Here is a 70,000-nt window from a genome sequence, read left to right as displayed (position 1 = left end):
TAAACAAAAATCCTACCAAAAAAAACCATAATAAATGAACAAATTATATACTGTGCTGTATAAAACCGTTCTCAGCAAATGACTCTGCCTCTGTGTGGATGGGGGTTCAGGCAAATCACCAACTACAAGCCTAAATCCCCTCACTCCACTGATGACCAACAGTCTGAATGAGTTCTATTGTCGCTTCGATGACCCGTCAGCCGACTCTGACACCTCTGCACCCACCACCACCACGAATATTCACACCTACTTAACACTCCTCCTCCTTCCCCACAGATAAACCATTTACAATCCTGGAGACGGATGTTAATAGGCTGTTTAGGAGACTTAACCCCCGCAAGGCCCCCGGACCAGATGGGGTGTCACCCTCCACCCTGAGACACTGTGCGGCCGAGCTGACTCCAGTTTTTACTGACATTTTTAAAACCTCACTGGAGTCACGTCATGTGCCAGCCTGCTTCAAATTTTCCACCATAGTACCAGTCCCTAAGAAGCCAAGCATTACTGGACTTAATGACTACAGAACTGTTGCATTGACTTCTGTAGTCACGAAAATAATTCGAACGCTTGGTTTTGTCCTACCTTAAGTCTATAACAACTCCCTTATGGATCCCCTGCAGTTTGCCTACAGAGCCAACAGATCTGCAGAAGACGCATTTAACCTAGCTCTTCATTTCATCCTGCAGCATCTGGACTCCCCAGGAACCTATGTGAGGATTTTGTTTGTAGACTTCAGCTCTGCTTTCAATCCTATTCGTCCAACACTTCTCCAAGACAAGCTTGCCCGATTGAATTTGCCTGACCCCATCTGTCAGTGGATTACCAACTTCCTGACAGACAGGAGACAGCATGTGAGGATGGGGAAGATTGTCTCCGACCCCCGGATCATCAGGACTGGTTCCCCTCAGGGCTGTGTACTTTCCCCTCTGCTCTTCTGCCTCTATACCAACTGCTGCACTTCTGGCCACCAGTCTATCAAACTGATTAAGTTTGCAGATGACACCACCCTCATTGGACTCATCTCAGAGGGTGATGAGTCTGCCTACAGGAGGGAAGTGGACCGTCTGGTGTCCTGGTGTGCCAGCAACCATCAAGTGCTAAATGCCCTGAAGACAGTGGAGATGGTGGTTGACTTCCGGAAAGCACCTGCTTCATTACTTCCCATCACCTTGACAGACACCCCCATTTCCAATATGAACTCCGTCCGCTTCCTGGGTACCACCATCAACCGAGACCTAAAATGGGAGATGAACATCAGCTCCCTCATCAAGAAGGCCCAACAGAGGCTGTTCTTCTTGTGGCAGCTGCACAAACTGAAGGTGCCAGCTAAAATGATGCTTCAATTTTATACTGCCATAGCTGAGTCCATCCTCACTAAGTTCCTATATTACTGTGTGGTACGCTGGAGCCACTGCTAAGGACAGACGCCGACTGCAGCGTGTTGTTCGCTCTGCTGAGGTGGTGACTGGCTGCAACCCCCCATCACTTCAAGACTTGTACACCTCCAGGACTGTGAAGCGTGCAGGTCGGATCACAGCTGACCCCTCTCACCCTGCACATTGTCTCTTTCAATCACTTCCTTCAGGTAGAAGGCTACGGTCCATAAGGACCAGAACCTCACACCATAAGAACAGTTTCTTCCCCTCTGCAGTAGGACTTTTACATGCAATTTAATCAACCTGCTACATTACAATTTCCCCCCTAACTGTTACTTAGTCACTGTATTATACTCTTGAATTCAAAAGCATTTTAATAAAAGTCTCACTTGCACTAATTTCTAGTGTTGTTCCGATACCGATACTGGTATCGGCAGAGGTGCCGATACTGCATTAAAACAGTGGTATCGGTATCGGTGAGCACTCACAAGTAACATGCCGATACCATTAATTCCAACGCTAATATAGGATTTTGGATGCAGCATCTCGTGTCTTGCTCGTGCACGACATTCACTGATATGTGACATGTTCACTGCATGCCGATCTAAGATATCCTATTGACCCTTGAACCAATGGCAGGACAGTTGAGTTGAGTTTTCATGTTGAGGGAAAAAAAAACAACTTAGATATCGGTATGGTATCGGAATCAGTATCGGGGGCCAAAAAACGGTATCGGAACAACACTACTAATTTCCACATTTGCTAACGCAGTGGTTCCCAACCGCGATCCTCGGTGTTTCAAGCAATCAGCTAATCAGCAAGTCCTGCATGAAGCCTGATAACGATCCTCAGGTTTGTTGGCTGAGAGAGACATGGAAAACAGGTTGGAAAGGGGTACTCAAGGACCGGTGCTGAGAACCAGTCAGAATCAACAGCACCCACATGACGTGCTTGCCACGAGGGCTGGGGAAAAAAAAAGTCGACCAAGTCGACTAGATTGACTTTAAAAATAGGTCGACTAGAAAAATTTAAGGCGACGCTCCGCCCGGAAACAGGTTTGCGCCGTCGTCGTCCATGTTTCACACGGACCTTTTATGCCGCCGCGCAGAGTGTGTTGCAAACTTCAGTGAGAAGAAGGTGGACAGAGTAATATTTATTTATTTATTTATTTTTTAAATGACTCCTGTTTGGTTGGTCTGATTGGTTGTTTGAATTTGGAGGTGTGTTGTACAGCCTCCATTAGCCTAACTGCGCATACAGTTCTTTTACTGCAAGCGTACATATACACTCGTACAGTATTTATAATATTTATTAGTTAAGATTATGTCCTCATTGGTTGCACTATTTTAAAATGGAGGAAAAGCGAATGGATAAGATGACAGAGGTACAGACTCTTCGAAACATTTGGGAGAGGAAGAGAGCACGAATTTGAGTCGGAGTCACCAAGCCACCATGCACGTTATTACTGCCAAGCTTGCAGCTAAAATGCTCACACGACCCTCAAAAAGTCTGTGAAAGCTGCAAAGATACACCAGGACTTTTAAACTAGGGGTGGGACGATTCGGGTAAACCACGATTCGATACTGTGACGATATTTGACTCATAATATCGATAATATCACGATATCTACTATTTTTGATAGATTGTCAAAACAATTTAGCAATATATCACGATATGTGACTGAAAAAGCCGAACAAATGCCCATAAAAAGGAAAATGTCTAATTATGCATTTATTTAATGCCAAAACCTGTACAATGTACAAAGTTCTGCATTGTGCCTCACTGCCTCTTAGCCTTTTAACTATAAACATTGTAAAGTGAGACAAATTAAAGTGCATAAACATTTATAACACAACACTGCACAACTGGACACATGACATCGATATTTACTGTCAGTGTATCGATAATTTATTGCAACAGAGAGTGCAACAATATATTGCGAAATCGATTTTTTTCCCACCCCTATTTTAAACGCTCATGGATCTGTACAGAGGCTTGACTGCCGAGTGAATGGGACGGCCAAATCGACGCCACGGTTCATGGATACCGGAGCAATAACATGGATTCAGCGCGTCACGGATAGACAAAGGTAAACACGACAATAATGTTACAGAAATACTTGTAATATTGTCATTTAGTTCGCTCTCTTGTGTTGCACTTGGCAGCTGCTTAATTGTGTGACTGTCACTTTATATTAGTCAACAGTTCTTTATTTCGCTGCGACCGGCAAATTTCCTGCGAGCGTTATTTTGCCGTGAACACTCGGAACGAAAATTCTTGGCCTGCCGTGAATACCACAATTGCTTATAGATATTCACAAGCGTATATAAATAACACAAATGTGCACGACCAGTTCGCTACGGCGTCGTGATGGCCGTTTTGTCGAGTCAAACACATTTCACCGGAAGTTATCTTAGCGCTTCACGGCAACGTAGGCAAAATGTCTCAATTTTTTCACTCACAGGTCCATGACAGAATAACCCCCTCTCACAAACACAGCCTGAATCGCAAAGCCACGTCACCTTGGTCGCGAAAGAAGAGCTTATTCCCCTCGGCGTAAAAAAAAAAAAAATAAAAAAAAAATCCCCTCGGCGTGGCAAAAAAAACCAAATAAATCCCATCGGCGTGACAAAATAACACTCGGTGATCAGTTGCTGGTCACGGCAAACAACTAACAAACAAACAACCACCATCGCCTGTGTTTTAATGACCATACAACACTGAAATGAAGGGAAGGGCATGAAGAAGTTGTGTGTATGTGTTTGCATGCGTGCGTGGCTGCGTGCGGGCGCGCCGCAGTTAGACTAAATTGAAGACTATTATCTATTATTGTACAGGAAATATAAGGAACAATGGGTTTTATATCCAGATTATCCACTCAATTCAACACATGTTCAAAATTTGCGGCCTCAAATCTAATAATAATAATAATAATAATAATAAAAAGTCGATTACTCGTTAAAAATATGAGAAGTTGAGTCGATTGTAAAAAAAAAAAAAAAAAAAAAAAAGAGTCGTTAGTGACAATCCCTCAGTAACAACTCGAGCACTAAGCAATTTACAAGCTGACCTGGACTTGAGACTTGGTGGCTGGCAGCTGGAGGCGTCTTACAGGAGGCAAAAAGTTGTCGACTCAACTTGAGAGTCGGCTATGCAACACAATTGCAGCCTCAAGCGGGAAAAAGGCAGCTCGTCTGTGGACTTAAAAAAGAAAAAAAAAAATCTACGAAAAAAAAAGAAAATAGAAAATCAATTTTACGTCAAACAGATAAACCAGATAATAAAGAAATCTGCCGATAATAATTCACATGCCGTGTTGGTCCAGCTGTTGTGTTGGTGGCTCAAGTTCTGCCCAACTCCTCAACCCCTCCCCTCTCCTATGGTAGTGTTGCATATTTGTGACGTCGTAATGTGCACAACCTCGTGTTCGCAGAAGATGCATCATGGCGACATGGCAGTCGCCAGGGTGGGATGTCTTTACTCTGTCTCCCCAAAATGTTACCCACACAGTTTTTTGTTGCATTTTTAAAACATTATTGTTTTGTTTTGGCAAAATTAGTTACTGGTTGTCTTTGAAGCAGAGATATCAATACATTTCAGCTTCATGGTGCTTTACATAATGCTTCAATGTATTTGTACATTTTAGACTTATAGTAGAACTCCAAAGTATATTTGTATTCAAGTTAATTTTTCAAACAATTTTCGTCTTGCTTATCGGTTATCGACATCGACACTTTCTAAATTATTGGTTTATCGTATCGGTTGGAAATAGCATTGTCGTGCATCCCTAATATTAATTATAGGGGTGTAACGATACGTTTTTAGCCGATATGTATCAATATAAGCCCTTTCGATACGATACAAACTAATATATCACTTTTGGGAGACGATACAATAACGGTAATTTCGATACGATAGTCCAATAGTAATACAGTAACAATTTCTTTTATGTACAGTAAATAATCCTATAACTAATTAAAGGCAAGTCCAAGTAGCAATAGAATATTGTATCAATGGAATTTATTTTAAAACCAATCAGATTTACTGATTCCAAAATCATTGATATCAGAACTAGCTAGTTGTCTTAATATTCCACCATAAAGTGCAACAGAACAAGCTAGTTCTCTTGCTAATCTATCCTAAACAAAGTGCAACAGAACAAGGTAGTTTTCATTTGATACACTATCTTACCATATCTTATTACAAAAGCCAAAAAAAAAAAATAAGTGTTACTTTTAGTGTTGTTGCAATGGTATCTGCATGTTACTTGTGAGCACTCACCGATACCACTGTTTTAATGCAGTAACTGCACCCCTGCCGATACCAGTATCGGTACAACAATAGTTACTTTCCACTAGTAGGGGATAGCCTATAATTTTTTTTAAGGAGGTAAAATAGCCACTGACTAAGAAGTGTACTTATGACATTTTTAGACAAATCAAACTAAACTATCGGTAATAATAATAACTAATACGGTAGTCCCAGCAGATAAGGAATGAGGATTTTCTTCTTTCTGGGCTTGGTGGATGTAACCGAAAATAACTGAGAATCACTGCACTAAAGGTAAGTATATGTATGTCTTTTGACACGCGCAAGTAGCCTACCAAAGTACAGAACAGACTGCACAAGTTACTGCACGATACACATACATTTCCACAGACTGTGACTCATGACAGGGACGTTTACCTCAATTTGTAGAATGAAGAAGAAGCGTGTAGTTTAGTTAGCAGTGCAGTCCCCCCGCTGACATCCCCCTCGTCTACTCGAGTCCAAGAAAAAGAAACCAGGAGTTTAGTTTACCCTGTCAAGACGCTATCGATTACCCTTGCGCGATCGGTGACGCGCATGCGCAGAAGATCGGCCATCTTGGATCGCCAACTACGGCAAATACAGCGGTCCAAACACGTTCACACAGGCAAAATAAAACAGACTTTGCGAAGGATCCAGGACGTGTACTTTTTTTTAAATTTTAATCGAAATTTAACTAAACGCAGGTTTTTACCCAATCATGTCTTGTACGAAAGGTAGATTTTGACACATACCATGTTGGAGCCATATTACAGGTTTTGCTGTTTTTGCTTCTCTTCATGAGATTTCTGAGTTTGACCGCATGGTGGCGCATGTGCCCAAAGGATTAAATGAAGCTCATGGTAATTAGCGTCAGGTGTGAGGTGTGTGTTAGCATAGGAGGCAAACAGTTTTGGGTTTTTTTCTACCCGTTGTCGGTATGCGACAAGGATCGTGCTGTCCGTTGGACATTAATGGAAAATGATTGGACTTTATTGGAATGAAATTGTTTTTGACCACGCGACCGAACATGGGTTTTGGTTTTTGAGGCAACGACACGCGTCCCAAGAGTTCTCACCGGTTCACCCCACAACAAATATAGCGTCTTATTAGAAATACTTTGAAGTAAGCGTGGGCACGGTTTATTTTTATTGTCTTTAGAACAATGTGTGGCGGCTGTGGCCAATATCATAGGATAGGGTTTGAGTGTGGGAGTGGGGTCATTTAAAACACACACACACCGCAGACTTACTGTAAAGTGCAGACTCACTATAATGTAATGAGGTCAAAAGTAAAATGTTAGGGTTTAAAATTACATAGTTACTTCATTATACAGCAATAATCTATAGAGTTTTCATGATGTATCTTGTTTTTACGAACGCGCACTATCGCGCACTCATAGAAAGTTATTTGTTCTAGTGTTGTTGTCGTAGATGGCGATCCAAGATGGCCGATCTTTTACGCGTGCTCGTCAGCGATCTTGCAGGGGTCACCGATCGCGTCTTGACATACCCACAGCGGCGCCTTCTTCATATTTCAATTATTGGCGGGTTTTAAGCAATATCCAGGTGCATAGCGCCACCTGCTGTACAAGTGTGTGTGAAGCCGCGAGGCCGCCATATTGCTGCTCCCTAGAAAGGTTTCTCAACATACGATCCTAGACATTTAAAGTATTGAAATTGGAGAACATTTGAGGCAGTAGTAGAAACAGCATGATTGAACTATGTTTTAAATATGTTAAACATGAACAAGAGGACTTCAGATATTTTACAACTTACTTCAGATACTTGTATAAATTATATGCTTAATGATGTTTACAAGAGGAAACTTGCGTTTTGTTAGGGCCCGAGCAGCGATCGCTGCAAGGTCCCTATTGTTTTTTGTTCAAATTATTATTAATTATTATTATTATTATTATTATTATTATTATTGCTTTTATTTATTTGTTTATTTATTTATTCATTCTTCTCCGCAAACGATCGTATTTTTGAGGATCTAAATATTTACGAAAACTCACCAAATTTTGCACTCTTCGGGCCCGGCGAAAAATTTGATATCATGGAGTTGTCATAACAAAGTGACTCTATAGCGCGCCCTAGCGAAGAAAAATAAAAACCAATCCCATTACATTTTACCTAGACCTTCAAAAATTGGCAGGCACGTGTAGCACCCCGAGGCACACAAAAAAAGTCTCTTGGGACCATGTGCTAAAATGTACAGGAAGTGCGCTATGAATTTTTGAATGTCCAATTTTGGCACATTCACTGTGGTCATACTTTTCCCCCCTTTGCAAAGAGTTTTCATCTGATTGACTTCAAACTTGGCATTTATCATCTCAAGACCTGAGACAACAACTTGACAAAAAATCTTGACTTTTCGGAATACTATATGACGAGCATATGCTGAATAACTCCCATGTTCAAGCTCCGAAAAATCTCAAACTTCTCATGCAACTTAATAGTCACGGCCTGAAAACATGTATATCATAAAATTCAGTTATACATATAGCACCACCTAGTGGTGACAATAAATGTCATAATTTACATTTTTAGCTACTGTGCCGAGCTTGTTGAAGGGATCCAGTTGAAAATTGGTCAGAATAGCCTTAAGATGTTGATCATGCCCCACACCGAATATTGTAACTTTTCACCAAATGGCGTGGCCGTTACGGTGCCGCAAATTCTGATGATTTTTCGTGAGAATAAAAGCTGCTTTAAGTTGACCCAGATGAGCCTATCTTCTCAAAATTTCACACATTTGAGGAGAGTCCAGCCCTTAAGACATCTACAAACTTATATTTTATCTTACTGATAGCGCCACCTAGTGGCAATTTTTTTTCTTATAATTTTTCTTCAAAGTTTTTCTCCAACTACGTTAACTGGACCTACCTCACATTTGCTCAGATGAAGGTTTCGGCCTTCATGATGTCACAACACTAAGTTTGTGAGCTTTTGCGACTCGCTGTGGGCGTGGCTAAGCACTGTTCGCCAAGAAAACCGCCAGTTTTGAGGGCCTAAACTGGCACAGAAACACATGAAACTTGGCACACACATCTGGCCTGGAAAAATGAGCAATATTTTATCGTGGATTGTGCTATTTTTACAAAAATGACTCAATAGCGCCCCCGAGAAATTTTTAACGAAGCAGCCCCGCTTGTACGTTTAAGCAAAATCTTCGGAAATTTTTAGGTGTATGAGGGAGCCCAAGACCTACAAAAAAAGTCTCGTGGACCCCTATGCTAAAATGAACAGGAAGTGAGCTACACATTTTTGAATGTCCCATTTTTGACAATTTTTGCACATTTACAGGGGGCATACTTTTGCCCACTTCTCCTACACGTTTCACCCGACTGACTTCAGACTTGACCTGGACCATGTCAAGACCTGAGCCAACGATGGGGGGAAAAAAATTTGACTTTTCGAAATACTATATGATGAGGGCGGGGCATCAAATTTTGTGTTTCGCAATGAAAAAGGATATGCTTAATAACTCCCGGTACATGCTCCAAAAAATCCCAAACTTGACATGTATGTTTATAGTCAAGGCCTGAAGGTATATCTATGACAATATTCAGTTATATATGCAGCACTACCTAGCCCTTGAGGCATTAAAAAAAAAAAAAAAAAAAAATACCCCACTTACGTTATTTTTACAAAAATTGTAAACACGTTTCGCAATGAAAAAGGATATGCTTAAAAACTCCCCGGTACATAGTCCAGAAAATCCCAAACTTGACATGTATATTTATAGTCGAGGCATGAAGGAATCTCTATGACAACATTCAGTTATATATGCAACGCCACCTAGCCCTTGAGGCATACAAAACAATACCCCACATATGGTAGTTTTACAAACATTGTAAACTCATTCTAATTCACTCATTTAGGCTTTAGTGATTACGTCACAACAAGTATCTTTTTTGTTTGTTTTTTTAACCACCTAACACAAAAAAAACAAAAACAAAAAAACAAACAAAAAACTCGTGGACCGGTCCATATTTGGAACGGTGCCAGGGAGATTTTTTTTTTCATTTTCGAACATGAAAAAAATAGGTCTCTGCTTAATGTATCGACATTTGTATATGTGCCATTTTGCCAATATGAGAACAAAATTAATTATATGAAAAGCGTCTTGAGATCTAGATGGATAACTATTGAAACCAAACAGTATATTTTCAAAACAAAGAGAAAGTTGTGGTTCTACAAGAATGAAAACAGAATTATAAATATATTTCCAAAATGTTTTGGAAAACGGGCAAAACCAAAACAAATGAAATATATCCTCAGGAGAATTTTCACAAAAAGAGCATTCGGTGTTAATATTTTTCTTCATCCGCTGTAGAAAAACTTTGCATGGATAACATCTATGAATTATTTTAAAAGATACTTCTTTCACTTTGTTATTGATCAAATATTTGGAAGGCAAATTCCAAATTTTGGTCCAGTCAAGGTTATTAACAAGATTATTCCAATAAAACACAGCATAAGGTACAGAAGCGACATCTTTCTGGAACAACTTTCGTACCTTGCAATTATTATTTCGTTTATGGGAAAAACAAACGATAAAGTGATGGGCATGGACCAGGTTTCTGCTGAACATCTTAAATATGCGAGTCAGAGATTGGCTCCTCTTCTTGCTTTATGCTTTACAAGCCTCTTGTTCCATGGCCTTCTTCCAGATTCGATGCTGTCTGTTATGCTAGTGCCGGTAATCAAGGATAAAACCGGTAAAGTGGGCAGCCTTGATAATTATAGGCCGATAGCACTAGCCAGTGTACTGTCTAAAGTGCTGGAAAAAATCTTGCTGCTCAGGCTGAAAGACTTCATAAAAACTACGGATAATCAATTTGGTTTTAAAGGTAAACACAGTACAGATATGTGTATTTATGCTTTAAAGGAAATGATAAACCAGTATAAAAGTAATAATTCCTCTGTCCTTTTGAGCTTTATAGATGCTTCTAAATCATTTGATCGAGCTTCATAGATGCTTCTAAAGCATTTGATCGAATTAATAATAGCAAATTATTTGAAAAATTTGATCGAAGAGGTGTGCCAAAATACTTGCTGAGGATCCTGGTATACTGTTATGGCCATCAAACTATACAATGCAAGAAAAATGGGGGAGTAGCGTCTCGGCCCCATTTGGTGTTAGTAATGGGGTGAGGCAAGGGGGAATTATTTCCCCACTAGTATTTAATATGTGTTACAGGCCAAGCCTGGCCCTTTAACTGATGTAGTGCCGCTCTTTGGCGCAGGAGGGCGATGTTGCTTTAAAAAAAAAAGTGCACAATAAAAAGTTGTTGTGAAGGAAGAGAACGAGTCTGCCTGCTCAGTCTTCATACTACGGTTAGGAGGTCTCTGAGCAGGAGAAGCGGATGTAACATATGGATGACCTCTCCCAACAGTTGGGAGCCTGCAAAACTGGTTGTATGATTGGAAATTTATTAGTAAACCATATTATGTATGCAGATGATTTGGTGATTTTTACTCCCAGCAGTGCAGGTCTCCAACAGATGCTAAATAAATGTTCAGCGTATGGGGTATATCATGATATTAAATATAATGTTACTAAGAGTGTAGTCATGATTTGTCGAACAAAAATCTTAATTTTCCAACTTTCAGGCTTCTGAATAATGATCTTTTACTCTGTGATAAAGTCAGGTATCTTGGCCATTTCTTTACAGACAAAATGTCTGATGACGAAGATATTTGTAGGCAGCGCCGGGTTTTATATGTTATATTATACAGGCAAATGTTATGTGCCGTGAGGCAAAGCAAGGCCAGGACCCAGGATGCAGAGTGAGAGACAAAGTCCACAGTTTATTGTTCACAAAAGTATCAACAGAAAATCACCTTGCTCAGGGAAAAAGTTCTAGAAAACAAAGTAGCAACCAAAAATCACCTTGTTCAGGGATGAAGAAACACTAAAGCGCAAAGTAGCAACATAAAACACTAGGGACCAAAGTAGCAACATAAAGAGCCGTCTTAATAGACCGGTAGAACGAGAAACAAAAACCACTACAAGCCGGAGACCAGGGACTAGAACACAACACGGGTGTGGCAGGAGGAGACAAGCAAACGTAGCAGGTATAGCAAGGGAATGTTCCGGCACAGAACCAAAGGAGGGGCTGGTTAAATAGGTTGTTGGCTCATCAGGCTGATGAGCCTCAGGTGTGGGAGCAGGCCTCTGCCTGCGAGGTTGGCGCCGCCTCCTGCCACACTCTGGAACTGCTAGAGAAACAACAGAACCATCACAGTACCCCCCCCCTAACGAACGCCACCCGGCGTTCGACCAGGCTTATCAGGGTTACGGGCATAGAACTCACGCAGCAGTTGCGGGTCCAAAATGAGGGCACGTGAGATCCAGGAGCGGTCCTCCGGGCCGTACCCCTCCCAGTCGACGAGATACTGGAACCCCCTGCCCCGCCTGCGGACATCAAGGATGCGATTCACGGTGTATGCAGGGTGTCCATCAACGATCCGGGGAGGAGGTGGCGGTGGGGCGGGTGGCTGGAGGGGGCTATCCACGACCGGTTTCAGAAGAGACACGTGGAAAACGGGGTGGATCCTGAGGGATGACGGGAGCCGGAGTCGGACAGCATTCGGGTTGATGATCTTGTCAATGGGAAAAGGGCCAATGAAGCGTGGAGCCATTTTGCGGGAGTCCACTTGAAGGGGCAGGTCACGTGCGGAAAGCCAGACACGCTGTCCCACTTGGTAGTCGGGGGCTGGGGTTCTCCTCCGGTCAGCCAGGCGTCGGTTGCGCTCCGCTGTCCTGGACAGCGCTGCTCGAGCCTCCCTCCAGACTCGTCTGGCACGGCGGAAGTGGGCATGGATGGACGGGACGGCAACCTCGGACTCCTGGCTGGGAAACAGAGGGGGTTGGTAGCCCGAGGTCACCTTAAATGGGGACATGCCTGTGGCAGTGCTGATCAGTGTTTTATGCGCGTATTCCACCCATGGGAGGTGCGCGGACCAGGAGGCAGGAAGGCGTGAGGCTACGCAGCGCAGAGCTGTTTCCAGGTCTTGATTTGCACGCTCCGTCTGACCGTTGGTTTGGGGGTGGTAGCCGGAGGAGAGACTGGGAGAGATCCCTAGTGCCCGACAGAAAGCCTTCCAGACTTGAGAGGTGAATTGTGGACCCCTGTCCGACACGATGTCTGTGGGGATTCCGTGGAGCCTGAATACATGTTGGACCAATAGGTTAGCAGTCTCCAAGGCGGTGGGGAGTTTTGGGAGGGGGACATAATGAACTGACTTGGAGAATCTGTCGACGATGGTAAGGATTGTGTCATTGCCCTCGGATGGGGGAAGTCCCGTGACGAAAACCACCGCGATATGCGACCATGGCCGAGAGGGGATGGGCAAGGGGCGTAATAGGCCTGCCGGGGCTTGATGAGAAGGTTTATTGCGGGCGCAAACTGAGCATGACGCAACAAAAGCCCGAACATCGGCAGCCATGGTTGGCCACCAGAAGCGCTGTTGGATCAGGGAGAGTGTCCGGTGGATCCCAGGGTGGCAAGCGATTCTTGAGGTATGCCCCCAGAGGAGCACAGGAGTCTTGGCGGCAGGTGGCACGAACAGTTTCCCTGGAGGACATTCATTTGGAACTGGTTGGTTGTCAAGTGCCTCCTGAACTTTCTTCTCCACTCGCCACCGCATCGCCCCGACCACACACTCAGGGGAGAGGATCGTGCTTGAGTCCCTCTCTTCCTCTCCAGAGGCGAACTGCCGGGAGAGGGCGTCAGGTTTCAGGTTTCGGGAGCCGGGGCGGTAGGTGAGGGTGAAGTTGAAGCGTCCGAGGAAGAGAGCCCAACGAGCTTGACGAGAGTTCAGTCGTTTGGCGGTGCGAAGATAGGACAAGTTCTTGTGGTCCGTCCAAACAATGAAGGGATGAGTTGCACCCTCCAGCCAATGCCGCCATTCTTGGAGGGCTAGGACCACTGCCAGGAGTTCGCGGTTGCCCACATCATAGTTGCGCTCCGCCGGGGAAAGCCGGCGGGAGAAGTAAGCACAGGGGTGTAGTTTTTGGTCCGCAGGCAGGCGCTGAGAGAGGACGGCCCCCACTCCTGAATCTGACGCATCCACCTCTACCACAAACTGCTGCTCGGGATCTGGGTGGGCGAGAACAGGGGCATTAACAAAGAGTTCTTTCAGATGGTTAAAAGCACATTGAGCATCACCAGACCACACGAAGCGAAGTTTGTTTGAGGTCAAACACGTGAGAGGAGCAGCTATACTACTATAGTTTCGGATAAATCTCCTATAGAAGTTAGCGAACCCAAGGAAACGTTGCAGCTGCTTCCGATTGGTAGGCAGAGGCCAATTTTTAACCGCTTCGATTTTAGAGGGATCGGCCCTGAGCCGCCCCTTTTCTATCACATAGCCCAGGAAATTAACAGTGGAAACATGAAATTCACATTTCTCAACTTTAACATACAGTTTGTTTTCTAGTAACCTCCGCAGGACATCTCTTACGTGCCCCACATGCTCTTCATGTGATCGAGAAAAGATGAGAATATCGTCTAGATATGCAAAAACATTCTTATCGAGCAGGTCTCTGAGTACATCATTCACAAATGACTGGAATGTTGCTGGAGCGTTTGTGAGCCCAAAGGGCATGACCAAATACTCAAAATGTCCCAAATGGGTATTGAAGGCAGTTTTCCACTCGTCGCCGTCGCGTATCCTTACCAGGTGGTAGGCGTTTCGGAGGTCCAATTTGGTGAACACCATTGCATTGTGGAGAGGGCTGAATGCAGCGTCCAGGAGCGGCAGAGGGTACTTGTTTTTAACTGTGATGGTGTTTAAGCCAGTGTAGTCAATGCAAGGACGCAGAGTTTTATCCTTCTTTTCCACAAAGAAAAACCCTGCGCCTAATGGAGATGAAGACGGTCTTATAAGTCCTGCAGCTAATGAGTCGGTGATGTATTTTTCCATTGCTTCCCGTTCGGGTTTGGTTAAGTTGTATAGTCTGTGTGTTGGGAGTGGAGCCCCAGGGAGCAGTTCTATAACACAGTCATAGGGTCTATGTGGGGGAAGGGAGCACGCCAAGTCCTTTCTGAAAACTGCCTTTAAATCGTGGTATTCACTGGGGACGTTACTTAGGTCAATATCTTTTGAGTAGTGGGGAGAGTTAGGACCCCTGGCAGGTAGGGCTGACTTTAGACAGTGGGCATGGCAATAGTTGCTCCAGTTCCGAATTGTGCCTGTGGACCAGTCTATGTGGGGGTTATGCAGCTTCAACCAGGGAATCCCTAGAATTGCGGTGTTGAGGGGGGAGGAAATCACATAGAACTCAATTACTTCATGATGGTTACTAGAGAGTGTCAGTTTAATGGGTGTGGTTCTGTGTGTAACCCTTTCTAGAAGCCTCCCGTCGACTGCAAGAACTTTCTTGGGGGAGGTCAGTGGAGTCAGGGAAAGATTGTTGTTTTTAACATAGTCAATGTCTATGAAGTTGTCATCGGCTCCGGAGTCTATCAGCACCTGGACAGGTAACGAGCAAAGTGTCGTGTGAATCATACCTGGTACCTGTATTTGGGAGGACGAGGGGGAAGATATTCGGCTCACCAGTGCCTCCCTTCCTACTGGTGAGCCCCGGCTTTTGGCAACTCGGGGCAGCTTGCCAAGAAGTGGCCACCCTGGCCGCAGTACAGGCACAGTCGGCTCCTCATGCGTCGCTGTCGTTCGACAGGGGTGAGTCGAGCCCTGCCCAACTCCATGGGCTCGTCGCGAGGTGTCGTGCTGGAATGCAGTTCAGGAGCGGTGCTCGGAGATGAGGCGGTGGAGTTCCCCATGACGGTTGAGCTGGACGGTGAGAAAGTTGACGAGCGACGAGCCATGTCCATCTTCCTCTCCCGCCGTCTCTCCCTGAGCCGATTGTCCATCCGTGTTGCTAATGTAATAAGGTCATTTAGTGAGTTACATTCATCCCTTAAAGCCAACTCATCCTTTATCTCCCCAGCGAGCCCCTTTTGAAAAATTGTTTGTAGCTCAGAGTCCCCCCATCCGCTACTGGCTGCCAGAACCTGGAAAGTTAATGCATATTGAGAGACCGAGTGGCTACCTTGACGCAGATCCAGCAACTGGCCAACTGCTTCCTTGCCTCGCACCGGGTGATCAAAAATGAGTTTCATTTCTCCGGTAAACTGTTCATAATCATTTAGCACTGCCGATCCTTGTTCTGTGATTGCCAAGGCCCAAGCGGCCGCTTGTCCTGATAACAGACTCATAATGAAAGCGATTTTTGACTGGGCAGTAGCATAAGTACTGGGTTGCTGGTTAAACACTAATCTACATTGTAGCAAAAACTGAGCACATGTGCCTAAGTCTCCAGAATACCTAGCAGGAATCGGAATAAATGGCTCTCTGGGAGAAGACGGCTGGGAGGCTGGAGGGGTTGCCGCCGATGGAGAGGGCGAGCAACCAGAGGAGCTGGACGACGGCAGTTGGTGACTCATGGCTGCCATCTGCTTGTTCAGCTGGTCCACACTGGTGGTGAGTTGCTGTAGATGGTCCATCACTTGTTGCAGGGTTGATTGGTGTTGTCCAACAAGTGCTCCTTGTGCCGAAAGCGCACTCCTTAAGCGCTCTGACTCTGCTGGGTCCATTATGGCCGGAACATTCTGTTATGTGCCGTGAGGCAAAGCAAGGCCAGGACCCAGGATGCAGAGTGAGAGACAAAGTCCACAGTTTATTGTTCACAAAAGTATCAACAGAAAATCACCTTGCTCAGGGAAAAAGTTCTAGAAAACAAAGTAGCAACCAAAAATCACCTTGTTCAGGGATGAAGAAACACTAAAGCGCAAAGTAGCAACATAAAACACTAGGGACCAAAGTAGCAACATAAAGAGCCGTCTTAATAGACCGGTAGAACGAGAAACAAAAACCACTACAAGCCGGAGACCAGGGACTAGAACACAACACGGGTGTGGCAGGAGGAGACAAGCAAACGTAGCAGGTATAGCAAGGGAATGTTCCGGCACAGAACCAAAGGAGGGGCTGGTTAAATAGGTTGTTGGCTCATCAGGCTGATGAGCCTCAGGTGTGGGAGCAGGCCTCTGCCTGCGAGGTTGGCGCCGCCTCCTGCCACACTCTGGAACTGCTAGAGAGACAACAGAACCATCACAGCAAATATGCTTAGACGTAAGTTTTATGCATTTACTAAGGAGGTGAAGCTGTCGCTTTTCAGAGCATACTGTACTCCTCTGTATACGTCCCATTTGTGGTTAAATTATACCCAAACTAGTTTACAAAAAATTAAGATAGCCTATAATGATGCACTGAGAGTATTACTATAGACCTCGATGGTCTAGTGCAAGTGAAATGTTTGTAACTGAAAGGGTTAACACACTGCAACATTGAGAAATTTGATGTTTAAATTTGTCTGTCGGCCAAATGATTCGAACAATGAAATTATTGTATATTTGTCAAACATCTGTCGAAGTGCTATACGATATCAGTCCCAGTTCTGGAAACATTGGTACTGTTGTCTTTTATATAATGTTTCTTAGTGTATATTGATAAGTATGTATTTCTGCTTTTATTCTTTATTGGTCTGTGTGTGTTTGGACTTCGAGTCTGTAATAAAGCTTCATCATCATAGACGCATTTAAAAAAAAATGCTTCCGACACTTCAACATTCGGTGGCTGCGTTATTAGAGAGCAGGAATGAACATGAGTGATGATGTACACAGAGATGGATGTTCACTGGACACTTACAGTGGGAGAGCAATGACTGTGTAATTGCAATGACTTGGACCCTTGAGGGAAGGAGGAGACGTGGAAAGCTGAAAACCTGGCGATGGACCAGAGCTAGGCACTTCCGTTAATCGGTAATTCCGTCTTTGACGATGCCCACCTTGCGGCAAGTGTACAATGACACGCCACCTCGGATAAATACATGGACTGAGCACCGACTGAAACACGTTTACCCAATCACGGTACTTACAGTCCCGCTCATTGTGTTTATTTTTGTGAGCCTTCGCATTATAAAGCATTCGCCCAATATGCAGAAGCACAGGATGAAAGGTGGGCATCGTCATAGACGGGAATTGACCATTAACAGAAGTGCCCAGCTCTGTGGCGGACTGTTGAGGAGAGGGCACATGCAGAATGGCAGACATGGAAGGAGGTTGTATGAGTGTGGCTCAACAAAGGGTAGAGTGGCAACTGGCGGAAAAGTAGATATGTAGGTATGTTCCTGTTTAGATATGTTTTCTCTAAGGAGGGGGGCTCAATGCTAGGAGGGGGGCTGCATTAAGTCCAGTGTAGAACTATTGAAACCACAAACACAAATCATTTCCACCTTAGAAATAATGAGACATAAACAGAATCATTTGAATATAAAGCATGTATTCATAGTAATAAAAGTAACAATTGACCAGCAATTGCCAAGTAACACGAGTGAAACATTAACAGTTACAATAGTTGATTCTACAACCCCTAGCAAAAAGTATGGAATCATCAGTCTTGGACGAGCACTCACTCAGACATTTTATTCTGTAGATCAAACTCAGATAAAAAGCATGAAACAGTCGTAAGGTCATTCCAAAGTGCAACATCTTGGCTTTCAGAAACACTAAAAGAAATGAAGAAAAAAACATTGTCCTGGTCAGTAAATGTTACTTTTGTAGAGCAAATGCAGGGAAATAAATATGGGATCATTTAATTCTGAGGAAAAAAATATGGAATCATGAAAAACAGACAAAGAAAAAACAATCAAAACACATCACTGGTAGTTAGTTGCACCACCTCTGGCTTTTATGATGGCTCTGAGGTATGGACTTGATGAGTGACAAACAGTATTCTTCATCAATCTGGTGCCAACTCTCTTTGATTGCAGTTGCCAGATCATCTTTGCAGGTCGGAGCCTTGCTGTGGAACTTTTTTTTTTTTTTTTCAATTTCCACCACAGGTTTTCAATTGGGTTGAGATATGGGCTATTTGCAGGCCATGACATTGACTTGATGTGCCTTTCTCCAAGGAATGCTTTAACAATTTTTGCTCTGTGGCATGATGCATTGTCATCTTGGAAAATGATTTCATCATCCCCAAACATTTTTTCAATTGAAGGGATAAGAAAGCTGTCCAAAATGTCACTGTAAACTTGTGCATTTATTGAAATTTACCCGCAGCCACCTCCCCAGTGCCTTTGCCTGACTGACATGCAGCCCCATATCATCAAGGATTGTGTGAATTTTCATGTTTTCTTTAGGCAGTCCTCTTTGTAAATCTCATTGGAAGGGCACCAAACAAAAGTTCCAGCGTCATCACTTTGTCCAATGCAGATTTGTGACTCATCACTGAATAGGGTTGTCAAATTTCTCATCTCGAAATAAGGGACAGGTGCATGGCACGGTGTCATGGTGGTGTGAAGATGATGTGTGAAATCAGTGTAGATTCTGATTAGATTCAAGATGCACAAAGTTTGTACATTCCCTTTAATCCTTACTGCAGGCCATTATTATGTAACCTCATACGAAACCTCAAAGAAACCACAATTTGTCTCTTTCCTCAAAAAAAAAAGTGCAAAAAAAAATAAAATGCAAAATTTTATTCACCAAATTTACTTTTTCCATGGATACTTGTTGTAACGGCAAAGTCTTGTCTTTCTTACAGGAAATGAAATTGACTGGGGTGACTTTATTTTCTGCTCAAAATGGAGTGATTTCATATTATTTTTTCTCAGAATGGAGTGATTCCATATTTATTTCCCTGCACCTGCTCTATAAAAGTAACATTTACTGACCAGCACAATGTTGTTGTTGTTTTTTTTGTCCATTTAGTGTTTCTGAAACCCAAGATGTTGCACTTTGGAATGACCTTACAACTGTTTCATGCTTTTTATCTGAGTTTGACCTACAGAATGAAACGTCTGGGTGAGTGCTCATCCAAGTTTAATGTGGTTCATTTCTTTTTTTTCAATGTTCATTTAAGTAAGCTCATCACTTGGTGATCCGAATGCTTGCAGTAGCCTACGCTATTTTACATTTCCTTTTGAAGGCATAATGAGATTACAGCAGTTAATGGACAAGTCAATTACATAAAATGTGATATCAGATGTCACTGCTGCTTTTCAGCCAGTGTACATATTAAAAAAAATCGAAAAAACCAACATCCTTCTGCATCTCAAACTTGCTAATTTCCTGCAAATCAACATTGCATAAACTGTCATTACTAGGGATGTAACGATATCCAAACATCACGATATGATAATATCACGATATGAAGGTCACGATCTGATAATTATCACAATATTGTGGCCGGGGGAATTGAGGGGGGGAGGGCATTGTTGTGGCGATATTTAAAAAAGATCAAAATATTGTAAAAAAAAAAAAAAAAAAAAAAAGCTCATACTAAAAAAAAGCACAATATTGTACTTTTGTACATAACAGCAATGCATATAAACCACCTAAAATCTCTAATAACAAACACTTACTTGCTAATTCAAGCACACATTTATCGCTTCACAAGCAAATTAGGTTCCCCTTCATCTGACAATTAGCATAGATTTTAAACATAGAAAGCCACAACATACCTAATGAAAATTAAATTGCACTTATAAAGTAGCCACTAGAGGGTGCTGTAACTGCATAAATGGAAATCAACCTGAATTTTTTAACAGATGTGTTCCTTTTAAATATTATGAACATGACAACAACGATATTGTGACAGTTTTAATATCACGATATCACGATATTGCCCTTATCATTACATCCCTAGTCATTACCTTTAAATGTACAGTGTCTTAATACAACTTTAAGGCTTCACTATGACTCTCTTAACACGTTCCCATCGCCCAGCCTCCCACTTGGCAGCTCCATAAAATCACATCATATCAATCAAACTTCTTAAAGCATCAGAACACTGGTTGAATTCAAGTGCTGCCAGGGAAATATTCCCTCACTGTTCAACTTTGGACATCCATAATGCAGGCAGGTATACAAAGGTTTAGATTGGGCACCCTTCTGTAGACAAAATGGAAAGTCTTTGCCCGGGGTCGGCTGTGAAGCTCAGCTTTGATTTGTTGAGGGTGCGTGTCGGGGGCCAGTTGCTGACAGGTGTCCTCGGTCACCAGAAAGAGAGCGTAGTTGTCAGGCTCTGAAATCTTGAATTTGTAAGCACAAAGTGAGCAGACCTCTTCTGTCGTGGTGTATGAATGGACCAGTAAGGTTTTTGCTGTGCAGCCTGTATCCACGTCTTGCAGGGCTAAACGTAGATAGTTCTGAAGGAGAAGAAGAAAAATCTTGTGTTATGACGGTGAACAGCAAATTTAAACAAGCAGGTGGGAAAGCATTCATTCTGGCATGCACATTTTAATCACATATCAAATAAATGGAATTAGATTCTGATCTGAAATCTGATATTAGTGAGAACTACAAATATACTAAATGGACATCAGTTTTGGGTAACAGCTCTCAATTAATAAAGGATTTGGGTTATACACTTAGTCCTCCCTGACTTTCAAAGTTGGTTAGTCATCTATCTGGGAACAATTCGGAGAGGGCGCACAAATTATTATTGGATACAGGGTTTGAAATAAGTATCAGAATTTGCGAGTCAAAATTTGCATTTCATACCTCATTAAAGTATTGAGTAGCAAAACTGCCACAGTTTGAAGTTTCTTCTGATAATTGAACTTTCGCTTTGCTGGATAAAGGCAAATTATTGCCCCAGTAGCCCACTGAAGGGGCGAACGTTTAGCGAACGTTGCAACCTTGAACGAAAGCTGACAAAGCAAGGGAAGGGTGGGGTCCGATAGTAAGTAATTTAGGTTAGGTTACTTTCACTTCCAGTCTTGGATATATAGTGGACAAGTGTTCCAACACTTTTGTCTATCAAGCTTTTTTTTCCCTCTTTTTTAACGTTGCAGGCATTTCAATTCTTTTGTCCATTAAGTTTGTCTTTTCATTAACTCATTCACTCCCAGCCATTTTCACTGACGCAACCTCCTTCGCTTCTGTCTGTTTTACCGGATTTTGACTGATTTTGCTAGGCACACAGAATATTGTGTAATATTATATAAAAACTTGGAACCTACCAAAAGAAAGATTAGAGTCTCTTCTCTCATCAGGAAAAAAAAAAGTATATTTCTATCTGTTTCAATTTTGCAGCAATTAGCATTAGAATATAGCTAAGTTTCATCATTATTCACAAATCTGTTTAAAACTGTGGGGAAAACAGCTTGTTGCAACATGGCCCTGGTTGATCTCTTATACTCTGCTGCCACCTGCTGGCTGTTTTTGTAATAATTACCATTGCTTTAACCGTTCTCTTCAGTTCAGAGGCTGCATTAAAGTCTTCTGTATGCTCTAGCCAAAAAAAACAAAACAAAACAAAACAAAAAACATATGAATATGTCTTTGGCACACTGGTAATATTTGAAATACAACGTATTTCTACGTTTTTGGGAGCAAATGAGTTAACAATCACATCGTTCAAAGACAGAAGAAATTAGGATTTATTGGAAATTGCTACAACTCACAGCCTGGGATCAGGTCAGGTGTGCTACCTGAAAGTCATCCACGGTGGGTGCCGAACGCTGAGCAGTGCGGCGGCGGTGCCATTGATGTAAAGTGTTTCTAGCCTCAGAGCTCAGTGCCCTCGCTGCTTGCTCCTCCTGGAAATTCTTGATGAGGGCCATAGCCCCATAAGCACTTGTCAGGTAGTAACCTCCTAGGATATAGGAGGTAGAAAATAGGAACATTGTATAAACGAGTGGGAACAATGGAATAATTAAGGTGTGGCTTAAATAGTTTTAACCACTATGATTGATAGAAATTGTTTCCACAGTTCCACACTAATAAATGTTGCATTACAGCCAGCATTTTATCCAAAATTTTATATTTATACCAGACAGCATTTCGCAGTAAAATGATGGAATATGCTCTCAATCCACTGTGGTTAACAATACCACAGCTATTTTCCAGCTAATTTACTGAATAAAGGCAGACAGGTTGGCAGACATTCTGGAAGTGTTAGACAATTTCCCTCTGAACTTGTTCCAGCCCATTCACGGCCAACAGATTGGAATTTCCTCCTTTTTGAGTTCTCAGGTTCAGCTGCTTAGTAAAGTAAACCGGATTTTATAGATATCTAGACAACCTTAAGATAGTTTTCATCAGCAAGAGACAGCTTTAAATCGCCAGTCTTGCCTTCACAGCAATCATTATAGGGACATTATAGAACCTGAAAGTGGGAGGCTCACTGAAACAATTATAAAACAAATGTAAAACAGTACCTTCTCCTTGAAGAAGAGATGGATCCAGCAGCTCCATCATGTACTGGATGTCCATGTCCAGCTGAGGCATGTCACATTGCGCCACCACATACGTCAACATGGGCAGGAAGTCATCAGCACCGTACATCCTCCCTGGAAGGAAGCACAAGCAAGTGTAGGTATGTGTGGTGTTTAATTTACTCTGAAACTATGTGTTATCTTGCAAAAAGACATACAGGTATATATGTCTAATTCATTTTCAAATCAAAACGTTCTCTATACCTGAGTTGTCCTGCATGATGGTGTAGATGAGCTTGCACACACGTAACAGGAGTGACACCTTTTTCTCAGGTGAGTACATCTTCCGCATACTAAGAAACTTCTGTCTAATCTTCTCAATGGCCACGGGGTCAGGTGGTATCGCACCATCCACTCCCAGCTCCTGAGGCCTCTTGGACTTAGCCAAGGCCAAATTCTCTTTCATCTGCTGCCAATCTCCACTATTCACCTATTAAGAACAAAAAAAGTCTGTGTTGCTTTCTTACTCCAGACAAGGGATGTTCGATACCGCTTTTTTCCCCCAGACCAGTACAAGTATTCTACTCTTGAGTAGTCACCAGTACCAAGCAACGATGCCACTACTACTTTTGATACATAAAATAAAATAAAAAACAATGACAGACCTATTTATGGAGTTAGAATGCAAATGCCAAAACCTCGTAAGCACAAAAAACGTGATCTACGTACACAAAACGTGATCTACGTACACAAAGAACAAAAGAATGTTTTGTGTTCGTAAAAATCAATTCTACAAATAGAGCTGCGAGCAGCTATAAAGGGCCCTCGCAACCCGGGCCACGTTGGGGTGCTTTCACATCGGGGTACTGGCATGTTGGGGTACTGTTTCATAGGAAACCGTCTAAATTGTAAATGTTTTTGCCATGCTTTGTGTTTGCAAAGTTTCATGGAAAGGCCAAAAATGATGCACAATTAACAAAATAAAATCAAAATGGATTGGCACATAGCTATAGAATACTTTTTGTAGATATTAGGGTGATAGGTATGCCTCCCAATATTCACACATCTAGCTGAATCATATAATCGGAAATACTTCAAAAAAAATGTCTAGAGGGCGCTATTGAGCCATTTATTACAAACTGCACAACAAATCTCTAAAATATTCATGTTCCAGACAGGTCTGGTGTGTGTGCAAAGTTTTGTGAGTCTTCGCCCATGTTTAGACTCTCAAAAAAAAAGTATTTTTCTTTACAAACAATGCATCGCTACAGCAAAGGCGCGCGACAAAATAAAAAATTTCAATAACTTTTCATCTTAAATATCTTAAGATGAAAAACGCCAAAGTACAATCGCAAAAGCATAAAAATGTCTAGAGGGCGCTATTGAGCCATTTATTTCAAATTGCACAAGAAATCTCTAAAATATTCATGTTTATGAAGTCATGTGTGTGCAAAGTTTCATGAGTTTTCGCACGTTTAGACAAAAAAAAAAGCAGCATTTTACTTGGCAAACAATGCATCACTATGGCAACGGCGTGCAACAAAATAAAAAACTTTCGATAACTTTGCATCTTAAACATCTTATGATGAAACACACCAAGTTTGAAGATGGTCGGATAAATTTTGTAGGAGGAGTTCGTTAAAATATAACCCCTAAAAGAGGCCACAAAAAAATGGCTACAAATCCCAACGTAAATCAAAATGGCAGACTTCCCGTTTGGTTTAGCTCATCATCCCAATTAAGAACCATTACAATTACTACTCAGTGAGTGACTATCTGCGCTGATTATAATGTTATCTGATTGTGCACGCAGAAATGCTGGTGCATCCTCTAATTTTTGTGCTGGTGAAAGCCTCGCTGTGAAATATTACTTCTAAGCGCCATAATGGGTGTTCCAACATAGCGAGGTGTATCCTTTGACATGCGCCCGGCGCATCTGACAATTTGATGGCTGAAAGTTGGTCTAAATGTATGCCTCCTCAGACCATGATTAACATTTGGCGCAAGGTTGGCAATGTTGTCTGTTGCTGCACCAGCAAAAAGTAGTGACAAAGCTCCGGACACTAACAGGTTGCTGCTTCCTTTTCCACACAGATGTCTCCATGTAAGATGTGAGTAAACCACATTTAAAGGAAAAGAGAGGAACAGAATTGATAGTCAGCTGTGTTCACACCCACAATGGTCCAAAGTCCAAACTGCCCTTTTTTTTTTTTTTTTTTTTTTTTTTGACGCGCCTGTTTGCACACACCTGCAGTTCTAACACCAGTTCAAACCTCCATCGGGTAGATTTTTACGCCGCTTGTATGCACTGGTCACAAAAACAGATTTTGTCATTTACCTGTTCTGAAATGCACATCAATAGAGACCCAAATTGAATTTATGATAGAGAAGCCTTTTGACTGTACTTACATTACCTGCAAATTCCCCCACTGTGGGACTAATAAAGGTTATCTTATCTTACGGTTTAGTTCCTGTTTGTCCTTGTCATCATACTGTGAGAGTAAATGTAAGACGATCTCACCTGGAAGTCATGTAAGGCCACGTCGATGAAAGTCTTCAGAGGCTTCAGTACACACTTGTGCATGGCTTTTTCCAGCACCTGTTCTGTTGAATATGAAGGATCAGAGAGACAAGAGTTAGTTTTTAAAAGCACACAAATTTATCAGTATACTATTGTTTGGGGTGAACGGTTGAGCAATTGGTTGTGACCAAGGCTGAGTCATTTCCTATCCGTTTTCCTATCCGATTTCCTCATGAGTGGAAGGGCAAGATATAGCACCTCAAAGAGCATTTTCTGGTACTTTTCTGACCAAAAAGAAAATAATTAAAAAGCTACCAAAACACTATTATTAGGTACATGCATATTCTTTATGTACTTTCATAGGTGTGGTCCGATTGTTGCCTGAAGGATGATTGCAGTGCTGAATGAACTAAGATGTTTGCGTCTGTGTAAGCATAATACAACAACATACGACAATATATTTGATCAGCAGCAAATTGAGCCCAATATTAATATCTGATATAACTGGATCCATAGTTTAGGCCTGACATCAGCAATGTTTTATTGTGGCTAAAACAATTTTATTAACGATACTTATTCAAGATTGTTTTGTACAAAATCTGGTTTGATTCTAAGGGTTTTTGTTATGCTTTGAACTTTTACACATTTTGTGATATCACAAATACAAACATGAACATATTTTTAGATGATTTAATGTGACAGACCAACACAAAGTAGCACATACCTAATTGTTAAAGGGATGCTTTACTTATTTAGACATTTTTGGCAGTCAAACATGAATATTTTGCCTATAATAAATTTTATATTTTCATTGTTTTTCATGTACAATTAGTACCTTTAAAAACACATTTTGAAACTTGCTGCCGACTGTAAATGACATCACAAGGGCTCAGGTAACCAATCACAGCTCAGTTTGTGAATGTCACATGACCAAACCTAGCAAACAGGTGAGCTGTGATTGGCTAACTGAGCCCTTGTGATGTCATTTTCAGTCGACAGCAAGTTGCAAAATGTGTTTTTAAAGGTACTAATTGTACGTGAAAAATAATCAAAGTATCAAATTAATTATAGACAAAATATTAACTTTGTATTGCTATAATGGGCTAAATAAGTTAAGAGTCCCTTTATAAGTGCAACAAAAACAATGTGCAGTTTTCAAAATTTGTGAAAATAAATCTCGTGTTAATAACCCCTGGGCGTTATCTTATTTTGAAATGACTTGGTCAGAACCATCAAAAAGCCCAAAACGGGTCACAATAATGCCTAACGGTTTTAAGCTGACACAAGCACTACTTATGTATACTACAAGAAAATATGACTGTCTTTGTGTGACTTCAGTATTGTGAGTGGGATGATGTTAATAAGCTGAGCTCCACTTCTGCTTTTCTTTCCACATATTCTGTGAGGTTGGCTTATGACATCAGACACTTTATGGGTTTTCTGTTTGTAAAAACAGAATGGATCGCTTCTTTTCTCAACAAAGCTTTCCTGTTATTTTTGACAATGAACAAAAGTGGAGTGAAAAGACATTCACATATTCATGCTTCATTCTTGTCACATAATGGTTGTGGCTCAAGTATGTTTAAAAAATATTTTCCAACACCAAGAACGTAGATTTAATGCCAGCCTTTTAAAACGACCCTTTGATGTTAGCAATGGGCAGAGAGCATATAATGTACCAACATGTGGAGGCTAAGAATAGAAGAAGTCACTATAGACACATATCCACTGCCCCTGTAACTCAATACTCGCACTGAAGCACATTCACACAAATAGTTTGATTCCCAGGACAAAGGCAGGCTAGGACTGTCACATTTTCATCAACAAATAATGTAAGTGATGTAATAATGTAATGTAATGTTTCACCAGTGCAAGCTGGTGGAGTTTTTATTTTTATTTTTTTTTTATACATAACATATTTAGATTACAGTAACATGTAAATAGTACACAGACTATCGTTTTCATTCTATTATTTAGTCGTAGTAGTTTTTGCACAGAGTGGCAGACAGAGGGTGACGTCATGCTTGCCCCCCGGATATGTAGTGTTGTGTTAGCGAGTGTATGACACAATTGGGATGGAAACTGAAAAAAAAAAAACAAGAGACACAAATCCGGGATTCAAGCACAGCCCAAACTCTAGCTCAGACGTCAATAAAAGGGGGGGTTGATTCAAGTGCACATTCTCGCATGCGCACTATGAACAAGTTTGACACAGAGGCTGCAGTTACACTTTCGGCCAGAGGTGGAAGTCACGAGTAAAAATGGTACACTTGACTCCACAATGCATCTTTCAGCTAACCTGAGAGCGCAGTCATGTGGCAGCGACCAGGGTAGCTGCACTTTATCACACAAGACGCCTAAGATTATGTCCATAAATCCACCATAGCTGTTCTTATCCACATGCACCAGGCATGTTATATGTTGACATGACTTCACTCAGGTGAATATGAAGACAACTAGATACATTGCTGATGCCTGACTGAGCCACATCCAATATGGCCACCACATCCTTGTGGCAAATTCACATCAAAGGCAGCAGCCACTCATACACAGACAGAGAACTGTAACTCTTTAATGTTTTGTCTGTGGTACGAGGCCCAACTCTGCGCTTTTAACAGGAGTCTATCAGCGATGTTCTGTGTGCCCAAACTGGGAAGTTTGTCATCGAGAGACACTAGGATAATAACAATTTTTACTCATCAAACGCTATGTACTATTTATCCTGCTCATCTAATCATATATTTAAAAGTATTTTAAATATAATATTTCATTTTCATTCTCCAATTTTTGTCTCTCTCAGTATGTGATTCAGCTTGGTGGTAGGCACTTGGGCCCACTATTGACGACTGCCACTGGTTTTTACTTCCTAAATTATAGGATATTAACTCACATCATAGAGAACCGATACTGAGTGACTCACCACTCACACGCTTGCATCGACAAAACATGATGCACAATCACGTCCACGTTACAACTACAAATCTTTTTTTTTCTTCTTTTTTTTCTTATTTTTTTTTATTAACCTTACAAAGCTTTCAAAGATGTCTAATAGATTAAATGAATGCCTTACCAATCACATCTTCAGGGATGAGCGACTCTATTGGAGGGTCCAGTTCAGAGCTTTGGCACAGGTAAGCTTTCATCTGCGTCATAAACTGCCTGAGCGTCTGCAGAAAATCCTCCCCTGATGTGTGGCAACCACGATTCTCCTGAACAAAGCTTATATAGTCCTGGACCAGTGAGCCAAAATACGAACTTTTATCCCTGGAAAGCTCAGCTATCTTTTTCACTGCCCGTCTTTCTGGAGTCATCAAGGAGGTGAGCATACCGCTGACCTTGCGAAAGCGTCCCTTCAAGGCCCGGGGAAGAATAAATGATCCCCCGCTTAGACTCACCCCCACCTTGCGCCTTCGAGCTTTGAAGGACGGACGGAGACGCATTTCCAAGTCGGCCTCAAGGCCCACCCCATAGTCCTCCTCCACTTCCTCTTCGCCGTCATCGTCATCCTCCTCCTCACTAGTGTCGTCGACAGTGTCTTGATGGTTAAGATGGCATGACTGGCTGGAGTCGAGGCCCAGGGAGAACCCGGGCGACTGTGAATAGTCCAAAGAATCAGAGGAAGAAGTAGACATGCTCATGTCACTGAGCCGTTGAAGTCCTCTCTCGATTTGGGTCGATGGACTCGCGGCGCTTTTCTCCAGCGGAACATCATCCGTAACGGGAGGTGGCAGCTTGACTCGAGACAAGGCTTTAGCAATGGTCTCATCATCAAGGGCGATGTGGCACTGGTGAGCCAAAATGGGCTTACTGGGTCTTGGAGGTGGTGGGATTGAAGGCACAGGGATCGGTGAACTTTTCAGTGGGCTGCTGTGTTTAGTACCCATTGTTGGTGGAGGCGGGGCCGGGCGCCTGATGGGGGCCTGTTGTTGCCTTGGGGCCACAGGAATAGCCACTGGCATGCTTTTGGGTCTGGTGGTAAGTGCTGGAGCTCCAGGTGGAGGTGGGGCCGGTCGCTTGCGCAGCATCAAGCGAGGCGGCGGCGGTCGAGGAGGGGGTTGCGATTTGCGGTTCACCTTAACCTCGTCCGGATGCCGCACCTTTGCTTGGACGCCACTTGTGGGTTTCATAGGCACGCTTCCAGCCTCATGTGAAGATGGATCTTCCTCACAGTGGCGGTGCTGCCGTGTCTGGAAAAACAGTGGGTTGACCAAGCACAGCGTAGCGTTGGAATGCCTTCTGTCACTTTGAGAGGAAGGAGGCCGGTGACGTAAAGTTGGTGGCGCGCTGTCACACTGGGGCCCAGTATGACTCTGCTGCGACCCCTCGTCCTCTTTGGTCCTGCTCGTCCGCTGGGGGCTGAGGGTCCGGCTCGAAGGGCGACAGGGAGGGAGGGAGGTCGGACGCTGGCTGCACAGGGCAGAGTCCCAAAAGCCTGGAAGAGAGACAGTAACTCAAGCTAAATCTGACCACTCAGTAAATACACTGCACACACATCACAGCAGGAATGTTAGCACTCAACCTCATTCTCTTGCCTTTCTCACCAAAGGTTGTCTTTTTAGTTTTTGAAATTATCCCCTGTTCAAATGTCTTTCCTTCGCCTTGCTGGTGGCTGAGACACAGTGAGTCAGTCCTGTCCTGTGTCTCTTTGCTATGATCCAGCTGGTGCGTCACAAAAGCCACACAGAGGGAGTCGCCAACGTTATTCAGGGAGTGGGCGGGCACTCAACAAACAACATACTGTAGTGGACACATTTCCAGTTCCTCCGTCCGTTCCCCTTTCAGCGTTGTGCCCTCTCAAATGTTTGAACTGGGCTAGAGCACATTGTCGTGTCGTAGTAGCTTCAACCTTAAATATATTCACTGAATTTTATCTTTAAGTGTCAAAACATAGTGTCATTTTCAATGACAATGTGAATAGTAATGACATTGTTTGATTCTAACTTCCTTCTATTGTTCTTTGAAGAGAGACATTCTATGGTCAATCTTTGAAAAATAACGCTTTGAACAAGGTTAAAAAGACGTGCAATAGTGCACGTGCACCAATCATAAGAGTAGCCCGTGATGACACGAACAGCAGTCTAAAAAAAGGAAAGGTTAACTGTTGCATTACTGGACAGCTGCTGTCATACGTCTGTCCCTCAATGATGCCTGTGGTATTCATATGGGTTCATGCAAGCAAGTAAAACTAAAACTACTTATATGACAGGATTTATGTAGGCTTGGATAGTCATTTGTCGAGTAAAAAAAAGAACATTTATATCCAAAAATTGTCACATTTTATTTACCTATGTACAGTACTTTCAACATGACCTCACTGTTGATGTTATGAAGACTACAAAGGCTCCAGGAATCTTTAAGTTGTTTTAACACATTAATATGTATTTCATGAGTGGTGTGCAAGTTCACAACATCAAAAAGGCCTTTTCACAATAAAAGCATTTAAAGATGGTTTAGTTTTAAGCAATAGAGGAGGCATTGATAACAGGCTACAAGCCACCTCCATTTCCTGGAATGCAAGCTCACAAAGTACAATAACTGCATTGAACGTGCTTTCAAAAAAGAGCAGCAATCTGTTTACAGTATGTAGTACCCTGTAGTACCTTGTTGTTCAGTTTATTTCCTGTGTGTCTTTCTATTTGTTGACCATCATATACAGTATTTGAATGCAAAAATATCAATATTATTGAATTAAAATGTAGCTAATTGTGATTAATTCATTGCAAAACCTCTGCTTAATTTCAGCTGGCAGTGATTGTTGTCCTATATATATATATATATATATATATATATATATATATATATATATATATATATATATACATACATATCCTGCGAATGGCTGGGTGTCCCCCGCCTACCATAGGCGCCAGCACCCCCCGCGACCGTTGTGAGGAATAAGCGGTCAAGAAAGTGGTTGGATGGATGGTTGTGTATATATATATATATATATATATATATATATATATATATATATATATATATATAAGTTTAAAAAAAATCGATTTGGCAATATATCACGATACTACAGCACGCAATTCGCGAATCGATTCAATAGGCAGCCGAATCGATTTTTTAACATCCATTTTTGATGAAAAAATATTCAACAAAACGTCTAACTTTCACACCTTAGGCATGGAAGAATGTTATATTAATGGAACATTAAGCCTTACTATTTTATTTCAATGCTGTTCTAACATGAAAAAAGGTTACAACCTGTTTGTTAAATACAGTAGCTTACAGTTATAACATTGAAGTTTGAGATCAATAAATAATAAATTTTCATACAAATCTTACAGTGTACATGTACAAGTTTACTGAATGGTATTTTATAAATTGAGTTAAAAAAAAAAATCGTAAAAAGACTTGTAAATTCATATCGGGATTAATCGGTATCGAATCGAATCGTGACCTATGAATCGTGATACGGATCGAATCGTCAGGTACTAGGCAATTTACACCCCTAATATTTACATATATATATATATATATATATATATATATATATATATATATATATATATATATATATATATATATATATATATATATATATATATATATATATTTATTTATTTATTTTTGGCTACTAGTGTGAACATATTGTGAACATATTTAATTGATTCAGTACTGTCACCTTTACATAGCAATGGGAGAGACTACCTTGTCCAAGTTGAGCCACTTCCTCCAGATCTTTTTGTGTCTTGGCAGATGCAATGGCTTCTGGGAGTTTGAGAGGGAAGGGCAACACATCCCTAAGGTACAAATTAAATAATAGCAAAAATTAATAGATGAAAAAAACTTACATGGATTATAAATGTCAACATATATCTAGTATTTATATATTTATTTTATGAATATGCAGTTTGTCAATCATTTTCCTCAGTGGTCTTTATTCCCATTGTTATGACATTGATTATCCTGTTCCATGAATTTTGAATCTGAATTTTAAATCAAGGTATAGAACATATAAAATGAATGCAAATGGAACATTTCGCATTTTATTTGAAGTGAGTCTGCGGATAACAGGCAACAGTTTACTCATTCCATGGTTCAGTTGTTACATTCCTTTGTATGACCTAGGTCAGGGATGGGCAACTTAAATGCTGGAGGGGGGCCACAATTTTTCATCAGTACTTCTGGTCACATAGGACAGAAAAACGCACACCTCTATTTTAGATACGGCAAAATACAAGCATATGTGTGAAATGCATACTCTTAATATATTTCATTTTTGATAATGCTTTTCTCAATGTGTAAAAGATTCACTATCCGAACCAAACAACAAAGGCTGGGGGCCGCCAATTGCCCATCCCTGACTTAAATTGTAATCTGCAACAAGCAGGGCAGATCAGAAGTGAATTGAGAAGACCCCTAAATTCCAATTCAATTCTTGAATTTCAATTGAGATGGCAAACCGAAAGCAGAATTGCACTTCAAATGCAAATTGCAGGAAGTGGAATTGAAATTCAAAGAAATTCATAATGCTAAATTAAAGTATATCTAAAGCACGGGTGTCAAACTCGCATGAGCTTCGGGGCCGCATGGAGGAAAATATATTACCAATTGGGCCGCATTGGTAAAATAATGGTATAAGATTACAACTTAAAAACAATTGCCGTCAATTCTTCGTATAATTTCACTATTTGTGGTCCAGCCCTGAATTACAGAGCTCAACTGTAATCATATTGTTCGAAAAAAAAACATGAATGCAAATTGAACGTGGCAACTCTTTGCCTGTATGAGTTCCGGACGTGTTAAAATTGACCTGTTTTGCATGTTGATTGTTCCCAGAATGCATTGTGTGGTGCAGTTAATAAGGATGTTAATCTTTGTCATATCTATTTGTGTTACCAGTTACCGTGTCATATTTAACACGGTTATGTCGGTCTGGTCTCTGATTTAAAAAAAAAATTAAAAAAAAAATTAAACTTGACACTTAAACTTGAAGTTGTGTGTAAAATAATGACATACATGACGATTTCCCTGTACAAGTTGCATTGCTCATCTGAGGACTGTTTGTGAAATTACAAATTTATATGTTTTGAATGATTAATTGGTCCGACATTACAATATTTTTTGACTTTACAAAATCATTTGGAAGGCCGGATTAAACCCCTAAGCGGGCCTGATCCGGCCCGCGGGCTGTATGTTTGACACCCCTGATTTAAAGTATTTTAAGCCCTTCCACAGTTAACTAGAGGCATATAATAAATCTTTCCTTTGACAGCATGGCGATATAATTTTTTAATGAAATAGTAGGTGTTTTGCTGGTTATTTTTCTAACATGAAAGTAAAACACCTGGTTCAGTAAAACCCTGCCTCTCCCCATGTGATTGCCACACCCCCGGCAAGCTGGCTGCAGCTTGCTGGTGGAGCTCTGCATTTGAGCACTTCTCTGAATGGCCACACAAGCCATCAAATCTTCAATAAACATTTGAAACAAAACAGCTCCTTGCTGCAAGAAATCGTGGAGGAGGGGAGGTGAAGGAAGAAGAGAGAGGAAAGAAGGAGAAAAAAAAACCTCAGCAGGTCACAAACCGGGGACCTGCTACTTACAGGTTAAACACGTTAACCATTACACCATTCATTCAGTTAGGCCAACTATCATTGCACTTTGGCAATGCAAATGTGAAGGATAATTTTAATTCATTTGGACAGAATGTTTACTGATAAAGGATACTTTTGTTACTATCCCATGGAGGTCTCAAAGAAAGTGGGCGCGCGTTTACTTCGCAGAGGCGGTGCAGGGGGCGTGTCCGCACCTAATGACCCCATAAAGTAAGCACCCGCTCGTTTTCTCAGGTTGGGAGGGGCTGTTGCTTGGAGAGCAAGAGCAGAATGACCTAGAATTTCTCATAGCGGGGCGAATGGAGGAAAACACCACTTCAGTGATGTTTTTGGTGAGGAATTAGCATTTTAACATAGCTAAAAGCGCCAAAAAGGTGATTTTTTTTTTTACCCCACGTTACTGTCCCTTTAACAATGACGCTTTAGAGAATAAGCCGATTTAGTAACATGAATTTCATACGAATATTGTAAGCACTTTATGTAAATAAATGAAACTTCACTTCTTACTTTAGGCTATGTACTGTATTGTGTTTATAAAGTCCTTACAATAATATGTGTATTTAATTCACTTGTGTACATAAAGTGCAGTAATTGTTTTTATTAACACTAAAAGCCTACTTAGTGTCATGGTTCGATTCTCAGCCCTGTTGTGCTCTTGTTTTTGTTTCAGTGCCAGTAACGAGGGGGGCGTTCCCCAGCCCCGCACCTGCATCGCTTTAGCAATCAAGACTTTAAAAGGACTCCGAGCAGCACTGCCAGCTGTCGGATTATTATTTGCTCACCAGTGTGTCCAAGTGTTCTCCGCGTTCTCCTGTTGATAAGTTTCGAATTTGCTGTCGTCCTAGTTTAGCTTGTATTCACGTGTGAGTATCCGCGTCGCCTTTTGTTGTATTTCCGTGTTGATTGATTCCGTGTAATATTTCGAGTAGTCCTTGCCGGTTGCAAGTGTTTTGTGTTTTTCTATTTCATGTCCTTGCCTTTTGCAAGTGTCTTTGGTTACGTTAGTGCTCCTTGCCGTTTGCAAGTGTTTTTGTTACGTTCGTGCTCCTTCCCTTTTGCAAGTGTTTTCTGTTACGTTCGTGCTCCTTGCCTTTTCAAGTGTTTTCTGTTACCTTCGTGCTCCTTGCCTTTTGCAAGTGTTTTTTGTAATTCTAGTCATCTTGCCTGCGAGCAAGCTTTTACGTCTTCGGTTTGTCAAAAATAAATCGAATTGTATTTTTCCTCTTCTGAGCCTGCGTTTCTGGGATCTGCTTTTTCATCGACTCTGTCGAGTCCTAACACTTAGATAATCCAGATCATTATAGTTGTAATAACTTTGAAATACTTTGATATGATGGTGTAGAACAGCGCTTCATTTCTTAAAATACCTTGCTTTATTTTTTAAGTCTTTAATTAAGATGGCTGCCCAAACATTTCAGACATTTTGTGTGGAGCACACTCATGAAATATACACTTTCTCACTGTTATGTGAATGAGTTTCTTTGACTTGTATTAAATTCAGTTACACTTACTGTAATTTAAATTCATTCATTGAATTGAATTCTGAAATTGTGAAATTTGCAAATCACTAGTAGCTATCTAGAAAGTAAAAATGGACAGACTAGTCCAAAAGTAGGCTATTTTTTTTTTTTATCATCCACCAGTAGCATTGTATTATATACAGTAGCACTGTATCACATAAAGACAAAAGAAGAGAAATTGTTCAGTACCTGCTTATACAGTAGAAAGCCACCAGACGGAAAAGATCTGCAAAGCTGATCCCAGATCCATCGAGAGAAAATGCTGCAAAACAAACAAACTTTGAGATATGAATTGCTTTCTTTATTGATCTTTATGTGCCCTGTTATTGGCTGGCGAGTGGCGACCAGCTTAGGGTGTAGTCTGCGTTTTGCCCAAAGCCATCCTGACTTCATGCAACACTCAACAAGTGTGCAGAAAAAATATGGTTGGAAAACAGTGTTCAGTGACTCTTTCCACTGCAGTGTGTGCAGAACATCCCACATGTAAACACCAACACTCCCTCTTCCTCGCACATGTGCAGTCATATCAAGGAAAGGTGACAACTGCTATGAGATCATCCTTTGGCATCGAGATACAACACTTCGTGACCACTTCAATGGCATCACAAGCAGCAATGCAAACTAAAAACTGATACAAGTACAGGACCATGAATATATATATAGAAATATGTATTTTCTAGGATGAAAAGAAATGTTTTGTGCTACTACTACTACTTCTAGTGTCCCCACAACATGATCATTGGATAATGACAATTTGAAAACAAAGAAATTATTCCAAAAGGTGTCATGTCTGGGTTAAGTTTGAGTTCATGACCTGTTAAGTTGGGAGGTTGAGTGTCTGTTTTGAACTGATGTAACCATGATATAACCATCAATTTCAACTGGTTTTAGGCTCAATGATGTTTGTCAAGGATCTTTTATGCTCTTTGATGTTTGTTGTGGTCGGGAACAATCTGTAATTACTGGGTTAACAACCAATCAGAGAATTCCAGGTCAGTACTAGTACTCACATGTCTAGCCACAACCAATGAGATTGACTGACTCTCTAATTGAGGGTCTGAGAATTGGGTGTGTTTTGCCGGATTATTGTCCACCTGTTCCTGTGTACAGCGTCACTGAGTTTCTGCCTCTCGATGTGATTAAATAGATGAAATCGTATTTGTGTCTGCCCCTTTGGGATCCAAACCTCTCAGCACACAACAAAAGGTCAGATCAGTTGAAAATTGAGCTGCTAATAGCACTGACTAGATTCAGACATCTAATATTCAAATTAAGACAACATTCTTGATCCCAAAATGGGGAATTTATTTGTAGCTCCCAGTCCCATATTGCACATTCCATTCAGCAAACACTTATTTTTTTAAGACAATGGATTAAAAAAAAAAAAAAAAAAAAAAAAATGATGATTAAGATCATCGTTTGTTGCAGCCCCACACATAATTAAATACAAATGCAAATATTTACAACACTTTTGTCACACTTTCTCCTTCAGTTGTGCTGCTCATTCTGATATGGATGCCTTGGCCACCTGGAGGTAGTATAAGATCACTGTAGGCACCACTGGGTAGTCACAGTTAAATGATTAAAAATCTGCTGTATAAAGTTGGTGATGTTTACCATTTAAGCATGTGCCGTGGTGCCTTCAGCTTCCAAGTGACCCAACGTCGGCCATTTTTTGTTTTGGCTTGCAAGCGCAGACGTGAGATACGACATCATACAAGCGCCGCATGGTGGCAGGTGGCTTAAATCCACAAAAAACGTCAGTTTGGCAGATGTAATTGGAATTATTCTTCAGAAGGGGTTTCAAGCTGTTTATTAAGGTAACATAAAAGAAAATGAAACATAAAAGAAATAATTACATGTGTATTTAAAGCAACCACATAGACTTTGCTTCCTTAATGCAAACATATAAGAAGGAAACTCCCAAGGATTACAGGCTGGGTTTGCTACACTTTAAACAAGTGATTCTCAACTGGTGGGTCAGGACCTAAAAGTGGGTCGCTGACCGCATTTTGGGTGGATCGTGGAACAGCTAGTAAAAAGTACATGTATTTGCATTCAGATTTTTTTCCCCCATGACAATATGGAAGTGTTCCAAGTTCCGAGATGGAATGTATTAGGTAAGTAACAGGAAGTGTTCCTCACTCGTACTCTAGTCGTTCGTTTACTCTGTAAACAAACACAGTATATCTCAGACTTTGGCTCACTGGCATAGCAAGTAATATATGCTTTTGGTGCTATCCTCAAATTAATTTGAAAGAGAATTTCAAAATTGAACATACTGTATGTATTTTTTTATTTTTAACACTATTTGTAAATAAATAAAAAAAACACATATGCTACTGTTTTAACGTCCATAAAAGTGTGTTGTGAGCTTACAAATACAAGGAGTACCAACAGTTGCGAGCCACTCTCTAAACAATGGATATCTGAACATAAACAGTGCAGCAACACATGTAGACAGACCATACAGCAAAGCTAACAGGCATATATTCTTTATCCGCTACCAAGGAAAAACTACAATTACTGCTGTACTGAGAAGCTGAGAGAGTGGAGCCTCCAGTACAGTAATGTCTCTCTTATACTGCCCCCAGGTGGCCATGGGCAGAACGTGTGACAAAAACTGATGAATTCTTATTAACTGTATTTAATTATAGTAATATTATACTATATATTATGCTATTTTTTCTCATTAAAAGCACATTACAAATTGTTTTTGGGGGGGAGGCTGGAAGGGATTAGTGGCCTTTCCATTCATTTCAATAGATAAAGATAATTTGCGATACAAATTGCAAGTTGAAAGTGTGATCAAGGAATTATTTGAACTCACATCATAATCATCACATGAATCCAAAAGGCACGAAACTTACTATACATGCTCTCCCTGACAGGGAAGTTGCTGATGGAGCTTCCTGACTGATCCCCTTTGAGCCGAACAGAGAGGACCTTCCTCTGCAGAGTGAGCGACTTCCTTACCAAGAAAACCTGAAGAAGAAGAAGACTACACAGTCTTCCAAATCTAACATAGCTCCTTTAATATTCAAGATCACAGTCCTCACCCCTGGCGGCTGTTTAAGGAGGATGTGGGTGGCCTCCTCTTCACTGACTGTTAGCAGCAGCCACACGGGGTGCGTTTGAGTCAGTCTGTCCAACACGCTCATCCTCCTCCGGAGTGAGTCATATCCATAATCCCTTTCACACCTCACGCTGGCACGTTGAGGGGGCTCCAGGTAAATTCCACTCCTGTCACCGCTCACCTCAATCTCTGGCCTGGCAAAGAAGGGACAGCAAAAAATAGTTTAGAGATTTGATCCACATAACACTTGAAAAATAAATGTTAAGATTGATCAAGGTTTCGTTAAGAAGTCAGCGTATCCATGACAACAACCATACCCTTGTCTGTCCACGGGGCCTGGGTCCACTGTGGGAGAAGTGTGAACCATCTCCTTCTTTAACTCCCCAATCTCCAGCGCAAATGCATCAATCAGCTGCAAGAATAAAGAAGGAGAACATTTGACAGATGAGTGGAAGGAGGAGTGGCAACACAAGTCAACCAAGCCAAGAGAATCGCTCAAACAAGATGAAGACATTGAGACTGATCATACTTAGAGCAAGGGGAAGGGTTGGTCAGCCTTCCTGTGTGTGTGCGTGTGACTGGATGTGCGCGTGTGCGTGTATGTGTGTCTAATTTCCGACAGGCAGGAAACTAAACACAAAGCATTGGCGCACACCTACATCCAAAGTGTGAGAAAACATCTCTTGTTTTGCGCTCAGTTCTTGGACTGCTTCGATGATTTTTTATTTATTTTTTTTTTGTTTTGTTTCTCACATGTCCCTGCCTATAGCATTCTACACTGTATCTTGTTCAGCAGCATTCATTCTTGTTCTTATCTTGTGGTATTGGTTCACAGTCGCTTGTATTTTTCCAGTTAGCTTGTCTTGTCTTGTTCAGTTTGTATCAGGCTTGCATATGCCAGTCAGTCATTTCCATTTTATCGTCTCTAGTTCAAACATGTTTGCATACCCACATTAAATTCTCCAATTCTTTTTTTTTTTTTGTCTGCCTACCTCTTTTGCAGTGTTAGGAAGTAACATTGTGGGAAAAAATTACAGGTGATGTTGCAGTATTAAAGATATATCTCATTTTTACACTTCAAGCAATAATGCCATGGGATGTGACGGTAAAAAAACACCTTTTTAGTTTATCTGGCTGGCATTCTGAGAAGTTAAACATTGCCCTCTGCTGTCAAGTTTGGTTCAGTCCAAAATGATGTCCACGCTTTCGCCGGGCAAGCAAGAATTAGCTGGAGCGGCTAGCAAGAATGGCTAGCGGGAGCAAAGCAGAGGGAAGCAAGTGGTGGGACCACGAAACAAAGGGCCTCAAGCTGAGGCCCACTTGTCGTCGCTGAGGGCCACAAGCGGTGAACATTGGGTCCAATACTCAAGCTGTAAGCACCACCAGTGGCTAACTACGGGTGCAAAGTTCTTCTCCTCCAGGTATCTGTAGCAGAAAGTTGGTGGCGGAACATGTTAGCGGCGACCTATGTAATGTAGTTAGTGATTAGCAATGATTAAATAAAAAATTAAAAAAAAAGCACATTGATGTGATAGAACACTTTTTCTGCTTATTATTGAAATTAATAATGTTTTTTTTAATGAATGAATTATTAGTTCACCACTAGATGGCGCTAAATATTACACACTGTATCTTTAACGTTCGACCTGGAATTTGACTTCAGGCTCCCGTGTCTAAAGTCAGTGGTGCCACTCAGCCGCCTGAAGTTAGCAATAACATGTCAGCGTGATAACACTTCCGGGTAGCGGTCCAAGCATTGAGCGAAGAGGGTTGCAATTATGAGACATGATGATGCAGCCCTTGATTGACTGCGATCTAGGGTTCTTAAAAGGTGGGAAAAACAGGGACAGCGTGACAGCATTGACAAAGAAAAAGCTCAAATAGAGAGCATTAACCACAATGGCAGCAGATTCAGTAAGGCAAGATGTGTCCCCATTCAAAGCCTTATTTGGGAAAATGGTTTGACGTTGGCTGCAAAATGATTTGCAGCAAAATGCCTTTTGTCTTGTGCTAGCCAAAAAAAAAAAAAAACTTTCTGCTTTCAAGCTGACACAGAATCGGACTTTTGCCACACTTAAGTGTGTACTGTACAGCACTAATAAGTACAGAAATATTGCATGAAATACAAAAAGCATCTCATGTTTTCATAGTTTTTCGATACAGTATTTAGTATTCTCGTGACTCTATGATGGTACTTAAAATACTCTAAATGCTGTATGAATAAAACAATTGATTGGTCTAGTTTTCCATTTAGCACATGTACTATCATTTTGGTGTTTGTGATGTAACTGAACAATTGAGGGAATGTGAACTGTTTTTAAAGTACATGACCCATTTTGACCAATAGAGTGCAGTATTCTCCAGTACATTTCTCTAACATCCGGGCAGCAGGTCTTCAGCAGAGGCTTGCCGAACCTCCCTTGCTGGTCCCCGCCCTGTTCATTCCACGCACCCTCCCCCATGGTTTGTCAGGTCAAAAACCGCTGCCCTCCCCCAAAGGTTTGTGAATCAGGTCAAACACACATAAGCCCCTGTACATGGTGCAATGCAAAACAATATGATGTCCATTTTGTTGAGTAAAAAATAAGAACCATTTGACTACTATTTGAATTCTGAATTTTGTTCAAGGCTATAGGAACCACACAATGCACTTTGGGGGTGCTCGGTTTATGACAGAGTTTCTACATTGTTGCAGGACCCCAAATGTTGTGCTTAAGCCGGAACACACCATGGTCTATCACCATATGCTAACAAGCAAAAATAATGAAACCTTTCTAAGGCCGAAAGTAATCATGCCATTATGTGCTTTCATTTCGTAATTTTCAAGGGGAGAGCTTCATTAAGTTGACTTCAGTACATCTCAAAGAATTTAGTCTTAACAGACTTTTCTGTGAACCAATTAGAAAAAATTCTTACTATCAAAATGATGAATCAGGCTCAAAGTTGGTTTAGCGCCAAGAATCCTGAAATGTTTTCTTGGAATATATCAATGATGTAAAATTGTTGCTTCCTCACAGTTTACTATGAAATTGAGGAAGGCCAGATGCCAACCCATCAAGGGTGAAATTAAATAACCAAGTAAATCTTTTGTTTTAACAACCATCTCTCCATCGTGTTTTCCCGCCCATGATTTGGCATCTAATACATTCTGAGGGGTGGGAGAAAAATCGATATCACAATATATTGTTGCGCTCTCTGTTGCAATAAATTATCGATACACTGACGGTAGATATCGATGTAATGTATCCAGTTGTGAAGTGTTATGGTATAAATGTTTATGCACTTTAATTTGTCTCACTTTATAATGTTTACAGTTAAAAGACTAAGAGGCAGTGAGGCACTATGCAGAATTTTGTACATTGTACATAGTTTTGGCATTGAATAAATGCATAATTAGACATTTTCCTTTTTATGGGCATTTGTTGGCTTTTTCAGTCACATATCGTGACATATTGCTAAAATATTTTTGACAATATATAAAAAAATCGTACATATCGTGTATCGTGATATTATCGATATTGTGAGCCAAATATCGTCACAGTATCAAATCGTGGTTTACCCGTATCGTCCCACCCCTAGAGAATACATTTATTAGTTTTACTACATTTTCAATGTAGGGAAGGGGTGGCCAAGTTCGGTCCTCGAAAGCCCCTATCCAGTCTGTTTTCCATGTTTCTCTCCACTAACGCACCTGATTCATGATCAGGATCGTTATCAGGCTTCTGTAAAGCTTGCTGATTAGCTGATCAATAGATTCAGCTGCGCTGAAGGTGTTGTGTGCTGAGAGGTTTGGATCCCAAAGGCGCAGACACCACTAAGATTTGATCTATTTATTCACATCGAGAGGCACAGAAACTCAGAGACGCTGTACACAGGAACAGGTGGACAATAATCCGGCAACCAGACAGCTTATAAAGACAGTAAATCCATCTCATTGGTTGTGGCTAGATATGTGGGCACCAGTACTGACATGGAATCATCGGCTTGGCTGTTGACTGGTTTCTAACCAAATAGAGAAATTAAAGAGTCTTGATATCATCTAGTTACAAATAAAACTAATAGAACCAAACATTAGACTTTAGCCTCAAACAAATCATCAGTTCACATAAAGTCAACTATCAGACATTTGCCGCAAACAAAACACAGTCATGATAGTGGAACCCAGGCGTGACCCCAGACATGAGACAAGACCCAAACATTACTCCTGCATGACTCCAGTCATGACAGAAGGAGGGCGACATGGAAAACAGGCTGGATAGGGGCTCTCGAGGACTGAACTTGGCCACCCCTGGTAGGGTGAGTCTTCTGACTTGGAATGTGACATGTTCAACAGCTCTAAATGATCTTAAATCATTCTCAGGCTTACCTTGAAGAAGCTGCCACTTCGTATCATGGGCCCATCTTGAGGATTGTCGCTTGACGTTTTAGAGTCCATTTTGCCTTCCTTTTGATGTGGATAGAGTCTTCTTTATGGCTGTTTGTTTACATCTGCATCAAAAAGCAGGCCGGAGCTCTGTGGGTCAAACACATAAATCAGGAAAGAGGATTCTAATTTTTCCACTTTTCAAGAGTCAGTCTGAGTTTGCCTTTTTCCTAACCTCCCTGTAATTATTCCCCTCATTCTTCTTTCACTGTCGGGCCTCCACCCTTTCTGACATTCCAAATTCACTACTTCTTAGTCAAGTTTTATTCTGCTCACTTAATGGTTACATTTTTCAGGCTTCAAACTTAGTTTGTGTATATTGCTGAACATTTGTAATTGAGTTTCCACTTTAGAGTCCACCACATCCTGCACAGCTGTTTGTTTGTTTTTTTCCCCCAGCAAGTCTCCCCCCCTGAATTTGTTCAGAGTATGGCTTAGTAACACTCTTCTTGTCAGTCTTCTTTTTTATATATATATATATATATCAGTGGTCAGTGCAACGTCCAAGTGCAGCGCAGCCGGGTCAATGAGTTGTGAAATCAAAAACACTGACTAACTATGTCCAGCAGATGGCAGCATTGTATCTCTTGTCAATGGGCTGTCGGTGTATGGAATTTCTCAACTCACCTCAAGTTTATTAAACCTCGCAGCGGGAGCTGCTCGGGCCCTAACTAGAGCTGCGAATTACAATGAAACATGACGCAATCTGATGAAATAGAACGTTTTCAAGGCTGACGTGAATGATCAAAGCCTTTGTAACATTAAACCTAATTTGACGGAGCGTCACTAAACAAAACATATTAGTATCAAAGTCGCTATTGTGGAGAAAATGTATCTTTTGCTTTCAATTTTGGCTGAATGTCATTCAAATGACCTATTTTCAAATGGTGATTACTAAAGAACAGAATAAGGAAGAAACACACTTTTTTTTCTAATGAAAGATTGGAATGCGATCTTTCATGTGTGTTGTTGTGTATGTGACACAATATTCTGTTTGCTTCGAAAAATGAGATAGAATGCTCGAAATCCGCTGGCATTGGGGGTTGTTTTTTGATAACGTGTGGCAGTAAAAGAGTTAAGCCATCCCTTCACCTCTTTTCTGCCTCACCCCACCTTTTTGTCTCTAGCCAGGCTGAAATCATTAGGTCAGTCCTTCCCTTACTAGCCGAGACAATCTCTGCAAAACAGATATACACGTGACTCACACAGGAAGAGCACACCCCCACCATTCCAGGCTGAAGGGAAGGCAGAAAGGAAGGAATGTATATGTCTTAGTTCACTAACGTGAAACAGGAATTTAGCAACATATCGTTGGAGTAACAAGACAAATAACATAAGTAGCCATAACTGAGTGACTATGCTGTATGTTTTCTCATAAGATTTGGCACAAAAACAAGTATTTTGTTTTGTTTCCTGGCCACAGCTTCCCCAATATAAAGCTTGATTTCTCCGTCGTTATCCTCATTCTGCTCTCATTGAAACCTTTGGCTTCAAGCTATTTAAAAAAAACAAACTAACTAAGAATTGGGAAAGATTCAATCCCGCAGAGGAATGTCCTGTAGGGCAGTTGTTTGTCTTTGTCTTACTTTGTGGGTTCCAATAAAAACAAACAGATACTGCAGATGCTAGATACGGGAAAGCACACATTTTAAGTGACGTCCTAATAACACACATTTTCTCTCTGACTGTCCGCATGCATTGTTAACAGCTGGCACAGCTGACATGATATTGAAGTTTTTAGACTGTAAATTATTCCACCTGATTAATAAACAACATTACTTGTTGAGTAGTAATATGTTCCATTTTTTGATGGTAATTGCTTCATGACATAATTAATCCACAATTAAGATGACACAAATGACCAAATTATTAAGTCATTGTTTACTCTGCCCATCCCTACTTCTTCGGCTTACCCAGAAAATCTGAATTAACATTAAGTGATCAACACAGCTATAAGAAACACATATGCTGGTTTTGTAAAGCTATATACAATACAAATTAAAAGTCTACACACCCCTGGCCAAACGGCAGACAGATTAGAATAAATAAATAAATAAATAATAATAAATAAAAAAAAACTTTTCCACAATTAATAAAACCTAAAACCTGTACAACTTAAAAAGAGAAGAAAAATGGCTGCATGTGTTCAGTTTTTTTTAGTTTTGCTTCATCTCTCAAGAAGATGCAATGTTTTAATGTTTCTATTGACAATTAAGGTAAAGGTCACATTAAAGCTACTATATGGAGGATTTCCCCCAAAAATATCTTAATAATAGCCTTTTTATTTGACCATTTATGACTGAAACATATTCTATTTAGTAGATCAACATCTTAGCTGTTCACAATGGGTACTCCTACAAGCCTCTGGCCAATAATATTTCGGAAGCGTCCGGTCCGAATCCTTCGAATTTCCCACCCTCTGTCTGCGGGATGTGACGTCATGCGCGTCCTCGTCAGTTGTTTCCTGTCGCGCGAAGACGGAACAAGTACAGATTTTCGCTGCCCCAGACACCCGCTGTTAAACCGCGGAAGGCTGTTTAAAAAAAAAAAATTAAAACAATGTCAAGTGCCACAAGAAAAAAAATAATAATCAAAACTTGATAGTGACCGACGCCGGGCAAGAACGAGAGTGAACATTGGTTTGACATTTCAGCAGTGGAGAGCGTTGAGATCGGACTTGGATTAGAAAAGTGATTCACAGCTGGCTTTCTACTCCAAAAGGTAAGAAGCGAGTATCTTGACATTCAGAAAAAAATGTGTTGTTTTCCAATAGCAGTAACCTCAAGATCGATCACTTCTCGGTCGTAACTATTGGGGTGAAAGTGAGGTGGACGGCAACATTTAGCGTGAAAGGGGCGGCAAAGTTGAATGTAATAGAACAGAATGACTTTATGAAGAACAGACGTTCCATTCCGCGGCGTTTCAATCAGGCTAAATGTCGCCTTATTTTCCTCTGTGAAAACAGCCTATTGTAGCTACATTATGCTAACGGAATGTGAACGGTACTACTGAATGGCGATAACATTCACGGCCATATCACACTAAGTAGTGAATGGGTCGATATGTTTTTCACAATCGTCAATTTCCATAAATGACAGCCCACCTTTCGGCTCATGCACAATGACGCTAGCCTGGGGACGACATACACTAATAATGACTAGAATCAGGTTGACGTCCGTCGAGCGGGGTGACTACAATATGTAACTGCATATTAACATCGGAATGAGGTCCAATTAATTGACGTAATTTGCACATCGTTTTGGAGTACAGAACAGGACTGGACTTCGACCGACTAATGCAATATGATCTGCACGTCCCGTGGACATCAATTGTTTAGTGGGGATCGAGAGTCTCATTCCGTGAAGTGGCCAGCTTTGTATAACATTATAAAACTTCTTACCTCTGAAAACAGTTTAATTGGATATGAAGAGCCAGTCTTCAGTATTGAGGTCGTGCACGTACGAGTGCGCGCAGCGTGTACGAGCGTGCAGTTTGTTTTCGGCCACAGGTGGCAGTAGCGATTTGAAATTTTTAATCTTCCATATAGCTGCTTTAATGGTTGGCAAATTAAATGGCTTAGCTTGATTTCTTTTTCTTTTCTTTTTTTTTTTTGTTCTTTTTTGTTTTTTTGGCTTAGCTTGATTTCATTACTTTAGATCACACACACACAAAAAAAGAGGTGTTTATACATCATAAATCCACAGTATAGTGTAGTCTAAAAGCAAAGTTAATTGTTGCTTGAACACATACAGGACTGTCTCAGAAAATTTGAATATTGTGATAAAGTCCATTATTTTCTGTAATGCAATTAAAGTGATACTTTACTTATTTAGCCATTTTGACAGTCAAACATTAATATTTTGCCTATAATAAATGTGATATTTTCATTATTTTTCATGTACAATTAGTACCTTTAAAAACGCATTTTGCAACTTGCTGTCGACTGAAAATGACATCACAAGGGCTCAGGTAACCAATCACAGCTCAGCTTGTGAATGTCACATGACCAAACCGAGAAAACAGGTGAGCTGTGATTGGTTACCTGAGCTCTTGTGATGTCATTTTCAGTCGACAGCAAATTGTAAAATGTATTTTTAAAGGTACTAATTGTATGTGAAAAATAATGAAAGTATTACACAAAATATTAACTTTTTATTGCTATAATGGACTATATAAGTGAAGTATCCCTTTAAATAAGCAAAAATGCCATACATTCTGGATTCATTACAAATCAACTGAAATATTGCAAGCCTTTTATTGTTTTAATATTGCTGATTATGTTGTTTTTTTTTTACTTGGACTGAGGAAATATTCTAATATTTTGAGATAGGATATTTGAGTTTTCTTAAGATGTAAGCCAAAATCAGCAATATTAAAATAATAAAAGGCTTGCAATATTTCAGTTGATTTGTAATGAATCCAGAATGTATGGCATTTTTGCTTATTTAATTGCACTACAGAAAATAATGGGCTTTATCACAATGTTCTAATTTTCTGAGACAGTCCTGTAAAGTGACTCACTCCTTTTTAGAAAAAAAAAACACTTTATTGTGCTTTGCTATAAACACACAGCAAGCAGGACCTCACTAAGAGTATGCTATCTTTAATTTTAAGTGCACACCAATTTTCTTTCAGAGTAGTTGATGATAGATTTTTGCAAGCTTTAGTATTTCAAGACAGAATGGCTGTATGGTTTAGTAATTGTGTCTGTGCACCAACATGGGAGAAGAGGCCTTTAAAGCAACATCAAGTTTGGCGAAGCACATCTGCACAAATGGTAAAGTAATCCTGGCTCCAGCACCGCTGTGTGCGACCACAGAGCAGAATCTGGGTCAGTGGTTCTGCCTGATTTCAGCGCAACAGACTGGCCCATGTTGTTTTGGTTAGGCAGGAAACTGTTTTTGGGGGGGAATGCGGAGGAATTTGACTGCTTTCTTCATGTTTTCAACATGTTAGCATTCCAGTGATCTTCTCCATGAAATGTTCATGGGTCCTTCGAAATAAATTGGCTGCATTCATGCCTTATCAACAACTTCAAGGTACTCTAAGTGCTTACACTCTTGTCCAACTGATCACAGAAGTGGAGATTAAAAATGCAACCTTCCATTGTAAGACGATCACCCGAACCTAAACTTAAAGTAAAATGCTTAAAGCAATGCATCTGGCTTGTCAAATGTTTTTTTTTTTTTTTGGCAATGTTTTATGATCAGGAACTACAAATTCACAATTAGAAGAATAGAAAATTTCCATTAATTTTATGCAATTTTATGGGAAATGCAAAGGTATTCTTTAAAATTATGTATATTTTATGGGTAAATTATATGTATCAAAAGTACTAGAGGTATTGGTACTTGGCATCTGTATCGGTGACGCAAGAATTAAGTACTCATACTGGTGTCAGTCTGACAAAAAAACAAAAAAAACAGTAGTATCGAACATCCATATTAATAATTATCAATTTCAATATAGCATGCCAGCAATCATCCATGTATACATTTGACTTTACATAAATAATAAATGCAGTAATAATGCTTCTTTTCGTTAACTTACTTGAACAGGCTTAAATTTCTTGACTTGACTGTGAAACCTTTTTCCAGTAGGGATGTAACAATAACAGCAATATCGTGATATCGCAATATTAAACTGACACAATATCGTCGGCGGCGTCATGTCACGATATTAAAGGAAGCACATCTGTTAAAAAAAAAAAAAAAAACTCAGGTTGATTTCAATTTGCGCAGTTCTAGTGGCTAGGTTTTTTTTTTGGTGCAATTTAACTTTCATAAGGGATGTTTTGGCCCTTCTATGTTTCAAATCCACGCTAATGGTCATTTGAAGCGGAATGAACGTAATATGCTTGTGAGCCGAGTCAATAAGTGGAGGAACTCAATGTCTGCGTGCATTAGCAAGTAAGTGCCTCAATATTAAATATTATGAGAGTTTGTAGGTTGTTTATATGTGTTGCTGTTGTGTACAAAAGCAACACATATAAACAACAATATTGTGTTTTGTTTTTCTTTTCTTTTTTTTAGTATGAGCTATATTGTTGTGACTTTTTTTTTTTTTTTTTTTTAAATATCGCCAACCTCCCCACAATATCATGATAATTATCGTATCATGATGTTTGGATATCATTACATCCCTATTTTCCACTAGACTATTATTGACAATATTGCAGTTAGTCCATAGGCTATAGAAAATGGATGGATGGATGGATGGATGGATGGATGGATGGATGGATGGATGGATGGATGGATGGATGGATGGATGGATGGATGGATATCAAGCATTTCAAATGAAGGTCAATAAAATCTCATAAAAATGAGGATAATGTCAACATTAAACCCCACCATGTTTTGTTGACGTCTCTGTGTGTAATTTGAATCATTTGAAGTTGGGCCTGATTTGCATGACAAGCACATTCACAGCCTGCACTGAATCAGGGCAGGGGCAACATGTTGCCCGTGTCTGATCTATGAACAAATGAAGAATATCAAGTTAGTTAGCAGTATCAACTGAAAAGTTTCGGAAGGTCAAAGCAGAAAAAAGCCTCAGCGAATTGAGACAGAAACTTGTCAACTTGAGCACCAATTTATGGTTCTGGACTTAAAAATGACGTTTGCTTCAAAGCATCTGACATCATAAGGTGAGTTTGCACATATTCATTTAGTAAGCTAATTGTATGTGTTGTATGGCTTGAAAAACAGTTTGGGAAGAGGATATAACAGGCTTTTGTCTTTGTAATGTTAAAAGAATGTTTGCATGGTTGTTGGTGTCGTGTGACCTGCACAGCTGTCAACACTGAACACCAGCCAGCATGGTACTGATGACCATACCAATTTCATCAATGACAATGTAACAAATCACATTTTTTTTATTTTTAAGACAGTAAATTAGCAATTGGAGATCATATTGGGGTGGTGTTGTATGAATAAGACTTAACAAAGGAGAGCAAGGCTTGTACATTCATATTGAACAAAACGATGAATGGAAACGCATATTTTAAAATGTTATTTTCTGAAAATTTGTCAATATGGAGGTGGAGGAAATGTCCCTGGCAGTGACATTTAAAAAATATGAGTTAATACTATCAGCATAGCACATGACTTTGGTGTCCAATTCTGTCGCTGATGTATACACCAAGATATGGCGGAATATAGATTCCAGGGGCAATTATTGATATACAGATTGCGCCTAAACTGAGGGATAGCATTAACATGAATGCCGATTTCATTTTCCTGAGAAAATACATATTAAGTTAAGATACATAAGATGGGCATGCAACTGGGTGGTAATGCATGGGGTTATATATCCATCCATCCATCCATCCATCCATCCATTTTCTTGACCGCTTATTCCTCACAAGGGTCGCGGGGGGTGCTGGAGCCTATCTCAGTTGGCTTTGGGCAGTAGGCGGGGTACACCCTGGACTGGGCGCCAGCCAATCGCAGGGGGTTACATGTTAAAAATAAATAAATAAAAATCACTTCAATGCTGAAAATTGAATACGTTATTTTCCAAGACCCCTGTCAGTGATGGGCCCTTAAAAATCATCATGTTTCCCGCACCCCTGTGCATATGATCTCCATACAGCTGCTGCTGCTGCTTGGTGGGCAACATGCTTGAGGTGAGGACCTGGCATTGTAAATATGTTACTGTATTGGGAAAGTAGGTAATTAATAAATAAATAAATAAATAAACCTTGACAGATTTCAAGAGGCTTCAATGAGACTACTACTGATTTACAAAAACAAGGGACATTCTCAGAAAGTTCAGGCAGGCAGGTTCAGACTAGTTTTAAATGCTTTGTTAAAAATCTCATGGAGTTGCGTGGGACACGTCATACCCACAAAAACGCAACACTATATTTGATTGAAATACTGTACTAAACACTGTGTTGCCCATTAAACTGTACACTGTGCGACGAAAATTAAAGAACATGCATAATGGTCCACTGTATTTAATATAAACAGACATTTCCGAGTGACTTGTGCATATTCATGGCAAAATTGGAATGCCAAAATCCAGTGCTAGGGATGTCTCAGTTTAACATCAACATCAGAAAAACGGAACTTTTGAGCTTCATCCTATAAATGCTGCACAATAAATGTCCAATATACCACCGGCCTTTGTTGTGTTTAATCAAAATGTTACTCACCTGAAAGCGTCCTCAAGCGTCCATTTCCCCCCACATTCGTCTGCCAGTGCAGTATTTGTCTTCTTTCATGCAAGGGACGCCGAACGTCTGCGAACTTCACCAGAACTGTTTACACAAGCGCACGCACGCATTCTTGCATACTTTCCAGTAGACGTCTTCATTTTGTCTGTCGACAATAGAAACAGAAAGTGTTGTGTTGTGTGCCGTGAAGATTCACGGTTGTGATGTTTCACACGTTACTTGAAGACAAAGAAAATGTGATGTTTTTGTGGCGCATCACCTTTCACTTTTCTTCCTCCATTTTTTCAGATCCACGTTTTGTACTACCCTCTAGTGGTTGAGAAACGGTACAAACAAAATAAAGATATTTTGATATTATGATGTAATGTATTACTAGCTGTATTTGGATTTGACATCAAAAGATGAATATAAGACAAAAGATCAACAATTCAGCTTTTATTTTCAGGTATTTAGGTGAGAACGGGGTAAGATTAATTGTCCCTTAAGAAAAATACAAATTTTCTTTAAAAATATAATTTAAATATCGTGATATGTACAGACAGATTAATTCAATCACACGATACTAAAACTTTGCTTTTATAGAGCAAAATTTAAAATATTTTAAAAGGGGTAGAATTGAATTCAACTGAACTTTGAACTTTCTGGACTCTTGATCCAATATAAACAAACACGAAACAGAGACACACAATAAAACAATTGACAATCTGACAAATCATTTTTGATCCATGCAAATTTTGCATTTATGCATTCTGTAATTTTGAACATTATTATTATTATTATTATTATTATTATTAGTATTATTATTATTTTAACTTTGACATGTTTCAACTGAAACACAAATGTGACATAGCATGCACAAAAATAAACGATTAATGACATGCAAATCACATTCGCAAAGATGTGTTAAAAAGATGTGTAGAAATTATTTTATTTCAAATCACATAAATAGATAATCAGATAAAATATGCATAACGACATGGCCCTGGTGGCCCACATCACTGACACTCAATCTATGCTATTGTACTACCAAGAAGTTTTTACCTGAGTCCACACTTTTGCACAGAGCTCATTGGAGCTGAATATCATTTCCAAAGGGACAAATACCTCGCTTGTGGTACAACCACTTACCATCCACGGTCAGCAGATGGCGCAGGTGGACAATTTTAAATACTTGAGGCTCGAGATAGACAACTGTTTTGTCTTATGGACTGCCGAAGATGCTCAGGTCGTTTAATGTCAGCAATCACCTTTAACTTGTGTTTACATTTCACTCATTGAATCTATCATTAGTTATTTCGTCTTGGTTCAATTTTCTCAATGTCAAACATAAAACAAAACTTTCCCAAATACTTAATCAGGCCAGCAAAATAACCACACACCACAGACACCTCTTTCAGAATTATGCAAACGCTCCGTGATGAGGAATGCCACCCTCATCGCTGAGGAATGCTTCTCATTCCCTGCACCACTTGTTTACTTTGCTGCCATCAGACAAAAGTTACAGAACACCACTGGCCGGCCAAAAGGAATATATCCCAGAAATCATTCATCCCTAGCTTTTCTAAATGGCATCAAGTAGCACTGTGGAATTATGGAATCTGTGATTGGCTGGCAACCAGTCCAGGGTGTATGGCCGTCTGGGATAGGCTCCAGCACCCCCGTGACCCTTGTGAGGATTAAACGGTTAAGAAGATGGATGGATAATTCTGTAACGTGAGCGAGTATTGGATGTTGATCTGAAAGCTGTGTTTAAAGATGAATTTCTTTTTATCTCGAAAGAAACAAATACAATTCTATTCTAAACAACTGATAGTATGAAACACAAACACATCTTACATGTGGGGAGTGTTTCACATTTTGCAGGGGTACAAAAAAAAAAAAAAAAAAGGTATTTGGCATTGGCATTTTCTTGTTCAAACTAAGTCACCACACTCCACAAGACTCTCATTAATACTGTATCCTGTGCAGCACTCCTGGTAACCCGGCCAGCACTCCTGGTAACCCGGCCATTCAACTCAATGGGGAATTCGCACTCCTGGTAACCCGGCCTGCACTCCTGGTAACTCGGCCAGCACTCCTGGTAACCCGGCCAGCACTCCTGGTAACCCGGCCTGCACTCCTGGTAACTCGGCCAGCACTCCTGGTAACCCGGCCAGCACTCCTGGTAACCCGGCCTGCACTCCTGGTAACCCGGCCAGCACTCCTGGTAACCCGGCCATTCAACTCAATGGGGAATTCGCACTCCTGGTAACCCGGCCTGCACTCCTGGTAACCCGGCCTGCACTCCTGGTAACTCGGCCAGCACTCCTGGTAACCCGGCCAGCACTCCTGGTAACCCGGCCTGCACTCCTGGTAACCCGGCCAGCACTCCTGGTAACCCGGCCATTCAACTCAATGGGGAATTCGCACTCCTGGTAACCCGGCCTGCACTCCTGGTAACCCGGCTAGCACTCCTGGTAACCCGGCCATTCAACTCAATGGGGAATTCGCACTCCTGGTAACTCGGCCAGCACTCCTGGTAACCCGGCTAGCACTCCTGGTAACCCGGCCATTCAACTCAATGGGGAATTCGCACTCCTGGTAACCCGGCCAGCACTCCTGGTAACCAGGCCAGCACTCCTGGTAACCCGGCCATTCAACTCAATGGGGAATTCGCACTCCTGGTAACCCGGCCATTCAACTCAATGGGGAATTCGCACTCCTGGTAACCCGGCCAGCACTCCTGGTAATCCAGCCAGCACTCCTGGTAACCTGGCCAGCACTCCTGGTAACCCGGCCATTCAACTCAATGGGGAATTCGCACTCCTGGTAACTCGGCCAGCACTCCTGGTAACCCGGCTAGCACTCCTGGTAACCCGGCCATTCAACTCAATGGGGAATTCGCACTCCTGGTAACCCGGCCAGCACTCCTGGTAACCAGGCCAGCACTCCTGGTAACCCGGCCATTCAACTCAATGGGGAATTCGCACTCCTGGTAACCCGGCCATTCAACTCAATGGGGAATTCGCACTCCTGGTAACCCGGCCAGCACTCCTGGTAATCCAGCCAGCACTCCTGGTAACCTGGCCTGCACTCCTGGTAACCCGGCCATTCAACTCAATGGGGAATTCGCACTCCTGGTAACCCGGCCTGCACTCCTGGTAACTCGGCCAGCACTCCTGGTAACCCGGCCAGCACTCCTGGTAACCCGGCCTGCACTCCTGGTAACCCGGCCTGCACTCCTGGTAACCCGGCCATTCAACTCAATGGGGAATTCGCACTCCTGGTAACCCGGCCTGCACTCCTGGTAACCCGGCCATTCAACTCAATGGGGAATTCACACTCCTGGTAACCCGGCCAGCATGTTTTGCCTCTTCAATTTGTTTATTTTGTACAGACAGGGTGTAACATAGTTACAGTAGTGTTGTTTCTAGACTATTAAAAACAAATTAAAGGCAATCTAGACTTGACAATGTTTATTTTTAAAAAGTATTTGGTCTTTTCTGGATTTCAATTAACATAAATGGGCTACTTTTTTTATTTATAATAAATAAAATCATCTTTCTAATCGGGCGGCACGGTAGTCGAGTGGTTAGCACGTCCGCTTCCCAGTTCTGAGGTCTCCGGTTCGAGTCCAGGCTCGGACCCTCCTGGGTGGAGTTTGCATGTTCTCCCTGTGCCCGCGTGGGTCTTCTCCGGGTACTCCGGTCTCCTCCCACATTCCAAAGACATGCATGGCAGGTTAATTGGGCGCTCCGAATTGTCCCTAGGTGTGCGTGTGAGTGTGTATGGTTGTTCGTCTCTGTGTGCCCTGCGATTGGTTGGCAACCAGTCCAGGGTGTCCCCCGCCTACTGCCCAGAGCCAGCTGAGATAGGCGCCAGCAGCCCCCGCGACCCTTGTGAGGAATAAGCGGTCAAGAAAATGGATGGATGGATCTTTCTAATCCGCCTTTCTAGACTTCACGTCATATTAATACATTTTTTAAAGTAAAATATAAAATAAAGCATGTCATTTCTACCTCACATATTCAACTATTAATGTTGTAAAAAGTTAAAGGCAGGGTCTTTGGTTTTCACTCAGGAAAACTTCTCAATCTACGCCTCTGGGCTTCTGTTAATGTGTGGTGGTGATTTTTACCTCTACCCCCACCCACCCAAGCTTGTATTTTGCCATTTTGTGTTTGTTTTGTCAACAGCTGGACGTTTCTGTGGACAGACAATTGTTTACCCGGGCCACAGGTGGAGGAGTGGAACCGTCACTTGCCTTTGGTGCCGGTTGGCGTGGGCTCGATCCTCTGCCTGGGAGAGGCCCATGTGTGGCTTGCATGAAGTAAGCCTTGTGTGTGTGTGTGCGTGTGTGCGTGTGTGCGTGTGCGTGTGTGTGTGTGTGGGGGTGTGTGTGTGTGTGTGTGTGTGTGTGTGTGTGTGTGTGTGTGTGTGTGTGTGTGTGAGTGGATAAAAAAAAAAAAAAGACAGTTGTTTACCCCTCCAGCCAATCGCAGAGCGGGGTGTGGCGGGGGCATGGAGGCAGATGGGGCCGGGCGACTTTGTCGGCTGCATGACGCCACAACTTGACAGCACGCACATTTTTTGTTTTGTTTTTTGTTTTCACTCACTCACACAAGCTTACTTCATGTAAGTCACATGGTCTCCCAGGCTTGTGAGAGTGAGTGAGTGAGTGAGTGAGTGAGTGAAAAAAAACAAACCAAAACCGTCAAGTTGCAGCGGGAGTGACGTCATGCAGCCGACAAATTCGCCCAGTCCTGTCTGCAACACATGTTCATGGGTATACATCTATATGGTGCATTTTCCTATGTGAAAACGGAAGACCCTGCCTTTAACATTTATAATGGACATTGTTCATAAATATAACAATGACATTTGACATTCTTGCAGTCGCACAATCTGCTGGGAGTTTGTCTATCAGTATAAATGCATACTGTGATTTCATTTTTTTGCTTTTAAATTTGATGTATTGTATTTGAAGCTCCATAACACTTTGTCCACAGGATAGTGTGCAACAAACCTTAATATTATCGTATTTAGCTGACAGAATCTCAAAATAGTGACAATATTTCCATTTTGACAATGAGCATGTCTCTCCTTCCTCCATTGTAGTAGTATGGTATTATGGACATATGAGTTGTTAACGTGCAGGAATCATTTTCATTCATGTCATACTATGAGCACAATACAGTATGAGTTATTGTATCTACCTTACATTGGAAGTTGTGATGACAAAAATGTCATGACTAATTTTCAGTGGATGTTTCTTCATTAAAGCTGCTTTCTGGAACAATTTGGCCAAAAATCACTTTACAATAGCCTTTTTATTTGACCAATTATGACAGACATCTTCAAATTAGTAGATTAACACCTCAGCTGTTCACAGGGAGTACTCTTGCAAGCCTCTGGCCAATAGGTTTCAGACTGGATTCGGGTTCAAATTTCCCACCCTGTCTCCGGATGTGACATGTGTGCATTGTGACGGGTGTAAGCAGTTTTATTTTTTGTCAACAGGTAGCAATAGCAATTTGAAATTGAATTTTCTGCGTTCATAAGCTTTAAATGGTGAGTTTATTTAAATGGACTGCTTTTTAGAATTAAACAATAACAAAACCCATTTTTCCGTGTGTGTAAATCTGTTTATTGCAAGAAGACTTTTGTATATTGTCTTACTGGCTATTAGTTCCTGCTCAGAGACCTGCGGCAACAAAACAAATTAGGATATACAAACAATGAGCATTGAAAATATGACAACATTAATTTGCTATAAATTTACTTACATCTAAATACTGCAAATATAATTACTTGTTAGAAATTATTCCAACATCTTCTTATGGTAGCATATCTGTTAGCATATTTATCTAAATGTACAGAATGGTTACAAGTCAACAGTGCTGAAAATACATTAAAATGAATCATAACATTTCAGTACTGAAAAAGTGGCATGCAAACCGAGTATCATTTATAATGGTTCTTGTTCTTTTCTTCTGAATATTTCTGGTGTACCAGAGAAATAAAGGATTAACATTTTTTCTTGCTTTTAACTTGGCAACAAAATGTAACAAGAAATTTCCTTTTAAGAATCCTCAAGGCGAAGAATCAATGACATCTTCCACATGTTGTTCAAAGACATGCTGAGAGTGGCAATAATGTTTACAAAAACGTGTCATGAGGCTCAAACACAAGCAGGAAAATGGCCACAAGCATTCTTCTATTGACAGCATAAATTATAAACTTTGGATCATCCATCCATTATCTGAACCGCTTATCCTGACCAATGACACTGAATTAAAGAGACGATAATACGTGAAATACAAAATGTCAGTGTTGTCACATATGCTGCACGTTGTCATACAAGATTTCCATCCAAAATGAAATGGTGAAAACAACACAATGCAGTTTGGGTCCTGGCTTAGTACTATGATACATATATGGCAATATATTTCCAAGATGTACAAAACATTTACAGTATAAAGTTCTATTCTTAAATATAAACATCAAGTCATTTTCCAGATTCTATATTAGGTACAGTGCACCAGCTCCATCATCATCACCACCACTAGACATGATCTTTGAATAAATTAATTCAGAAATAAATTATGATCATGTCTCCTCCAGTAAGATTAAGCAATGCCATTGGCTCACAACCACACAAGCGCGCATACACGCACACACACTTATACATAATATTGTCCAATAGCTTCCCGGGTAATGAGAGAGCATTTTTCAGTCCATTGCCTGCCAGTGACATAATCCCAAATAGCCAATCAATAAAGTGTCAGTGCGAGATGCCACTTGCAGGGAAATCCCATTTATATTTGGATTTCACAAAAGTAATAAAACACAAAATCCACAGGGATTTGCATGATGAATGTACAGAATTAGAACATTTGCAAATATTTTTGAACATCTACAGTTGCTGTGTCAGTGCAAAGCGGGCGATGGCAGCATGCCATGCCATCAGAAAAAGGAGGTTCAAACATTGCAGTGAATTACAGTAGTGGCATACTTAACCTGTAGGCTATAATGCGCCCAACTTAAAATAAATAAATAAATATTGCTGCCACTGGATCACCAAATTGTGCATAAGAGAATTTCAGCTACTGCCATTTTTAATATATACAGAAAAAGATGGTGTGTTTTTTTGTTTTTACACAGCAATACCTTAATTTTGTGGTTTTAACAAACAATCCAGCTAAAACTTCAAGTTCAATTTTTCAGACAGTCCGGCAGTTACAGGAGCAGCTTCTTGTTGGTGACGATTGAGTTTTCATGTCAGCCATAGATTTGACGCATTGACAACAATCTCAGTTACTGAGACATTTATGCAATGCGCCACTGTCCTCGATGGTGCGTACTGCACCAAAGATAAATCATTGGTGGCACAATCGTTTGCGCCAAGAGCAAAGTCAGGCCCCCGCTTCCCTTTGCCAGAGGAAAAAAAAATAGCAGCGGACGAGCAAAGTCAGTGGATGTCTCGGCACATGGGGAGGTTGACGAAGATGAAGACGTTGAACTCAATGAGGATAGAAAAACACAGGAAGATGGCGTACATGATGAGGCAGGCCAAACCCAATTTCCAGTCCAAAGTCCACTTGTTCAAGTGGACCCCAAAGACCTGCAGGTGGGAAAGACAATGTGAGGCAATACAAATCAAATCAACTGTATTTTGTTATGATTGATCGATGCAAAATCAACACAAAACCACTAGAAGTTGGAAATTGCAGCCATACATCCGTTTCCAATGCTGCTTAAGATAAATAAATATGGCAAACTTACAGTAAAGAAGACTGAGGCCAGGAGTAGTCCAACAGAGAATATAAGACCTTTGCTGTTAAGATGAACCTGAAGAGACAAAAGAGAGCAATTCAATGAAAGTTGCAATTCTGCTCCTAAAATGATTACAATCTTTACATAATCCTAATCTTTTCCCAAATGAAACTTTACAATCCTTTCACGCATATAACACCTTATAGTACTGTTACTTCGCAATGGCCATTAAATGAATTAAAGCATATTCTATGTTAGGGATGTAACGATATCCAAACATCACAATACGATATCACGATATGAAGGTCACAATACGATAATTATCACAATATTGTGGGGGTGTTGGCGATATTTAAAAAACATCACAATATTGTAAAAAAAGAGCTCATACTGAAAAAAACAAAAAACAAAAAAAACAAAAAACAAAAAAAACAACAACACAATTGTTAGAGTTATTGTGTATATATTATTCTATATTTTCTCTTATTACATAGTTAATTGCCAACTATGTATTCAGTATTTCACTATGGGTTTGGAGCTGCTGCATGTTTATTCAACCTGAGGACATCTGGAATGTGGGAATGAAGAACTACAGCCTTCAAGGATTAGTAGTCGTGACGATTTAAAGGATGTCCTCTGTATTTTACGACTGCTGGAGTTGCTTATCACATTGCTGCCAGTACTCCCATTTTCCTCAGAGGCAAGTGTGTAGCCTATTGTGTATGTTAGGGAATCCCAAATAAAAGAGGAGAAGTAGGGAGTTGTGTCAGAAGGGGCTGGGAGCTTGTGATCTGCGCACAACTCTCTGTCAGCTTCTCCTCGCGAGTAATCAAATCCTTGTGTCTTCTCATTCTTTCTTCTGTGTATTTTAAATGTTGCAGGTGTTGACTTGACATTAACTTGGTCCTTTCGAGCCGGATCCCAGGACGCCTAAAGGATTCCAGTTGCAGAGTCGACCTCCAGGAAGACCGTGGCCACGGCAAATACTACCCTTTTCTGGGACTGGATTTTCGTCTCTGTGACTGGGATCTGGAAGGCTGACGGGAATCCAAAGGACGAGAAGACATCTGGGTGAGAAAAAATTTACTTTCCGGGGGAAAGTGTGAAGTGAATGTCGACGTAAAATCTGCGCGAAGGTACTGTCGCAGCCTGCACGAAGGTACTGTGTGGGAGGAAAAACCTTGTGAATACTAGTCAATGGCAAGTAAAGGGAACGGAGCCCAGTAACGTCCGTGTAAAGAGACGATGCCGGAGTCGTGTACGTACTTAAATTCCGTGAAACGCAGAAAATAAAAGGGCCTTGTGTGAGTATGTGAAGTGAATGGAAGTGTAGTGTCATTTGATACTTACTTCATTTTAAACAAACAGGATTGTAAGTGACAACTCATTGTGGAAGCAAAGGCAAGAATTCTCCGCCCTATTGGGTAGAAGCTTGAGAATTACCACAGTGAGAAATTTATTGTCACCCTGTTATTTGAACCTATCAGTCCCTAGGAAACTCTAGGTTCGCGGACTGTACCAAATTCATATAAAATGGGGGAAAATAAACAGTAAAAGGTGAGCTACAAGATGAACTATCCAGTAAGGATTGGATGTTCATAGAAAAATTAGATCCATCTAAAATATAGCATTTAAATATGTGGATTACAAGATATACTTTTTCTGGCCAGCTTAATTTACAATAGTAAAAATAATAACAATAATAATGGTAATCCACTACAATATTAAATAAGGAATAAAATGAAAAGGAAAGTTGGAGCTTTAACAGCCTAATGATATCGAGGCATAAGTGTATTGTCTGTAAAAGTGTGTGTGTGTGGCTTCTCACTGTGTTTGTCTCTGTGAGCTCTTGTGTGTGTCTGTGTGTCATATTGTCTAAAGACGACGGCTTAAAAGGGTTTAAATTGTGTATAAGGGGTTGTTAGATCGTGTTTAACATAACTATGTTAAAAACGGTGAAATTGAGAAATTTTGGTCTGTATCAAATATGAGGTGCGTGGACCAAAAAGTGGTCCCAGAAAGGGTCATCACCCGGTCCTCAGGTGAAAATTGTGTATTTTGTTTTTGGATGGTAAAGCTAATTGTTTGAGAGTGAGTTAAGTAGGTGATTGATGACAAGTTGTTGGACTTCTGACAAAAAAAAAAAAAAAAATCCTTTTTGTTGGACTGTTTTGAGCATGGGAAATGATAAAAGTAAGAGAGAAACGTGAAAGTAGAATTGATTATGGTAGAATTAGAACAACTGGATAAAGAGAAGATGAATTAGTGGATGATTTTAAAGTGGGATTTGTGAAGTGTTTAGAACAAGTTGTGGTGGTGTAGATGATGATAAGACAGGAAGGTGTAACGTTAGAGGACACTGAGTTAAGAAATTACCCTCAAAAGTATAAAATAGATAGTTTAAAATGATATAGATTATTTGATAAATAATGCTAATCTAGTCTACTAAATACTAGTTTAAAGAAATTTGAAACTTTGAATTAAGTAAGTAATGATGGTTTTCAGCTATGACTATATTGTAAAGTGTGTAATGGCACCATTTGTCAAATTGCCAAATGGGGAAGGCCTTGATATCACACTGATAGTAGAAGCTTCTATATGGAAATGCAATGATTTCATGACTTTTTAACAGGTAGTAATTTAAACCTTATTGACTGACTTGAAAATACTTACTAGGAGTTAAATGTTCTAAAAATTCATTACTGTGGTGTTTATATTTACTAATAGATTTGGTGTGACTCATGCAGATCCAGATTAGAGAACAACATAAAATTGTAAGAAAGAGCCTTTACAATGTCGTTTTGAATATAGTCCTGAAGTTTGTATAAAAGATTAGTTACACGGAGGAATGTTTTCCTAATTGAATTCTGATTTAGCTCCTGCTGTGATTGACTGTGGAATTTAACAAATTCTCCCTCACCAGAACCTGATAAGTAAAATAGGCATTGAAGGGAAAAGATTATTAAAATGGTTTAGAAGGCAAACCTTTTATTAGTGGTGAGTTATTTAAAATAAATAAATAGCTGAGATTTGAATTTGATGAAGAAGAAAAAAATGGCATTTATAATTGAATTTGAATGTTCTTAAAGGAGCACAATTATTAATAGTTGCTTTTCCACCAACAAGCCCAGGATCTTTGAGTTCTGGGTAAAGTGAGTTTTTGGTTGCAAAAGTTCAGCAGGGAATTTAGAATTGTGTTTTTACAGTGTCTTAGAGTTCTCTGTAATTAATTTAAATGAGTTTGATTGAGACGAGCTGCTGTAAAAATACTGACCCCTCAAAGTAACCACCTTAGGTTAGTGAGACCCTGCTGCCGAGATAGTACTTGGATGCCCCATGAGGAATTTTTATTGCCCTGGTAATTGTTGTTGGTGGAAAAACGGCCATTTATTTGAACAAGGTGAACATAAAAAACAAAGATGAAACAAAACCAGTAAGCAGAATTATATTAAATTGGATTAGACCTAGTCTTGGTGTCTACATTAGATGGCAACATGGTAATAAAAAGATAAGCTGAGTAGAAAAAGGGATATCGCTATGTGAAAGGTGTAGGATCTTTGCATTTTTACGACGTAGTCTATATCCTAAATAAATTCTTAAATGGTAGCTGACGCCTTACTACAAAAAGCGAGGGAACTGATTGTAAAGAAGGGAGATGATAAGCTATGTCACTCTGAGCATAAATGTGAGAACGAAAACAATGCCACACCTACGAGTGTCACAGTTGACTGACTACCTGTAAACTGATGATGAGTTTGATACAGTGACACTGCATATAACAATTATGGCAGAACAAATGGAGATGACAGAACTTTTGTTTTTCTTTAAAACTAAATAGGAAGAACTGTTTAACCTGCTTCCTTATGAATTCATCATTCATTCATTCATTCATTCATTCATTCATTCTGATGTTGGGTTTCTTGACAACATGTAAGTAAGTGGAAATCAGAGCAAACAGATCAGATATCATCTATGCTAAAGATGATTTATTTGAGTAAAATGCTGAATTGGAGATAAATTAGAGTGATTAAGGACTCGCAAAGGGCAAAAGTGCTGATTGAAAATACTAAACTTACTAACTGGAAATATATTATTAGATAATTTGGATTCTTGATGAAAATTTGAGGAATGAATAAGTACTATAACAGTACACCCAAATTGTATATTCTGGTCTAAATTTGCACTGGAAGGGAAATATACATACATATATATATTATTACTACAAGGATATTGTGAATGTCCCACAATACCCTCTCAAGCAATTCGAAATTGTTTGGGTACATTTGGGAAGTCAGATTTTGACTTGCATGGACAAAATTCTTCTATGGCATGAAAGAAAATTGAGCTGTGAAATGAAAACCAGCAACAACTTAAAAGAAAGAAGAAATTGGAGAATGATGTAAATAAAGGTGTATTACACTTTTGTGCAACAAGGGTGTAATATTGAGATTGTTTTGATTGTAAAGTGGTTATGATGGAGACCCAACGATAAAACGAAGTAATTTTGTCGGCCCTAAGATTTGAAACAAATTACAAAATGATATCTTAAATTCCTGAGTGAAATTGTGACCTGTTATGAACTTTTGATGTTTGTGATTATACATATATAATTATACATGAATTGGGTGGATAATTATGCTAACAATTCTACTACTGAAATTGAATTGAGATACTGATAACAACGACAATGTTTGACAAATTTGAATAGATAGATGAATGTGAAAAATGCAGTTTGTGATTTAAATTGAACAATGATAGTAGTGGCTTTACGAAGATATTGGAAGGCCATTTGAACAGACAATTGATTGCTGACATGGTTATGAGTTTTGTTTAGAATGCATGAAGTAGAATTTAAGCCAGTATTTTATATTAATTGTGTACAAGATGATTGATATTCATGGTGGCTTTATTATTAACTACATATGGCTTTGGGAAAGATGTGTTACATTTAAACTTGATTATATGGTTGTAAACAATACAAGATGTAGTATGATACAATTAGTTTTGAAGAAATGCCAGACTACTACTATGCTATGGGTAGACTATAAAATTCTATCCGTCCAAGACATGTAAACTACAGTGTTCTTTCGCAAATTAGGGCCAGAGCGGTGAAGGCTACAGGGTCCCAATTGTTTTAAATTCCATAGTTGTTTAAAAAAAAAAAAAAAAAGAAAAGAAAAAAAGTGCTGATTTTGTGGATTTTTGTACAGCTGTGTAATTTTTTGGAAGAGGAAAATGACTGTATGAAGGTTAACCCACTGATATACGAGGGAACACTGTAGTGGAAAAGAAAAAAAAGGAAAAATGAAAACCTTTTGTAAATATTGTGAAATTATTTTAAATTGCATGCAGCATAAGATTTATATGAAGTGGCTTGGATAATGATTTTGAGTTGTGAGCCATAAAAATGTCTCAAAAGGGGGGAGTTGGTAACAATACGGCAATACCGCATGTAAATTTTATATTTTTAATTTTTTAAGTTTTTATGTTTTTGGAATTTTGTTTTAGAATTTTGTTATACATGGAATTGATGTTTCTAATATTTTACAATTTTTGTTAGTGGCTATGGATTTTATGGAATTGAACAAAAAGTAAGACAATGTCAATATTAACAAGTACTGATTGATGGTCTTAAAAAATGTAACAATGAGTTGAAATTGTTCCAGAAAAACAACTGAATGTTATTATTATGGCAGAAGCATTGTGTGAACAGATCATGTCTCTATATGACGTACTAGTTATTTGGAGTAATGAATGAAAGTCACTTTATATGTTACATTGTTTAAGGGAAAAACAGAAAAGCGAGAAAAATACATGATCAAAGCATGGAGATAAGATAATTGATGATTAAGTGATTTGGGAAATTGTAAAAGGAACAAGACAGTTAAGCTCGTTTGAAATTTCGTGTGGTGGACCATTTAAATTTGCCTATTGTAATAACCTGTTAAGCCGTACAGATGAAAGAAATTTATTCAAGTGACTATATGAGAAGATTGTTTAAATGATAAGGAAGTGAAAATGTTTAATAAAATGCCAGATGACTCTCTATCTCAGCAGGAAGGCAAGCCTCCCATCAAGGGTAGTGACTGACTTTGATTAAAGGTCCAGCCTAAGGTGGGAAGGCCCTTGTAAGTGTTGTTGGCCCCGAAGGTTGTGAAGATCGCTGAACGACTCTCCTGGATTCACCTATCACATGGCACAAAACAGGTACCATTGACTAACAGCTTGCCAGGTTGCGGAGCGAAGCCTGACTGAAGTGAGGTCAGAGGAGAAACAAGCAGCTTGACTCGCTGTGAAAAGTCTGACCAAGTAAGTCAGTGAAGACTTTGGGAGCACATTGTTTGCTACCCTCAAAGTTCCCCCAACCGCTGTGAAGTCCAGGACCTGTCTCACTGTGCAGGATGTGTCAGAAGGGACAACTCAAGGAGACGAGTCCCTTTCCTGAATCAAATGGAGCGTAAGATGCGATCAGACGCAGTTGGTGCTGTCTTTTTGATTTTGATTTTTGGGGCCATCATGAAGAGGAAGAGAGACAGCTGGTTGAATTATTAATGCTGAGAATTACATACAGAAACATTGGATAATGTACATTATGATATGCTTGAATTATTTTCAGATCCAGCCGACTATGACTAAAGATTAACATTGCCTCTGAGTGTAAATGTATTTGTTTTCGTAAATATGATCCTGCAGTTGAAAATCTAATTGAAGTAACTCATAGGTGATCTGAGACTTTGAGCAAATATATAATAAACAGGGGGGAATGTTAGAGTTATTGTGTATATATTATTCTATATTTTCTCTTATTACATAGTTAATTGCCAACTATGTATTCAGTATTTCACTATGGGTTTGGAGCTGCTGCATGTTTATTCAACCTGAGGACATCTGGAATGTGGGAATGAAGAACTACAGCCTTCAAGGATTAGTAGTCGTGACGATTTAAAGGATGTCCTCTGTATTTTACGACTGCTGGAGTTGCTTATCACATTGCTGCCAGTACTCCCATTTTCCTCAGAGGCAAGTGTGTAGCCTATTGTGTATGTTAGGGAATCCCAAATAAAAGAGGAGAAGTAGGGAGTTGTGTCAGAAGGGGCTGGGAGCTTGTGATCTGCGCACAACTCTCTGTCAGCTTCTCCTCGCGAGTAATCAAATCCTTGTGTCTTCTCATTCTTTCTTCTGTGTATTTTAAATGTTGCAGGTGTTGACTTGACAATATTGTGCTTTTGTACGTAACAGCAATACATATATACCACCTACAATCTCTAATAACAATATTGAGGCACTTACTTGCTAATGCAAGCACACATTGATCGCTTCACAAGCAAATTAGGTGACCCTTCATCTGACAATTAGCATAGATTTTAAACATAGAAGGCCAAAACATCCCTAAGGAAAATTAAATTGCACTAATAAACTAACCACTACAGGGTGCTAGAACTGCACAAATGGAAATCAACCTGACTTTTTTTAACAGATGTGTTCCTTTTAAATATTGTGAACATGACGACAACGATATTGTGACAGTTTTAACATCACGATATCACGATATTGCCCTTATCGTTACAGCCCTCTTCTATGTTAACCTCCCTGCTGACAACTGGTGATGTCCTTCGTAAACTTAGCTCTATTCTATTCTATTCTATTCTATTCTATTCTATTCTATTCTATTCAGGTCAAAGTCCAGCAGAGTCTCCTCTGACAAGCACTCACAATGGAGCCGTAGTCGATGCAGAGTGTTTGCAGTGTCCACGGCAGGCCCAAGCCCACCAGGATGTCAAACACATTACTGCCTATGGAGTTGGAGATGGCCATATCCCCCAGACCTGTGGCAAGGAGAACAACACGGTCAACGTCTGACAGACTTTCTGCTATAGTATCTATATCTATTCATTTTGTTATGTTCTTCATATATGCGCATACTGTAAATATACTGTGCATACACAGTACACAGTATATAAGGCTAGACTATTACACATACCATTCATTTTCAGTTTTGATTGACCTTCTTAAAGAAGTATTAATTTCAGAAAATGTGAAAAACTTCACTGCATCATTCTGATAACACATTTGTAGAAAAATCTCCCAGTATGGAGCAGTGCAGACAAGAGATATTTTTATAACCTAACTGGTACCCGACTGGATCTAATCTGTTGTCCTTATGCTGCATGCACTGCCAATTTATATCATAACATACTGCAAGGTGGAAAGTGTTTTTGTGTAGACATACCCTGCCTTGCAACTATAACACTGGCCATGCAGTCTGGGACGCTGGTGCCTGCTGCCAGAAAGGTGATTCCCATGATGACATCAGGGATGCCGAGCGTGAAGCCAATCACAGTCACCTGGAAACATTAGCCATAGTCACTGAATGCTGTCAGTCAGTTGAATGTATGACATTTTTGTTTTTTTTAATTGTATTACAGAAAATAAAAAGACTATCACAATATTCGAATTTTCTCAGACAATCCTGTATGTTAGCTTTTATATATTGCCAGAAAGCCTACATTGTTTAGATATTTGCAATTATTGATGGTTAATGCATCAATTGACTTTTTCTGTTTGAAATGTCCAACAGTATTTGAACGCACCTCATGGCTCACTGAATGAATACTGTCAATGTTTAAAATTCTGTTAGTGGCTAGTTGCTAACGCCAGAGACTTATGCTGTATCATAAAATGACAGACTAATTAACTCGTGGTGTCTTAGCGGCCTTAATTAGCAAATAGCAATTAAATATAATTTCGAGGTGGCGTGAGGGCGAGTCAAGCTAGCCGCCTTGAGTCTTGATGCCTACCACGCGCTGTGTGGGTCAATTTCAAACTACAAGTAACAAGACATCAAGACACAACAATTGCATCTACGTCAATTTATAAGTTGGAAAGCTTTTATTTTGAAGTTGGCCTCCGCAGCGTGTTCCGCGGACTATGTATGACCTGACCCGTAGTGCTTGATCCATATGGATCATGGCTCAAAATGAGCCGTTGCACCACTCGCGCATGTACTGCAAAAGTACTTGCGTCATTTTTTATTTGTATTTTTTTTTTTAAAGTTGTCCCCTTTTGTGGGTAAATTGGTCACAGTGTCGAGCCCTGACAGGCAAACAGCTACAGGACGGTCTGTCTCCAAGGTAGCCACGTCAAAGAACAGGCTTCTTGGAGAAAGCGGGCGTGTGCAGGGGCGGTACGTAGCTAAGTGAGGACCCAGCCATTTTCTTGGCTTGGGAGCGGCTGCTGCTTGGAGAGCAGAGATGGGTGAATGGAGGAAAGTGTTGTTAGTGAGGAAATAGCATTTTCCATCCATCCATTTTCTTGACCGCTTATTTCCTCACAAGGGTCGTGGGGGTGCTGGCGCCTATCTCAGCCGGCTTTGGGCAGTAGGCGGGGGACACCCTGGACTGGTTGCCAGCCAATCGCAGGGCACACAGAGACGAACAACCATCCACACTCACAAGCACTCCTAGGGACAATTAACCTGCCATGCATGTCTTTGGAATGTGGGAGGAGACCGGAGTACCCGGAGAAGACCCACGCAGGCACGGGGAAAACATTCAAACTCCACCCAGGAAGGCTGGAGCCTGGACTCCAACCCGAGTCCTCAGAACTGGGAGGCGGACATGATAACCACTCGTCCATTCAACTAATGTAAATATATTTTTTACTAATTTATTGAATGAGAACAAGAAGCTTCTACTATTTGCAGCATTGGTACTTTTGACTGTCTAAAATAGGTACTGTGTGAATTCCTCAAGTGAATCGAAAATCGATGTGAATCGTGAATCGAATCGAATCGGGCCCTTGTGAATCGAATCGATTCTGGAAATCTGAATCGATACCCAGCCCTAGTAGATACTGTATTAAGGGGATGTTCCGTCATCCTCTTGTGCTATCGGAGGCAGAGCGCTTTCTGCTCCAATTTCTGAACACAACTCTTTATTGTACTTGTACTTTACTTCTACTTGCTGATCCGTGCTCCATTTTTTTGGGGCAATCTGAATAACTGAACAGCATATTTCTGAGTTTCTAAATGGTCTGAGTTAAGCAGTGCTCTCGGAGCGCATTTCTGAATGCACCCAGGTAGGGGAATGGGGCGGTGACGAGCTGTCGAATGTTCATTGTCTATTTTTGTAAAACAAACTTCCACTTGAAAAAAGAAAAAAAAAAATCACCATTTTTTTTAATGGTCCAACTTAGAGGGAAGAAAAATAGCAAAATAAAACCACAACATAGGGAGGTAAAACTGTAATGCGTATTGTCACAAATGAAAACCTGCGATAGAGTGAAGCCGCAATAACTCAACTGCGAAGTCCTGTAATACAATGTTTTATATAGTCGATACAAAGGTGCGAAGGGAAGAGCATCCTATAAATTGAGGATGGTAATGTTGATAAGTGATGCGGGACTGACCATCCAGACCATGATGTAGGAGAGGCCAGCGATCCAGATGGTAGCAGTGAAGAAGGTGACCATGAACCATTTCTCCCAACGCCGCTTGCCACAATTGGGCACAGTGAAGAAGAGGAGCAAAGACAACGGCCACATGGTTAACCATTTCAGTTTGTTGCACACACCGACTGTCAAAAAATAACAGATACAGGTATTGTTAGCAGCATAGAAGCTAAAACTAAATGAACAGTTCGCATTTCATTCCAAAACATCACCTGGTGCTTTAAAAGGCACCAACGGGCCTTCATTGCCATCTCCTCGCTCTCCTTCTCCATCGTTCTCGTTATTCTCATTATCTTCATTTTCATTCTCCATGCCAGATTCCAGTCGCTCAGACGTGTACCTCCCATTCAGGCCCTGCTCAGCGCCACCATTCTCTAAGCGCCGCCTTCCCCGGGCCCTGGCTGCTGAATCCGAGTCGCCATTGATGACGCGGTTCACTCGAGTCTCGCTGGTGTTGATCACTCTTTGTCTCTAGAAATCAGTCGACGTTACAATAAATCACCTTGCGCTATGGCTATGACAATATTGACATGCTAGCATTAAACATGTATAGCTTTTAGATAGTAATGTAGCAAGTTTCTTAATTTCTCATACAGATATTTGTC

At 40.5% G+C, this 70,000-nt stretch overlaps 3 protein-coding genes across 11 annotated transcripts in view; all 3 read right to left on the bottom strand.

The window, feature by feature from the left end:
- LOC144020065 (NACHT, LRR and PYD domains-containing protein 14-like) overlaps window positions 1–6,293 on the bottom strand; it is a 30,115-nt gene extending 23,822 nt beyond the window's left edge. The window contains exons 1-2 of one of the 4 annotated variants that reach the window (XM_077523103.1): window positions 6,063–6,293; window positions 4,447–4,599 (exon numbers count right to left, since the gene is read on the bottom strand). The gene's annotated coding sequence lies outside the window, so the exon portion shown is untranslated. The remainder of the gene's footprint in view (window positions 1–4,446; window positions 4,600–6,062) is intronic. The other 3 variants (XM_077523100.1, XM_077523102.1, XM_077523101.1) reach the window with 3 other exon arrangements.
- An 11,709-nt stretch (window positions 6,294–18,002) lies between these two features.
- LOC144020995 (ras and Rab interactor 2-like) lies at window positions 18,003–51,469 on the bottom strand. Of its 4 annotated transcripts, none has more exons than XM_077524952.1 (14): window positions 51,451–51,469; window positions 51,171–51,336; window positions 42,956–43,102; window positions 38,907–39,001; window positions 38,573–38,783; window positions 38,384–38,498; window positions 35,703–35,775; window positions 32,086–32,177; window positions 28,496–29,857; window positions 25,426–25,508; window positions 23,169–23,394; window positions 22,908–23,039; window positions 22,179–22,342; window positions 18,003–20,891 (listed from the first exon to the last, which is right to left on the bottom strand). In XM_077524952.1, the coding sequence occupies exons 3-14, from the start codon at window positions 43,022–43,024 to the stop codon at window positions 20,577–20,579; spliced, it is 2,937 nt and encodes a 978-aa protein (XP_077381078.1). In that variant the 5' UTR covers window positions 43,025–43,102; window positions 51,171–51,336; window positions 51,451–51,469; the 3' UTR covers window positions 18,003–20,576. The 4 variants fall into 4 exon arrangements, 3 of the variants coding, with proteins under 3 accessions (XP_077381078.1, XP_077381080.1, XP_077381079.1); XM_077524953.1 differs by lacking the exon at window positions 51,451–51,469 and adding an exon at window positions 21,923–21,978 and having other exon boundaries at window positions 20,763–20,891; window positions 51,171–51,382; XR_013284024.1 differs by lacking the exon at window positions 51,451–51,469 and adding an exon at window positions 21,923–21,978 and having other exon boundaries at window positions 20,828–20,891; window positions 22,152–22,342; window positions 51,171–51,382.
- A 5,330-nt stretch (window positions 51,470–56,799) lies between these two features.
- Window positions 56,800–70,000, bottom strand: part of LOC144020187 (sodium/potassium/calcium exchanger 3-like) — a 91,471-nt gene continuing 78,270 nt past the window's right edge. For all 3 annotated transcript variants that reach the window (XM_077523395.1, XM_077523394.1, XM_077523393.1), the window contains exons 13-18: window positions 69,608–69,866; window positions 69,354–69,520; window positions 67,177–67,291; window positions 66,660–66,772; window positions 58,956–59,021; window positions 56,800–58,794 (exon numbers count right to left, since the gene is read on the bottom strand). In XM_077523395.1, coding sequence (XP_077379521.1) covers window positions 58,642–58,794; window positions 58,956–59,021; window positions 66,660–66,772; window positions 67,177–67,291; window positions 69,354–69,520; window positions 69,608–69,866 — 873 coding nt within the window. In that variant the 3' untranslated portion in view covers window positions 56,800–58,641. The remainder of the gene's footprint in view (window positions 58,795–58,955; window positions 59,022–66,659; window positions 66,773–67,176; window positions 67,292–69,353; window positions 69,521–69,607; window positions 69,867–70,000) is intronic.

Source organism: Festucalex cinctus, chromosome 6 (assembly GCF_051991245.1).
Source record: "Festucalex cinctus isolate MCC-2025b chromosome 6, RoL_Fcin_1.0, whole genome shotgun sequence".
Lineage (NCBI taxonomy): Eukaryota > Metazoa > Chordata > Actinopteri > Syngnathiformes > Syngnathidae > Festucalex > Festucalex cinctus.
This window is presented reverse-complemented; position numbering and strand designations above follow the sequence as displayed.

What these genes read in the sequence shown, in the direction of transcription:
- LOC144020995 (XM_077524952.1), bottom strand. Translation starts at nt 43,024, where the DNA reads ATGGACTCTAAAACGTCAAGCGACAATCCTCAAGATGGGCCCATGATA. An exon ending in GCTTTCTACTGTATAAGCAG is followed by an intron (nt 32,178 to 35,702) that starts GTACTGAACAAT and finishes TTTGTACCTTAG; the next exon opens with GGATGTGTTGCCCTTCCCTC. An exon ending in CCACCGTGGATGACTTTCAG is followed by an intron (nt 20,892 to 22,178) that starts GTAGCACACCTG and finishes CTTCTCCTTCAG; the next exon opens with AACTATCTACGTTTAGCCCT.